Here is a 72,089-nt window from a genome sequence, read left to right on the forward strand (position 1 = left end):
CTGGGAACCTTCGGACGCAGTGCATGCCCCTGTGGCAGTTCGAAGGTTTTACGCTAAACATCCGGAGAAGCCTGGCTCTAGGAGGCGCTGGGGGAGAGGACATACTGTGAGGGTTCGGGTGCCGAAGCGCCTACCCAGCGTCTCGGGACTACGTATCCCAGCAGCCCTGAAACCAGGAAGTGGGAGGCTTCTTAAGGCAGTCACGCGCGTCTCCCGACGTGCGTTATTTTGAATTCGTATCACGTCCTGCTCGCTGCTCGGAGCTCGGCGTCCCAGCGATCAGGAAGTATCCGGCTTATCCCGTTTGCAACCATCACGGACCTGCTTTCCCCGCCCCTCGGAGCTTGTCGACCAGGCGGGGAGAGACACTACCGGAGATACAGACGACGGGGGAAGAAGACCGAGAGGTAGGAGTATCGAGGCTCGGCTGAGCCGGTGGAGGAGGCATTCTCCGTAGAGAGTGCTGTGCCTGCTTTCCCGGGGACTCGGACCTGTCAACCCCCCCCCTCCAGGGTGTTAGCACCGAATGTACTGGTGAGTACAGCTTGGCGATAAAGCAGGCAGCTCGGAGGAGCTGACATGGATATCGACTCACGGAGCCTACCCGTGATTTAAATATAGCAGTGTACTTGGAATACTGCTTCAGGGGTGATTAGTACTTTCGTTTGTTGCGCTCGGCTGAGCGAACCCTTCAGAGCCCCCTGTGTTCTTGCTCGTCCCTGCGCCTCAGTGCGCCCACGCATCTTGAAGTACGAGACTTGGTTAACCCGGCCTTGGGCGCTGCCTAGTGTGAGCCTAGAGACAACTTCAAGCATGTTGATATCCTCGGTGAAGGAGCGCTGCTACGTAGGGAACCTCGGCGGCGGTGTAGCACCGTGGAAGCCAATTTACATTTGGAAAGAGGCCGTGACATTATCCTTTTAGGAGGCAGGGAGTCACCTAGTAGTTTCTGGGAGTGTTTTAGGATGTCATTTATTGTTGTTACACTGTTAGGATCTCTTCACACTAGCGAGACCAACCGAGAGTAGTTTGTTGTGAGCTTTGTGTAGTGCTGTGTATATTAGTGAGATCACCTGAGTGTAGACGGTTATTTCATGCTTATGTGTTGGATGTTTTGAAGTGTTGTTTTTTCTTTTGCAGATCCTATTCCCTGCTGACCCTACCCCCTATCCTTTCCCTCGCCTGATCCCCTCTGGGCTCTGTAACCTTTTGGTTGGAGTCCAGGGAGATCTGGAGGTGGAACTCTATTTCACCACCCGGATCCTGAGGAGCTCTCATAGATGTGACAAGATACTAATGAGTTTTTAACCAAACTGAATGAGTGTGATTGGCAAGAAAATTACCTATTGATTACTCTTGACACAAGTATACAACATAGAGATGGACTGAATGCCCTCCAATATTATTTATCCAAGAGATCAGATTCTTTGATATCACACAGCAAAATGCTTATTGATATGGCAACCTTTTGCTTAGACAACAATATATTTATGTTTAACATGTTTTTCAAGCAAATTAGGGGCGTAGCCATGGGAGCCAGCTTCTCCCCCAGCTATGCATGTCTTCACATGGGCTGGTGAGAGGAGCTGGTGGTCCACACAAAATTTCAGTTTCAATGTCTAAACAACATCATCGTATGGCTACGATATATTGATGATCTTTTTTGTTATTTGGTCAGGATCAGAACAGTCTGCAATCAATTTCATCAATGCTTTAAATGATAACCCTTTGAATGTACAATTGACAGCAACAATCAGTGCCGAGATGGTTAATTCTTTAGATATGCAAGTTTATATCAAAAACAAGATTGAAACAGAATTTTATCATAAAGAAACGGCAGGCAATGCTACCTTGCACGCTACTAGTGCACACCCACCCCATCTTATCAATAGCATTCCCTACGGGGAAATGCTTAGACTCAGAAGAGTTAATAGAGATCTTGTGACTCTTAAACTAGCCCAAACTGAAAGTAAGGCCAGATTTTTAGCAAGAGGCTATACATCCAAGATAATTGACAGCGCTATTGGCAAATCAATGAAAGTAGAAAGATCAGAACTACTATGTGGCAAACAGGCAGCCAATTCCAGTGATGCTCAACAATTAGCCACTCATAAGCCTGAACAATCTAATCTTAGAGCACTCCTGAAATTTAACAAGCAACATAAGGAGATTCGTAATATCCTCCAATGAAACTGGCCATTGGTTTTAGATGATCCAATCATAGGAGCTGATTTACCTAATAACTTCACCATCAGTTACAGTAGGGCTTAGTCAATGAGAGACATTCTGGTCAAAACCAATTCTGATGTCTTAGATAATTGCAATTGGCTATCGACACACAAGGGTTTTTTTTAAATGCAAGATCTGCAAAGCCTGCCAACATGCAACAAATACTTTAACGTATGTGACTCCCTTTGGCCCTAGGCAGTTTAAAATCAACAAACTCCTTACATGTAAAACGGAATATGTAGTATATGTCCTTGTTTGTCCATGTGGCCTCCAATATATTGAAAGTACCAAACTGCAGGCACACAAACGCATTTTTACAACACTTGCGAGCAATTAGCAATCAGGACAATACCTATCCTGTGGCCAGACATTTTAGGGATAGACATAATTCCAACAATGCTAATCTGAAATACTATTTTATAGATTCAGTTCCAGCCAGCCGCAGGGGTGGTAATAGAGAAGAGGCACTGCGTAGGTTAGAAACCAAATATATTCTGTTAATGGATTCTAAACAGCCTAATGGGTTAATCGTAACTGAAGATCTTTACACTTGCGTATGATCACCATTAACTGCACTTTTCAAAGGATTCTCTTGCAATGTCATAGATGAAATTTAAATCTCAGTTATCATTTTCTACACTTGATGACCCAAACTGTTCCCATTTTTTACATATTTTTAGATATTTTAACATATTTAGAGACATGTGGACCCATATTTAATTATTTATGTATTTACATATTTGTATTACTTTATATGTATTTATTTATTTATTTGATGGACATGATCCCTATCTATGAAATATGTATGAATAATTTTCTTCATTTCAATTTCAATCAAATTATTATCTGATGAACTGCAATGTACATATCAACAAAAATGTCTCAAAAAAATCTCTCAGCGGCACAATGTGATACATCCATGTTTTAACTTCCTTTGACTTACCACCACATCAATATCTGGGCCATTTTTGGGCCTTTTTTGAACAGCCAAAGATGATTTATTCAAATCCTTTTAGACCAAGCACAAGATTATTCCTTAGACATGCCTTAAGGTATGAAATATTGCTTAGCGCCTCTAGTATATTGGTATTTTTCTGTTAAGACTAGTGGTGATGTCAAAACAAGATAACAGAATTGTAGATATAAAAAAATATTTTTTCTTCCATTTTACACTTTTATATATACACAGCACATTTACACAGACGTTTAATAATTAGACAGTCTTTTGGCTTTAATTTTGCCACACCAAGCCATATTTTTGAGATATAAGATATTTGGGATTTAGATAAATATCAATATCTAGGATTTAACCTATGGATATTTTAAATATATTAGACAACAGGTTGAAAAGTCTCATTCGATAAAAATTGAAAATTATAGTATGTAAACCCACAGAGGTATCTATTAACTTGGTTGAATGATTTTACATTTAAGTACCCACTTTTATCAATTGAATACCATATATAGGTCAAAATGCAACAGAAATCAACAAAGTGTATTTTTTACCTAGAGGTCTAATTGCTGCTATAACTTATTACCAATCGATTTTTTATTTGATTTTAACCTGATGTAATTGTATTTATGTATATGTATTTATATTTATTTATTTATATATATGTTTACATTGGTTCTCAATGTTGGCTTAACATTAGTGACTACAAACTAATTGCATTGCTCAAACATAGAATGAACTACAAAATGAAAGATGTCATCTATGTCTATGACTGTCGTTACTTCACACTATTCACTTTTCATGCACTGTCACTCTAAAAGGCAAAAAAACTTCTGTAGCATTGTCATGTGAACAAGACTCCGTGGGAGTTAAAACGCGTAATAGCGACTGCTAATTAAATAACATCATAGCGAAACCTGTGGTCCGTGTCCGTGTCCTTACAAGTGAATTAATCCCCCAATTTACAATGCGGCAGGGGGCGCGTTTGCACAGTGGTGCAGGGAGGGGGCGGGACTTGACATAGCAAGTGTGAAAACGCACCCCCTGGCACATTGTAAATTGGGGGATTAAGTCCCCTTCAATACAGAGGGTCCCTGGGGGCCAACTAGTCCACCAGGTACCTCCAGTATGCGCCAGGGAGCTGCATTGCAGAGAGGTGTTCAGGGGCCATGCCCCTTTTTACACCTCTCTGCAACACAGCTCTGTGGCGCTTACTGGACGTACCTGGTGGGCTAGTTGGCCCTCAGGGACCCTCAGGACTCAAGGGGAATTAATTCCCCAATTTACAACGCACCAGGGGGCGTGCTTGCACAGTGGTGCAGGGAGTGGGCGGGCCCTGACATAGCAAGTGTGCAAACGCACCCCCTGGCACATTGTACATTGGGGGATTAAGTCTCCTTCAATCCTGAGGGTTCCTGGGAGCCAACTAGTCCACCAGGTACCTACAGTATGCACCAGGCAGCTGCATTGCAGAGAGGTGTTCAGAGGCCACGCCCCTTTGTACACCTCCCTGCAACACTGCTCTGGGGCACTTTCTGGAGGTAGCTGGTGGGCAAGTTGGCCCTCAGGGACCCTCAGGACTCAAGGGGAATTAATTTCCCATTTTACAATGTGCTAGGGGGTGCGTTTGCACAGTGGTGCAGGGAGGGGGTGGAGCCCGATGTGACAAATGTGAAAACACGCCCTGTGGCGCATTTTAAGTTGAGGGATTAGGTCCCCTTGAATCCTGAGGGTCCCACAGAGGTGTAAAAAGGGGCGTGTCCTCGGACCACCTCTCTGCAACGCAGCTCTGTGGCGCTTACTGGATGTACCTGGTGGGCTAATTGGCCCCCAGAGACCCTCAGGATTCAAGGGGAATTAATCTCCCAACTTAAAACCCTCCAGGGGGCACATTTGCACAGTGGTGAAGGGAGGGGATGGGCCTGATGTGACATGTGTGTACTTATGCAATCCTTCCGCCAAAACCCAAGCACTTATAAATTCACCATGCATTCTCCTTGCATTACTCTAATCATTCAGTCAGTATCCATGCACTCATGCAATGACCCATGCACTAACTCATGCACTGCTACAATACCCTGAGCAGTACACATGCAATTCAGCCATCACCCTTTCACTACCCATGCACTCATCCAATCACCCAGCCAGCACCGTGTACTTATCTAATTACTCCACCAAAACCCAATCACTTATAAATTCACCATGCACTCTCCTTGCAGTACTCTAATCTTCCAGTCAATACCGATGTACTCATGGAATGACCCAGGCAGTAACACATGCACTGCTACAATCCCCCTGTGCACTACCCATGCAGATCTCTAACCACCTACACAGTACTGATTCACTCTTTCAATTACCCAGGTTGTACCCATGCACTCCAGAAATCCCTCTGTCAGTACCCATGCATCCTCAAATCACCCATCCAGCATCATGTACTTATCCAATCACTCCGCCAAAACCCAAGCACTTATAAATTCAACATGCACTGTCCTTGCAGCACTCTAATCATCCAGTCAGTACCCATGTACTCATGCAATGACCCAGGCAGTAACACATGCACTGCTACAATCCCCTAAGCACTACTGATGCAGTCCAGCCATCTCCTTGTCACTACCCATACATTCCTCCAATCACCCAGCCAGCACCATGTACTTATCCAATCACTCCATCAAAACCCAAGCACTTATAAATTCACCATGCACTCTCCTTGCAGTACTCTAATTATCCACTCAATACCCATGTACTCATGCAATGACCCAGGCACTAACTCATGGCAAATACAGAGGAGGTTATGCTAATCACAGGGGTACCACAACGCATAGTGTTCCCTAGTGTATGTAGGTGTTTTCACTGTATTTTAAGTGTCTTTTAGCATAGCACTGGCTCTGGTCCTGGTGATTAGACAAAAAACAATTGGTGCTGTAGGGATGTGTACAATTACTTAGAGCATTGGTTTTAAATACAAAGATAAATTACTTTTTATAGAAAATAAAACAATGATTCCCAAAAGAAATTAATTCACACACGGAGGAAAACACACAGAACAGAATATAATGATCAATAGTATATTCTGAATGAGTATTAAATACTTGAGGCTGTCACAGTTACACATTCGATTGTGTCAAAAAACCAATAAGTTACTGTGGTGAACAAAGTGACATATAGCGATTAAGTGATATAGACAGTACGCTATATACAAGACAAATACATGTGAAATAAATGAGGGGTGAAGGGGGAATTTTAGGGAAGGTTTCGTCCTTTCTCTTTTTGCACATGAGCTGTGAGATCTAAAAATAAATTACATCGTGATCATGAGGGCTGTGCGGACATATATGGCATGTCGACGTTTCAACCACAAAAATAGCGCAAATTTAAGGTGAGCCTGGGCGGGTCTTCTTCAGGACAATGGGAGGATGGGTGGACAGCGGGTAACTACTTCTGGTCCTGGTTAATCAGAGTCAGTTACCACCAGTACCCGTGATTAAAAAGTTGGGGGCACAGGAGGACTTTCTGCTCTTCTGCTAGTTATTTCTGCACATCTCTTGCTGCTTCCTGTACTTTTCTTTGTCTTTCTGGACTTCTGTTGCCTTTTTCTGTATTTGTCTTGCTTCTTTCTGCGCTTTTCTTCCACTTTCTTCACATGTCCTAACTTTGTAGGCATAGTTAGAAATTAGTATTAAAAAACCATTGAAATTCACTGAAAAAACCATAGGTTTCAGGCATGTTATCGTTAGAAATTAGCATTTAAAAAACCATTATAATTCACTGAAAAAAAACATAGGTTTCAGGTACGTTATAGTTAGAAATTAGCATTTAAAAAACATTAGAAATTCAGTGAAAAACCCATAGGTTTCAGGGACGTTATAGTTAGTTGGACATATCACTCGTACAAAAATGGTAGTCTGTATTTTAGAGTGGGTGTTGCAAAGGTTATAGTCAGGTGTGAGGAGGTGCATCAGATTTTCACGTGGATGATGTCATCAGTGATGTCATCAGTGATGTCATTTGAGATGTCATCAGTGATGTCATCAGTGATGTCTCTGACCATGTCATGAATGATGTAATATGTGACGTCATCAGCTGTGCATTGCGGGGGCGCGAGTTATAGTTAGCTGAACTAACTATAACGGGGGAATTTCTATGGTTTTGTATGAGTGAAATGTCCAACTAACTATAACGTCCCTGAAACCTATGGTTTTTTCAGTGAATTTCTAAGGTTTTTTAAATGCTAATTTCTAACTATAACGTACCTGAAACCTATGTTTTTTTCAGTGAATATATATATATATATATGGCATGGCACAGAAGAACAAGCCAAACAGTTTGTTGATACCATTAATGAAAATGAGTTGAATTTACATTTTACAGCCAATATTGATTGTACTGTTACCAATTTTCTGGAGATACAGGTGCAAATACTAGATGGCAGGATTGAAACTTGTTTGTGCAGAAAGCCCACATCGGGAAATATGGTATTACATGCAGGGAGTTTCCACCCATCACATACCATAGCCAGCATTCCATATGGCGAGTTCATTCGTATCCATAGAGCATGCAGTACTCCAGAAATCAGAGAATACCATCAGTTGAAAGCTAAAAAAAGATTGAAAGCTAGAGGCTATTTACCAGGCAGACTAGAAACGGCTATGAGGAAAACAAATGTCCTCAACCGTGCAGCCCTTTTAGATCCCAATAGGAATCTTCAACAAGATGGTGGTTATGCAACTGATCAAAGGGACAGTGAACTTTCTGAAATTAGATTAGTCACAGGGTACAGTAGACAAGTTAAGCATATCAAAAACATTATTAAAAAAGAATGGCCGATCATCCTTACCGATCCTACCTTGAAAGAAGTTGTCCCCAGTATGCCGACAATAACCTTCAGGCGTGCATACTCTATGCATAATGAACTAGTGAAAAACAGCCCAGAGACCGACACTACCACCAGTTGGTTATCTCCCCGCAAGGAACTTTTTAGGTGTAGCTCATGTCGAGCATGCAAGTTTGGCATTAACACTGTCACTTATGTGACACCTTTTTCTGACACCCCTATAGCTTTGAAGGCCCACTACACATGCAGAACGGAATTTGCCATCTACGTACTGAAATGCAGCTGCAATCTCTGCTACGTGGGAAGCACCAAACTGCAGGTGTATGTGCGAATCCTGCAACATCTCAGGGCTATTGTAAACTCTGACCAATCCTATCCAGTGGCCCAACATTTTAAAGCTGTACATAATAACAATCTTAGCTGTTTACAGTACTTTGTTATCGATGTCGTGGCACCAAACAAAAAGGGTGGCAATAGAGAGAAAACATTACGTCAGTTAGAGTCACGTTATATAGTGAATCTCAATAGTAAATTCCCGGCTGGTTTGAACATAGGGGAAGACCTATATAATTTTCTATAACTATTTGTTACACACCTGAGAACACCTTTATAGATATCTAATCCCAAGTGGTATTTACATATGTTTTTATATGTAACTTTGTTTACTATCATGGAATATTGTGATCCCGGGAAGTATCCACCCATTAGGTGATTTTCCAATAAGGCTATGCTGTCAATTTCCTCGCACAGCGTTGGTGCTTCTCAAGATTTTCGTTTTCTCCCCTTTTTTCATCTTTTCCATAATACTCTATTCGACAGGAAATAATGAAGATAGAGTATTTATGCTTCATTCTTATGTATAGAAGGGTTTGAGTTTAAAACCTCCATATTAAATACAGAATGTAGTAAGTATAACATGTTTGAAAAAACTTTTTTCCTATCCCTTTTCAACTTTAGGCTTTTCAGTAATGTTATGACTTCATGTAAATAACGACTATGGCTGCTGTATCTCTTTATTATGTAATATGAGTCAAACATAAGAACTCATGTTTGAGCACGTAAGCACTTTCAGCACTGTTGGTATTATAGGCAGATTTTGCACTTTGAATAGTACTGTTATGGTTTTACTGAATATTATTTTTTCACCATTTCATTCTAAAATTGCGTTATTGGAACAGCTTGTGGATAATCATTATATACATAGTTATGTATTATATATGTACATGGGTATGGGTCATCGTTACATAGAATGCCCGCTTTAGTCAATTAACACAGCAGTATTTGTACATCTATATTATGAAGGTTCAATAATAACGGGGTATTTGTACCTGGTATATTATTCTATTTTAGTACTCTATTTCAGCGTTTACTGCATTATTTGCACTAGAGTATGGCGTTGCTTGCACATGTATTTTTTAACATCATGTACATTATTTGGTATTTGAACCGGTTTTTATCCTATTTAATGCTGTTTTTGCACATTATTAACTGTTTTGCACATATGCGTTTCTTTGCACATAAGCAGTGATTGTTACCATACCAGGCTCGTAAATTATCAATATCATTTATACTGAACATAATATGTTTATTTTGATAAAATTTACATTGTGTCCTGTAAAATATAGGTCTACTATATAAACAGACGAGCATTTCGCATTAGACCTATGTGCCTATCAGCAATGGAATTAAGATCATATTTATAATAACGATTCACTGTGAAAGCGTTATATATTTGTATTCTTATATTATGAATCGATATGGTTAAATTGTGTAAAGTAATGAACTGGTGGATACCTTATTGTGGATCTGAAGAAAAAAATGCAGAACAAGTACTGTTTCTATGTTTGAGAAAATGACGATGCACGTCACGCATCGGTACCAACACTGTGCCTTTAAATATTGTTTCAGCCTCCCCATTAGTTAAGTGAATAAGGACACAGCCCAGTGTCCGAAACGCATCTGAGGCAGCACCGTTTGTACACATCATGCTAAATTAAATAAATATTCGGGCAACAGCTGATTGAAGCGTCCGTGTTCCTGTTTCGGTGCGACGATGCAATAGGGAAAAGCGGAGTGGATATATATATATATATATATATATATATATATATATATATCTGTCCTGACTTTGTAAAAAAAAAATATATATATAATATATCTGTCCTGATTTTGTAAAAAAAAATATTTATATATATATATATATATTGATTTTGTAAAAAAAAAAATATATATATATATATATATATATTATTATTTTTTTACATACATATCTGTAAAATATTGTAAATACAGATATCCCATGGGATGAGGAATATATACAGATTAAGTGTGTATATACATTTGTGTGAGACAAACATACCAAAAGGTGTATTTAACACATATATTAAGGTTTATAAATTACATTAATGAATTGTAAATGTATGAAGAAATAACACATTATAAAATGTCCACCAAAAAACGAGCAAAATGTGGTGTTACAAATCCCTCCTTACTTTCTATGACACCAATGAACTGTCGCCCATTTCCATGTCGATGAACTTTATTGTTTTGTTTAAAAATGAACACAAATGTGGACCCTACCAACATTGACAAAGGCGAGTAGCCGAAACGCGTCTGTCGGGTGTTTGTTTTGTTTGTGGCCAAATAAATATATTTTAAACATATATCTCCTGGAGTGCGCCTCAATTGCGATCCATGAGAGGGATCATCGAAAGGGAATATATGTGTATATATATATATGTTATCTACTGGCGGTCGCCAGCAGATAGTTATAGTAAGGATCGTGTTTCCATAGGAAATCCGCAACATTCTATTTAGAATAACTTTGGCGCCGATTGACGAATCCTCGCGAAATTTTCAAAATAGGTGGGGCGCTCCGCTCCTTCCCTGAAAGTCTCGGGGGGATTCGTCAAGCGGGGGCTGAGAAAAAGGGGGGGTCCCAAAATGCGTTTTCCCCATGCATTTTTCCATAGGACCTTCAGTCCAAGCTACAGCCCGAACGCCTGAACAGAATTACTTGAAATTTGGCAGAGGGGTAGTCCTCAGGTTAGGGATGTGCCTTTTGCAGGTCTGGTGTAAATCTGTTCAGTATTTCCTGAGAAAATAGCATTTAAAAGCATATATATATCTATAAGCGCGCACCGTGCGCGTACGGTAAAACTTACCGTACGCGCACGCTCCCGTGCGCGAGCGCGATTCGGATTGGTTGTTAGATCTTAGTAAACATTCGAATCGGTCGAAACCAGGAAGTGTCGGCCGCCATTTTGTCTCTCGCAGTCTGAGGGGGTGAAAAACAAAGGTGGAGAATGTGAAAAGGGGGCAGGGTGGACAGTTCCTGACCCCCTAGCCGTTGTCAGGGGGTCCCAGAAGGACCCACAAGGGCCAAAATTTCCTTTAATTTTTTTGCGAAATATTGCGGAGTACGCGTAGCGTGCGCGTACGGTAGAAACAGAAAAATTCCGCGAACTGCGTAACGTGGGCGCGTGTTGCGCAAAGCGCACCGCGTGACCACAGCACACGCAAGGCGCGCAAAGTGCACCGTGCGCGTACGGTACACGCACGGTGAAAAACCTTAAAAAAAAAAAAAAAATACATAACTTAGCATTTAAAAAAACGTACAAATTCACTGAAAAAACCATAGGTTTCACACACGTTATAGTTAGGAATTAGCATTTGAAAAACCTTGCAAATTCACTTAAAAAGCCATAGGTTTCACACATGTTATAGTTAGCTGGACATTTCACTCGTGAAAAACCATTGAAATTCCCCCGTTATAGTTAGTGCAGGCAACTATAACTCACGCGACCGCAATCCTCTGCTGATGACGTCAGATATTACATCACTGATGACATATGTGTCTTTCTGAAAAAAAAATATTTGTAATATATGTATAGCTAAAAATTAATGGAAGAAGACAAGGGTAAATAAGTGTCTAAATACAGTGATGTAATATCTGACGTCATCAGCAGAGGATTGCGGTCGCGTGAGTTATAGTTGCCTGCACTAACTATAACGGGGGAATTTCAATGGTTTTTCACGAGTGAAATGTCCAGCTAACTATAACATGTGTGAAACCTATGGTTTTTTAAGTGAATATATATATATATATGATAACCAAAATCCTGGAACGATTCTTGATACGATCCAAAAGCAGGTACGGACCACAGCGTAGAAAATAATTACTTTATTTTAATACAGATTAAAGTGCAAGTGCATAGTGCATAATTATATCAAGCGAATGCTCAGCCTGACGCGCTTCGACTGCCCCACGGCAGTCTTGATCACATGTAATATATAGGCCGCGTAGGGATACCTTGACCTGTAAGGCCTCATGAGGAGACCCAGAGGGACCCCAGCCAATAGCCAGTAAAAAGAAAAAAGGGAAAAAATGCAGCATCCAGCAAGACTCTTGTGGGATAAAAAAAAAAGAAAACAAAATGGTGGATCGGCTGCATTTATTTATATTATGGCTGGAGGAGCCAGCCCCTGGGACAGAAGAGGGGTTCTGCGTGGCCACCTCCCTGAGTTATTAGAATTCCTGGGCAGCCCACCCTCAGGGCGTATCATATTATTTATGGGGAGGTGGGCTGCTTGGCTCTTCTCCTTGTGCCTCAAGAGGCCCCACCAAGCCCACCCCCAGGGTTGGCATAGATTTTTATGGGAAGGGGTGCGGCCCTGCCCGACCCTCCCCAAGCCTGAAAAGGCCTGGAGTATCTCACCCCAGGGCTGATTTTTTTTAAGGGAGGGGCCATGCGGCTCCCTTCCCTGAGTCATGATCCGGCTCAGCAGCTATATCTCAGAACTTCCCACCCCCGACACATAAAGGTTTCCCTTGCTCCCGCCAAGCAGGAGCAAACACCAAGTCCACTCCCAGCTGGCAGGAACTTAAAAAATGCTGGGCTGGGAAACATATCTAAATATTGCTCACACCCACAGGGAGGAGTATTAGAAGCTCCTCCCTGTAGGTGGAAGAAATGCTTGCTCCCACTGGATGTGGGGACTTGTCTGGGGCCGCAGGAGCCTCCAACAATGCTATGATGGGTGCACTGGGTGGGCACCAGGGCAGCCACCTTTTACTGCACTAAGCCCCAGGGGATGAGGTCCCTGGGGACAAAATAGGTTAGGGTAGAGGGGCTGTGTATCCCCTCTCCATAAATATGATTCTAGGCCCCAGGGGATGGGGTCCTCAGAGCTGAAGTCAGCCCCAGGAGGGGGGGGGGGGCATATGCTCCCTCCCCCTAAGCTTACTGGTAGGCCCCAGAGGGTGGGGTTCTCTGGGCTGATATTGGCCTCACGAGGGGTGTTGTGTGCCTCCTCCTCCTTTAGGTTGGTGCCATACCTGTGGGGTGGGGTCCACAGGACCAAGCTCTGCCCAGGTAGGGGGACCACGTGCCCCCTCCCCTCATTTCAACACCAGGCCCCAGTAACAGGGTCACAATTGGCCTAGGTAGGGGGGCTGGGTGTCCCCTCCCCCTTGAAAATGTTGCTGGACCCTGGAGAATGTGGTCCCTGGGGCCAAATGCAGCCCAGGGAGGATGGCTGTGTGCCCCCCTCTCCCTTCTAAATGGTACCAAGCCCCAGGTGTTGGAGTCCCCGGGGCAAAAGTCATCCCATAGAGGGGGGCAGCATGCCCTCTCCCTCTGGAAATTTCACCATGCCCTGGTGGAAGGGTCCCCGGGGCAAAACTTGGCATCTGGAGAGGAGGCATGTGCCCCTCTCACCCCAAAAATTATGCTAGGCCCGGGGTCCCTGGGGACAAAATCTTCCGGGGGGCACACATGCTCCCTCCCTTTTATTTAAAAGTATTACTTTACATTAGAAAAGCTGAAGATGTTTCCAGAAAAAAAGCGTAGTAACTTTATAGTTAGATTTGATAAAAGGATCTCTTTGATTCTTTTAAATGTAGAAATTCACTGAAAAAAACAAAAGTTAAAGTAACGTTATAGTTAGATGAATTTGTCAGGGATAACTTAACTTTTTGAACTGAAATTCACCAGTTACAGTTAGCACTTCTGTAACTTGCATCCCCGCCATGCACTGCTTAAACCTCACATATGACACCCCTCAAGACATGTTCTATGACGTTATTTATGACATTACTGATGACACCTCAAATGACATAATTGATGAAATCACTGATGACATCATCCAAGCTTTGTATTCCTGTATATGGTTAAAAGAATTGCTATGGCTTTAAAGGTCTGACAGTAAGTTCAAAATAGCTCATGAGAAGATCAGGCATATTTGCTACCAACACAGAAACAACTCTCTTAGGTGTTGCAAACAAGCATTATGTGCAACATTGATCCTATAGCATACACTTTACAGGTAGCATAGTTCACATTAACAATCAACTACAGACATATGGGGAACTCTCATTCAATCTCTATACAACTGTTCAGAGAAACCCAAAATAGTGAATGCAAACTCCAAAAACTAATGCCCTACTACGGACAGCTTTTACCTATACCAAACCCCTGACACACACAAAACCTACACTAAGAAATGAAGTTGATATCAATAGAGAACTGAAAACTGTAAACAGTGTTTACTTTATGGTGAGAGTTAATTCCATACCACACTGTTTGCTAGCAGTGATCTCTCATGAGAAATACACCACAGAGCATTGAAAAGAATCTACTAAGAACAGTGTACATACTATGCAACAGTTGCCAAAAAATGCACTTTTTACTAAAAAATAACCAAGATCTGAAGGTGCTAAATATCATACTAAATACACCCTTCATACTGTGGTGAAAACGTTACCGATAGCCAATCGTCTGAAGCAAAACATGCATGCATACATAGATAAGTACCTGGGGCACACACTCTTCTATAGATTATCATGCTGACACAATTCTCTCTAATACCTTAAGGCTGCTTACAAAAGTTAGTATCTTCTACATAGAATCTTTCTCCTGTTGAAAACTATTTCGACAGTGCCAAAACATTGTGTTGAGCATGATGAATACAAGCCAATTGTAACATGCACACTGAGTTACTTTTTTTTTTTTTTTTTTTTTTTTTTTTCAAAATTTTTTATTAAAACAATAAAGCAGTTACAAGCATGGGCCTACAACCACCAGGGCCGGCCGCTAGACTCAGAAAGAATCGTACATTAGTTAAAGCAGTAGGCGACACCTGACACTGAGTTACTTTTGAATGCAAATATGTATAATGTGTTCCTCTACACAGCTGTAGTGCTTTATGAGCACAGGTGGTTTGTAAACACTTACACCCATTAGCTGGACACAGGCTGTACACATTAAGGTTGAGAAGTGCTATGGTAGTCGCCACTATGTAAACTATTACAAAGAAACTACCACACTCATTGGATGATGTCATCAAGGATGTCATTAGTGATGACATCAATGATGCCATTTCATTTGTTATCCATGATGTCATAAATGATGTCGTAGAGCATGTCATGAGTGAAGTCATGTGAGGTAATAAGCAGTGCATGGTGGAGGCTCAAGTTATAGCAAGCACTGCTAAATATAACTGGTGAATTTTTGTTTTAGATTTTAGTTCAAAACTTTAATGTTATCACTGACAAATTCACCTAATTATACCGTTACTTTAACCTTTATTTTTTAGTGAAAATATATATAAATATATATAGAAGAGATATCAATAAATGGTATATTTCTGTTCGTGGGTCTGTATATATAGCTGATACCATTCAGTTTTTCAGTTGTTATGTGCCATAGTTATAAACACAGGGATTTCAACAAATCGAGAGTGAAACAGTGAACTTCTAGAGAATATTACTGTTCCAGAACACCCAGAAAATGACGTTCTTCTGTGGTATTAAAGTGGGATTTGACTTTTGTAATAAATGTCTGAATCTGCAACTTGCCACCACAATTTTTATTGACTTATTTTCACTGGCGTGTAATAAATTCATCGGTCATATTTTCTATATTAGGCTGAAATGTGGCGCACCTTTGATGGATTATACAAGTTGATGTCACTATCTTTTTTAATCAGCGTCATGCACATGCATCGAACCAGTAAATAAGGTTGTATTATTTTATAATTAACGTGTCGGTTTTGTTACGGTAAACAGCATTCAAGGGGCGTCTAGACTGGGTAATGATTTCAAGCCTGGCGTGCAGAGCTAATTATCAAACACATTAAACATGCGAGTGTGGTTAGTGAGGCGCTGGTGGCCAACTGACCAAAATAAGATATTAGGATCCAGCCAAACGTGACACATCTTGCACGTGGTACTTTGTCCAGAAGTATTTGTCTGTTTCTATGACATTTAAAGGAAACAGATACATGGCACTGCAAGTCTTTTAGTATTAAACATAATTCTGAAAGTCTACCGGTTTCTGTCTACTTTCATCCCTAAAGACCCTTTAATATGCCCGCTTACCCGCTTAAGAAACACCATAGCTCCCATCATACCATTGGAGGGCTGTCCTTACCTGCCAGACACAGACGTGAATTGAAAATAACATTTCTGGCTGTCTCATTGCCCACGCCCAAGGACAGACAGAACTGTGAAATCCGGGCCAATTAATGCAGGAGTATGGCATGATATGAGTTTTCAAGATTTTATGAACATCCTTTATTCTAGTCTAATTTGAATTTTAGGTGTTCTCTCCAACTGGAAATCTTTGGAGGTTCCTTCTGGATTAGGTGACGTGATCTGGCAATCAGCACAGTGTTTATATTGGCTGCAGTTTGTTTGGATGGTTTTTAGGTGGGTAGCGAAGAAATCTAGTATGTCTCGACACTCGCTTATTTGCAAAGCACACCTTCGCCGCCACTGTAGTATCTTCCCACTAAAGATGAATAACCGATGACCATTGTTACTGGATTCAAGAATTGTCCTTTTATGGATGTCAGAAGTATTTAACGCTGCGCTGGCCCACTGGGCTTTGAACTTGCGATTGTGGGGCTAACGGTTGATCGCTTCAATAGACACAATAGTCCAGGCAGCCACTGGGCTTACTTAGTCAGGGTAAAGCCATCTATTCAGCCACACACCATGATCATGGTTTACTACTGATTAGTGCAGGTGCTCATACAACATTGAGGGGCGCTTCGTGATGCTTCATTTCACTGCAAAGACTGCATTGGCATTTCCACATCCGTAGGCACCCAAAGAGGTGTTTGTTCCATGGCCAGCACGGGAAACCAAGCCTGAAGGACGACTGTAAGATCACGGAAGGTCACAGGTGCAGGAGGTCGCCAAATGTAGGGTTCTTGGTCTCATATCTGAAACACACCATAACCAGCAGGGCTCGAGTCGGGGTACCACGCGGGTGGACGGCATCCCCCCTCTTACTTTACCGGGAACTCGATAACTGGAGCAAATGGAGCCACACATTCTCTCTTTGGCCTCTCTGGGGCGAGCTCGGAGCTCATTGAGAATGCTGCTCACGCGCTGGCTTCTCTGATGCAATCGCATCTAAGGGGTGAGCGAGGGGAGGCAATGAATCTGATGGTGCAAGCCACCTTTTGTGACGTCAGTGTCTCCCCACTTCTTTTTTTAGGACTCGTGCCCTGACCATAACACTGACGATTTAGGCAAGGCTAGCCTCAAAGATAACTTCTTCCAAAATGGCATTTTTTCTAGATTTTGTTGCCCGAAGTTCCAGTCTAAAATGGAGTTAAATTCCTTTGCTAAGATTTCCTTTTTAAACCACATATAAGGTGTCACTGATAAGAGATGGATGTTTCACAATGCATTAGTTCCTTTATTTTTGTTCTTTATACACTCGCTACCATTTTTAGCCTTGATTTACGTATTACTTTATAGCTCTGGACGGTCTATGCTGGACTATTTCTCAACCCTAGTTCAGAGTAATTTAGCATCTTACTTTACAATAGCTGTATTAATTCATCATCTTAAATCAAGAAACAGCATGGTTGCAAATTTGTTTATATCATTAATTTGTGGCGTTTTCCACCTAACTTAATGAGTGAGTTGACATTTTTCACGTTAATATTGAGTTCGAAGTGGCGCATGACTACTGGGAGGAGTCACCCTTTTCTCAAGAAATCAAGATGAAAACTTGATACACTTTCATAGCAGTCTGTCTTTGTCATTTTGCTTCAAGTAATAGATTTGTTCTGAGAGAAAATTGCACTATTCCTCAATCCTCTGTAGCTTGTATTTATGTGAAATACGCTTGCACCAGGATTTGTGTTCTGATTCCCACCAACCAACCACACAAGCAGGCCTTTGGCCTGCTTGTGTGGTTGACTAAAGAAAATCTCCTGACCAGGCCATAACATCTGTTTATGTTGTTTAGCTGCTGTAAGGGTCACAATTAAATACTAAAAAGTACAATAGAAAATAGGCAATAATTCCTTGTGGTCTGTTTGACGTTGATATGTTGTGAGGACCAATCCTGTGTGCCCTCTGGATATTAAGTTCCACAGATTTTGGCAGGCCTGCTATTTTTGGTAAATGCCTCTTTAAGAAATTAATCATGTCAGAGCCCTCAGAACCCCTTATTATACCATGAATCCATAGTTTATTGCATCTGTTACGATTCGCCAAATCTTCTGATATCTTGTTCAACTGAGCGACCTAATTAGATAAAATATCCACCCTAGCGACGACATCCTTAGCATTACTTATCCTTTGTTCAGCCTCTGAAAGTCTTGAGTATAAACTAGACCATTTTCCGTCAATTCTTTGAGGCGTCCCAGTGGTATCCGCCATGAATGGTCCTATATTTCTCAGCTCATCCATAATGTCCTCCAATGTCAAAGGTAGAGGTGATTTGTTTGGAGAGGAAGCATCTTTTTTAACCCTTTCATTAGTATATGCCAACAGATTATTTACGCCCATTAGCATTAGAACCTATAGACGCTTGAGGTTTACTTGAGTGTGCGGAATCCATGCTTAAAATATCCAGTGGAAAGTCTGTATATTACTTTAATAGCCGCCAAGGTGAAGTTAAAACTGAATGCGAAGCTGTTGACTGACTGATTCAATAAAGACAGATTTATCATGAGAGAAATGTTGTAAGGTGTCTCTCCGCTCCCGGGAGCCTACAACATCTTTTCCCGTTGTTCGACAGCCGCACATTGATATCCAAACTTCCTTCTTCACATGACAGCTCCTTGGAGCTTCAGAGGAGTTCTAAAGAGCGGCCATCTTGTCTCGGCACCACCACCGCTGTCCCATTTGCATCCAGCTTTAACAGTGGAAGTTCATCTTTTGAATGATTGAAATGAGACAAAGGCCAACACGTGCAGGCGGGTGATTGTCCAGTGTGATAATTAGCTATGTCATCTGTGTAGGATACCTCTCAAACAGCCAAAAGATCTAATCAAAGCTAAAAGGGATGGGCTATGGATGTTAGATTAGACTAGTGGAGCCATGCGAGAGGTGAGGCTTGTGGATCTTCAGACTTTACTTCCATGTTGGCTGACCTGTAGGCATGCATCTGCTGCTTTAGCTAGTACTTGAGTTAATAAAGCTTTAGATCACCCATTTGTCTCACTCTTTAAAATGTGTTTTGAGGGGTGATGTTAGACCTGACAGGCTTAGGGTGTTTTTTCCCAACTTTTTGCCTGCTTCCCTCCATTTTTCTCACCTTGTTTTTGCTGGCCTCAGGAGTCTGTGCACTTTACCACTGCTATCCAGGTTTAAAGTGCATGTTCTCTCCCCCCTTAACATGGTTAATATTGGTTCATCCCCAAGCAGCATATTTGATTTACTTATAAGACCCTAGTAAAGTGCACTACATGTGCCCAGAGCCTGAACAATTAAATGCTACTAATAGGCCACAGTACTGATTGTGCCACCCACATAAGTAGCCCCTTAACCATGTCTCAGGCCTGCCAAAGCAGAGCCTTTGTGTGCAGTTTTACACTGCCATATCAACCAGGCAAGAAAACCCTCTTCCCAGTCCCAAACTTTCCTTTATTATAAATATGTCACCCTTAAGGTAGGCCCTGCATAACCCACAGGGTAGGGTGCAATGTATTTAAAAGGCAGAGCATGTCCTATTCACCTTTACATGTCTTGGTAGTGAAAAACTCCAAAATAGGTTTTTCACTACTGCAAGACCTACCTAGGATACAATTGGGATTACCTTATTACATCTTTTAAGTGTAAGTCCCAATTGTGACGAGATAGACTTTTCAAGGTTCCCAATTTAAAATCGCAATTTATGATGAAGTTAGATTTTAAATTGCAGTTTAGTAAATGACACTTTTATAAAGTTGGCCTTTACTTACTTTAGCCATTGGTGTCTGCTGCTTGTCTCTGTTCAGTCTGGGTTGGGTAACAGCTGGGCTTTGTGTATTTTCTCTAGACAGCCACACACAAAGAGCTCTTAGGTGTGACTGCTCGATCTTCCTGGGAGGTTGGGATGGTGGAGCCAGTCACAGCCTCACACTTACAACAGAATAGGCTGGCCCTGTCCATACAAAAGGAGCTGTAAACCCCATGTAGTGAGCCTGGAGCCAGGGCAGGAATGGTGGACCACTTCAAAACTTTCTTTTAAGTCTCCGCCACTGCTAAGGCATGCCTGGGTATAAGTACTGGGCCTCTTACACCACAACTTCAATATACGTCTGAACCTGTGACTACTCTACCAGGAAGAGGAGCTGCTGTGCTGCTGAAGGAACTGCCACTCTGCTGTATCTGCTGCTTTGCTGGACTTCTGCCTTGATGAGCTGCCCTGTTGCCTGCTTTTCTAACGTCTGGGCTCACCCATATATATATACATGGCTAAGATATATTAAACAAACATGCGAGTCACTAGGATGACCGGATTTGGGGTTTGATCCAGGAAATGCATGCTGTAGGATCTCACGCAAATCTATCACCAAGGTTTATTATGAGCATAACTTACGCGTCTTAATCAAGAGTGCACGGGAGGGGTCCTTATCTGAACACTTTCTGGGGTTTAAAGACTCATATCATCTAGAGCTTGCCTTTGATGATATCGGCCCTTCGAATACAAGGAAGTTATATATGCAATGGCGATATAGTACTCTCCCCCTCAGGGCGTACACAGACCGCTGGACATATCCCCAGCCTACAGTGCAATGCCCAGCTTGCGCTCATTCGCGAGAGACTGATTTGCATATCATATTCTTTTGTCCAGCTTATCAAAGAGCAAGGAACTACTGGCTTGTCCCACTCCTCAAAAATCTTGGCTTCAGGCAGTATTTCCCAGCATTTAGAATTTTAAAAACAGAATTATCAGCCCCAATTGTATTTGCAGTTGCAAAATTTTTAACAGCAATGTGGTCTAGCCGTAACCGATGTATTAAGCTAAACATAGTTGAATGAATATTTTTGATGATTTTAGATCAATTGTTTTATGATAGATTTTAATTTAATCATGTGTGATATATTTTTTGTACACCTGTTGCACTCTTTTATGGTCCTAGTGACCGAAATAAAGTTGACAAGTTGAAGTTATCATCACTTCGACTTGGCATTTAAAAAAAAAATATATATATATACATATATATATATATATATATATATATATTTCAAGCCGTGTCCAGCCTTACATCCGATCACTTCCACCAAACGGGGACGGTGCGAACAGGCGGGCGCTGGACCCGCTATAATTTGAAAAGAAGCCTTACGCTACTCCAGCATAAGAAAAGAGTCGCACTCAGGATTCAAATAGGCGAAAAGCAATTTTATTGACTCTGCAAATATATATATATATATATATATATATATATATATATATATTCACTGAAAAAACCATAGGTTTCAGGGGCGTTATAGTTAGCTGGACTTTTCACTCGTACAAAACCATTGAAATTCCCCTGTTATAGTTATTTCAGCTAACTATAACTCGCGCGCCCGCAATGCACTGCTGATGACGTCACATATTACATCACTCATGACATGGTCAGTGACATCACTCATGACATCACTGATGACATCTCAAATGACATCACTAATGACATCACTGATGACATCATCCTTGTGATAGAGTGGCAGACCTCCTCTTCCCCTAATATAACCTTTGATACATACATTCAAAAATAGAAACTACAATGTTCAAAACAATGGACATACCAATACCAGTTACAACAACCTATTCAGTAATTCTACATACACATCCACTCATTCACCAACAGTCCTATACAGTCACTCATACATGTACTCACTCATCATATGTACTCACACACCTATACATCCTGTTACACAACGCCACTCATCCATAGAATTACTCACACACATAGTCACTCATGCTAATAAAGAATCAAACATCCATTTACTTGCATATACAGTTATACACACACCACCACACTTACTTCTACAGAAACTTACACATACTTAGTCTTTTAAACAATCACTTATAGAAACACATACTTATTCATACAGGAACTCTTTCAATCTCTCACTCTCACATATACTCACTTATATATACCAATAGTACCTTATACTAGTTTAAAACATATGTAGTTACTCATAAAGACACTATTGAGACAGTCTATCACTCACTAACACACCCATGCACACACTCATCCACCCATACAGTCCTGCACACATGCTGTCTTCAACAGATACAAACAGTGAGTCACTCATTCATGCACCTATGCACTACGTAATACCCCCCACCGAACCATACAGACACTCAGACACTCATACTGATACTCAAAAAACCAACTAATAACCTATATAGACACTCATGTAGCTACTCACCAACCCATGCAGCCACTTATACACAAAGTGAGAGACTGATACAGATATTTACACATTTAAACATAACTCACTGAGCCATGTATTCACTAAGATACACTTAATCAGCCAGTTATACAATCAATTTTTCAAAAGCAAATCATCCATTTAGACACTTATATACCCATTTATTCTTCCATCGACCTTGAGATATACATATATAAAACATATGTAATTTTCAGAAAAACACACATTCACTGGATGATGTCATCAGTGATGTCATTTGAGATGTCCTCAGTGATGTCATGAGTGATGTCACTGACCATGTCATGAGTGATGTAATATGTGATGTCATCAGCAGTGCATTGCGGGCGCGCGAGTTATAGTTAGCTGAACTAACTATAACGGGGGAATTTCAATGGTTTTGTACGAGTGAAAAGTCCAGCTAACTATAACGCCCCTGAAACCTATGGTTTTTTTCAGTGAATATATATATATCTATATATATATATATTCACTGAAAAAACCATAGGTTTCACACATGTTATAGTTAGCTGGACATTTTACTGATAAAAAACCAATGAAATTCCCCCATTATAGTTAGTGCAGGCAACTATAACTCACGCGACCGCAATCCTCTGCTGATGCTAATACTGTATTTAGACACTTATTTGCCTATATCTTCTTCCATTACATTTTAGCTATACATATATTACAAATATTTTTTTTTCATAAAGACACATATGTCATCAGCAGAGGATTGCGGTCGCGTGAGTTATAGTTGCCTGCACTAACTATAACGGGGGAATTTCATTGGTTTTTTATCAGTAAAATGTCCAGCTAACTATAACATGTGTGAAACCTAGGGTTTTTTCAGTGAATTTGCAAGGTTTTTTAAATGCTAATTCCTAACTATAACGTGTGTGAAACCTATGGTTTTTTCAGTGAATTTGTACGGTTTTTTAAATGCTAAGTTACTTTACGCCATTCGTGGCGTGCGCGCCCACTTAACGCAGTTCGTTCCGTGCGCGCACGGTGCGCTTCGCGCACCGTGCGCGCACAGTGAGCACGCGGTGCGCTTCGCGCACCGCGCGCCCACTTTACGCAGTTAGTGCCGTGGATGGGCCATGTACGCTCGATGCGCTTCGCGCACCGTGCGCACGTGGTGGACATATTATGCGCTTCGTTGTGAAAGATAAACATTTATATTCAGTTTAAATTATATATAATATGCCATGCACAAATGGTGCCCTTCGGGCACCATTTGCACACGGGGTGGGGAGAGTGTGGATACTTTTTTTTTTAATTAATTTTTTTACGGTACGCGTACGGTAAGCGTAATCGGCTAATTTTCGTAGAAAAATAAAAATGAATTTTGGGCCTTGGGGGTTCTGTGGGGACACATTTAGCAAGCCGAGGTGGTTGGGAGGTGTCTAAACAGTCCCTTTACATGTTTATTCTCTTTGTTTTTCATCCCCCCCTCAGAGTCCGAGAGAGAAAATGGTGGCCGCCGCTTCCTGGTTTCGACCGATTCGAATGTTTACTAAGATCTAACAGCCAATCAGAATCGCGCTCGCGCACGTCACCGTACGCGTACGGTAAGCGCACCGTAAGCGCACCGTAAGCTGGCTCAGATATATATATTGATTTAAAGCCTATTTTCTCAGAATCTACTGAACAGATTTACACCAAACCTACAAAAGGCACTTCCTTGACCTGTAGACTACCTCTCTGCCAAATTTCAAGGAACTCTGTTCAGCCGTTCGGACTGTAGCTGTGTCTAAAGGTCCTATGGAAAAATGCATGGGAAAAACGCGTTTTGGGACCCCCCTTTTATCTCAGCCCCCGCTTGACGAATCCCCCCGAGACTTTCAGGGTAGGAGCGTAGCATAGCGCCCCACCTATTTTGAAAATTTCGCGAGGATTCGTCGACCGGCGCCAAAGTTATTCAAAATAGAATGTTGCGGTTTTCCTATGGAAACAGGGTCCTAACTATAACTACCTACTGGCGACCGCCAGTAGGTAATATATATATATATATATATATATATATATATATATTTATATACGATCCAACCCTACTCCTCACAGAAAAGGGCACGCCCACGAAGAGTGCTGGGTTAAACGGCATTTATTTCATTGAGCCTCCTCCGACCCAGTAGCACAGAGAGAACGCGTTTTAGGCTGTCGCAGCAGCCTTCGTCAGTCTAGTAATCGCCATTTTGTTAAAACCACTTATAGTCTACATGAATGTATAGACACAGAAAACATACTGTTTTCATTTTGGAAATTTAAAAAGACACACTCCCAGGAAGCACGAGCCCTCATATGTAAATACAAATAAATAAAAATGATAAGTGTTATATACACAAAGGATGGTCAAAAAAAATGTTTGTATAAAGAAAATTATAACATCAACATGTAATCATGGTGGTCTAAATTTATTGTACCTGATGCAGTGATATGCACCTATAACCTGCATAATGCGTCTATGAACCCACCCTAATTGCCTGAGGTCTTCACTCGTGGTTGAAATGCTTTCAAAATCTCTTAAATTATGATTTTTAGGCGCATGCAATAAATTAAAACATTCCTAAATAACAATCTAATAAATTGCGCGATTATAGTGCAACAAAATAATGGAAGTAATTACAATGAACTATCCCTTTGATAGGATTGGGAGGCCACTCAAAACATTAACGGCGGCTAATGTGAGGATATGTTGCGGCAAGCGCTGAACTGATTGGTCATGCAGAGGTGTCTAACTAATAATATAAATCAACACAGTAATTGTGATTAAAAAACGCCACTGCAGTCCCTTATTTACACAGCAAAAACTTCACAGGACTACACGTCCCACAATGCCGCATTTCAGTTGTATGAAAACTGTAACAGATGCCAGTCAGTCTAAAGCCTCGGAAACCAATAGTGCATTCACATGGTCCCATGAAAACCTCGCCTCCCCATCGAGCAGGCAATTGCCATTGTTCCTTGCTTGACTGGCACATGCAAATACAACCTCAGCTATGCCGCCATGCTCCCACTCATGGCTCCTTAATGAACTTCTCGAAATCAAAAGGCGTAGCAGTAAAGGTATCACTTCTTCCACAAATGTCAAACCCATTACATTAAGTGCACACACGCACAATCAGTCAAATATAACTTAATGCAGGGTCGGGGGAGTACAATGTTCAAAATCCATTTCGCCGTGCAAACCTCACCATACCAGCGTCGGCTGACACGGTGCCTAGTCACCAGGGATCCTATGGTCAAAGTGTGAGGCATTTCGAGCCAGGGGAAAGTTGGAGACCCCGCGCTGATTGCCTTGAACACCTCCTCGCATCGGGATCACTGCCATCAACACTGCTGTCATCCATAATCCTCGTTCCAGCGGAAACCCTGGGGGCTGATCAATAGCACTCACATGCTCAAACTCCTCCGATTTGCGGTCGTTTGAAAAGCCCAAACAATGCGACTAGTGGTGCGTGTAAAGCGCCGACCGCCGGCACTTAAAAGTATACAATCCAACCCTACTCCTCACAGAAAAGGGCACGCACACGAAGAGTGCTGGGTTAAAAGGCATTTATTTCATTGAGCCTCCTCCGACCCAGTAGCACAGAGAGAACGCGTTTTCAGCTGTCGCAGCAGCCTTCGTCAGTCTAGTAATCGCCATTTTGTTAAAACCACTTATAGTCTACATGAATGTATAGACACAGAAAACATACTGTTTTCATTTTGGAAATTTAAAAAGACACACTCCCAGGAAGCACGAGCCCTCATATGTAAATACGAATAAATAAAAATTACATGTGTTATATACACAAAGGATGGTAAAAAAAAATGTTTGTATAAAGAAAATTATAACATCAACATGTAATCATGGTGGTCTAAATGCATTGTACCTGATGCAGTGATATGCACCTATAACCTGCATATATAGATATATATATCACCAAACAACGAAGATTACTTCTCGAAGTAATAGTGCAGGGTGATGTAAGTATTAAATCCCATTAAACATGTGACATTCTTTTCAGAAAATACAACTCCCACATTGCACCTGAAACATAAATACATTCTGTGTGAGTACACTATCACTTTTTGTTTTGCTTAATAGCATTCAAAACATCACGTTATCGTGTAGTCCAAGTGCACATAATGCTCAATTATAAAAAGTCACGCATTAGAGGGAGACTTCATCTTGTATTTGCGTTCTCGCTTGATATCATGCTGCTGGACTAACATCCATTTTTTAATGGTCAAACACCAGTTCTCTGAAATGGCAGGAGGAGGTGGCAAGAGGAGACACTTCTCCTCCTGCTCCCTTTCTCGCCTCAGTGCTCCTTTTGCCAGAATTCATTATAGTGATGCAAAAAGAGGCAAGTGGGACATGCTCCCCAAATAGATCCAAACAAACTTCTCCTTTTGCTGGGAGCCTCCATCCCTGCAGGGCGGCATCGTCAAGACAGGTAAGGATTGTCCTGTCATTCAAATTACCACACAACGAAGATTACTTCTCAAAGCCCCAATCTGAGGAATATTGGTGTTTTATTCTATCAGACTCGCAGCATTTATTTCTCTGACGCATGTTGGCTGTATGATCAGCCTTGTTCACAGGTGAGCCGAGTAATAGTGCAGGGTGATGTAGGCCTAAATCCCATTAAACACGTGACCTTCTTTTCAGAAATCACTAATCCCACATTGCACCTGAAACGTAAATACATTCTGTGTGAGTACACTATCATGTTTTGTTTTGCTTAATAGCATTCAAAACATCACGTTATCGTGTAGTCTAGGTGCACATAATGTTCAATTATAAAATGTCAAGCATTGGAGGGAGGCTTCATTTAGTATTTACGTTCTCGCTTGATATCATGCTGCTGGACTCACATCTGTATTATACTGGTCAAACACCAGTTCTCAGAAATGGCAGAGGAGACACTTCTCCTCCTGCTCCCTTTCTCGCCTCAGTGCTACTTTTGCCAGACTTCATCATAGTGATGCAAAAAGAGGCAAGAAGGACATGCTCCCCAAATAGATACAAACAAACATCTCGTTTTGCTTGGAGCACCCATCCATGCAGGTTGGCTTCGTCAAGAAAGATAAGGAGCGTAAATAAAACAACGATATTCCTCAGAATAGGGCTTCGAGAAGTAATCTTCTTTGTGTGGTGATTTGAATGACAGGACACTCCTTACCTGTCTTGACGAAGCCGGCCTGCAGGGATGGGAGCTCCCAGCAAAAGGAGATGTTTGTTTGGGTTTTTACATCTGGCTTTATTACACAAGTGAATTCATCCACTCTTTCTGGCTGTAACTCACGGCCTTGTCCATGATGAGATATATATCTTTGGTTCTGTCCGACAAATCCTTACAGCAGTTTCAAAACTAGTTTGCCATTCACTTCAGCTGCTGTCTCGAATGTTTTGGGGTGACCCATAAAGCAGGGGCTGAGAATAAGGGGGTCCCCAAAACTCGATTTACCCATGCAATTTACCATAGGGCTTTTGAACATGACTACAGCTTGAACCACTAGACTGAATTACACCACATTTCCAAGGAAGCTAGCTCTTGGTCCAGAAAGCATACTTTTTGTTATTTGGTATAAATCCATTCAGTAGTTTTAGAGATACATATTACCTGAAGACCAAATTTGTATATCTAGGGACATATATCCTCTGTGGATACGACAGTCCCAATGTTGAAATATGATTGTCTGCCAGCTATTCAACCACAAAGATTTGGCAGCCATTTGGGACTGGGCCACAGCTGGGTCCCAAATGAAAATGTAAAAAGAAAAAGAAAAAAAAGGGTTCAGGGTAAAAATACCTTGCCCCCCCAGCCCTAGTACTGGGATCCCCCAGAGACCATGGCAAGACAAAAAAAATGCTTAAAACTACTATTGTAATTGTAGTGAAATCAAGGAGATTAGCAAATTTGCTGCAACATTTTATGAAAAATCAAGTACGGTCTCCAGCGCTTGTTTCTATCAGAGCCTCTCAGAGGGACACATCCCAGGGGCCTATTTTAATATACATTATGTAGAGGGGTGCATGCGGGCCCCTTTCCTACTGCAGCTATGGGCCCCGGGGACCTTAACATCCCTGGCCTAGTCGATGAATAAATTATGAAGAGGAGACCGCGCTGCCCTCGTCTGCAGCACTTTTCTGGTCCTGAGGACAGCCACCTCCCCGGGCTAATTGATAAAGTAAGAGGGGGCTACATATACTCCCCTCTTTGTCTATAAATTTCCTTGATGACCACCACCCCGCTTGGGCAGGCACTAGAAGAACAAAGGAGCGAGGCCGCTCAGCTCCCCTCCTGAAGACATTAATGGTACTGGGGACCACCATCCCGAGGGCCCACTCCCTATGTCCCAGGGTGCCCACCCAGGGACATAGCTGTTTGCTCTTGCTTAGCAAGAGCTTTGACAGCTCCCGCCAAGTGAGCCCCCATTCCCTTCTATAAGGGACTTCCTGGGCTTGGTCGAAGGCAAAGCAACTGCTTTCTCTTGGCAATTCCACACTGAAAGATGACCTTAAATGCTTAGTGGAGGTGAATGCATTGTTGATCTACTGAAGCGCAATCTGGCAGGACTGTGACGAGTGGGTTCACTGATGTTCTTACCTGGTGAGAGCAAAGTCCATGGTCCTTCCTTTGAAGTACTAAGCGCATTCAATTGTCAAACCACTTGGAAGCTTTGCCCATGTGGCCCTGCCCAGCTTGGTAGTAAGCAAAAGGTCATCCTGCCTTTTTCCAGGATGATGGACAGCTTAACAAGAGGCCCCCAGCTCCTTTCCCGATGATTTTAGTGACATCTTCTTGTTGTCTAGGAATATGAGGACATCTCCATTAAAGGAAGAAGCACATAATTCAAATAGTTAAGAAGAAGGACTTTTGTTTGGTTTAGATTTTCCTCTTTGTACTCCTGTTGTCTTCTCTATAGGAAGATTTATGTTATCACATATTTCTGGATAATGATGCACGAGGAACAATCACATTGCCAAAATGCACACAAGGTCATTGGTGACATTTCCTCGTGTCCCATTACACAGCTGTAGTGTAGAATACATACTGGACATTTACCCAAGGATGTAGCACTTAGTAATTAACCAGTTGAAAGTACTAAACTTGGATAGATATTTTGTGCAAAACTTTGGACTCTTGTTCGATAAAGGGGCAGGTGCAATTCCGTTGTGGCCCAGTCACTGACACAGCTATGGACACATCCACACAGACACTTAGACACCCACTCACATAATCGGACACTCACATACCCACTGAAAGACCCACTCAGACACTGATACACCCTCTCAAAGACCCACTCAAACATTGACACACCCACTCCCACACCCATTCACAGACCTTCTCAGACACTCTCAAACACATTGATAGACCTACTCAGATACTTATTCACCCACTCACAGATACAATGAGATACTCTCACACCCACTCACAAACCCAATCAGGTACTCATGCACCCACTCACAGACCCATCAGACATGCACACTTACTCACAGTCCAATCAGACAATCATGCACCCACTTACAGAACCACTCATACTCTCTTATACCCACTCACAGACCTACTCAGAGATTCACATACCCACTCAGACTCACGTACCCACTCACAGACCCATGCAGACACTCATGCACTCACTCATACCATGAATCAGACATTCATGGAGGCAATCACAAACCTACTCATATACTCTTATACCTACTCACAGACTCACTCAGACACTCATGTACCCACTCAGACACCAAGTCAGACATTCACACCCACTCAGACTCACTCAGACACTCACACACCTACTCACACACCCATTGAGGCACTCACACACTCACTCACATACCAACTGAGACACTCATGCACTCACTCACACATGTTATAAGTTACTGTTAAGAAATAAACATTTAAAAAAACTTAGAAATTCAATAAAAAAGGCAAAGGTTACAGAAACAACATAGTTAGGAAATAAAACAAAAACTTAGAAGCTCACTGAAAAAAACAAAGGTTACAGTGAGTGGCTGTGTTAGTGCCTCTGTGTGCGAGTAAGTGGGTGTGTGAGGGGCTCCGTGGATGAGTAGGTGGGTGTTTGAGTGATTGTATGGGTGTATCAGTGGATGTATGAGAGTTTGTTTGGGGGTATGAGTGGGTGTGTGAGTGGATGTGGGGATGATCTCATCAGTGATGTTATCAATGATGTTACTGACCATGTCATGAGTGCTATAATATGAAGTGCATTGTGGTGGTGTAAGTTATAGTTATCCCAGAAAACTATAACTGCTGAATTTCACTGGTTTGTGTGTGTGAAATCTGAGTCAAACTATATAGTTCCTGTAACCTTTGCTCTTTTCTGTGAATTTCTAAGGTTTTTAAATTTGAATTTCCTAACTATAATGTCCCTGTAACCTTCTAAGGCTTTTAGTTTTTAATATTCTCAGTATCAAGTTTCTTTTTTGTGTGCACATTTTGAAAAATACTTTGTAATATTTTTTATGTACTGTTTTAGTAATAATTCTTTGAATAATCATTCAATATTATTAAAGGTGTTTAGAACAGGTTTTTTCCCCCAAAAACTTCTATTGTTTATGGCTTAATAGTAAAAATATAGCATATCATTTCACTGTTTTTTGTTCTTATAAATCAAAATTACTTTAAAAATAAATAAATCTATATATTTGTTTTAAATTGAAAGATTTCTTTATATTTTATAATACATTTCTAAACTTTTTTTTTTCAAATGAAAACTATTGGTATTTTTTTGTTATTGAAAATTTGTTAATGTCTTTTAAAAAATAAATATTTTTTTGTTCTGTGGTACTTCCGCGGTTCCTGCAAGACATGCTAGTCAGACAGAACTCTATGGTTTTTTAACTCCGATCATGTGATCACAACTGAACCATGGTGCCACAACCATAGCTACGCCAAAAATGTATAAAATTTAATTATTTTTTATATACAACACTATTTCAGATTTAGTTAATAGGGTAAACATATTACAGGTGTACAATGCACGGTGATATATTTATTTTTAAGTAGAACTCACTTGATTTACCGTTCAATGGCACCGCATATTTACCAATTAGCAAAGAGGATTTTCTCAAAAACCCAGGGCAAAATCTCCTCATTTGGTTGGAAACACAGGGACCACACCTTTTTTTCCCATTAAACCCCAGCCAAAACTTCAAACTGTGTTAGGAAACAGAGAAAGGCGGGTCACAACTTGGAGAATCTGCTTTTTTCATTGTTGTGACAGCCAATAACCAACTATTTACAATAGCTACAACATCAATACCTGCTCTGGTTGAGGATCCTGTTCTGCTGGGAAACAAGGAGGATGAAGAATATGAAGGAAAGTGACATCTGGAGATACTTTAGTATACCATAAGGTGAAAATAAAATTTCTGCCAAAATTGTCAAATGCAACATCTGTGGCAAGAAACTTTCTCAGGGAACAGCAAAGTGGTACAGTCACAGCTCCTCTTCCATGTGGAAGCTTATTAAGGCAATTCATGAGAAAAAGAACCACTGGATGCTGCATGAGAAGGAAGTTTCTTCACATCCGTCTGTTTCATCTGCGACTGTTGTGGCACCATCCACCTCAGAAACCATAATGGTGACAGCAGTGGCTGTCAATTTGGCACACATGACAGGCCATTGTTTACCGTGTCACATGCCTGCTGGGCTAAATGCAACTGTGCTATGCAAACAAATGATGGACTGAAGGCTGAGTAAATCATACATTTACCTCCAGTCAAGAGATCTGGGTTAAATCCATTGTCCTTTTGCTCACTATGCCACCCCAGTTTAGACCCAGCCATATGCAATTAAGTCTTGACCCTGTTCCTTGTGGAAACAGTCAATCCTGAACTGCCAAGCCAGGTCCTCCCTGGACTGGAAACAAGCATCCTGGGACCGGTTTTTGGGGTATTACCCCTCATCAGCCAGGCTAGCTTGAATCCAGTGGCACAGCAAACAAGGGACCCACATCTGGGCATACCCATCCCACTTAGGGCAATAGGTGCTACGCAAACAAATGATGAACGGAATGCTGAATAAATCATACATTCACCCCAGTAAAGAGATCTGGGTTAAATTCATTGTTCTTTTGCTCACCATGCCATCCCAGTTTAGTCCCAGCCATATGCAAATCAGCCTTGAACTTGTTCCTCTTGGGAATAGTCCAGCCCGAAATGCCAAGCCCAGTCCTCCTGGGCCGGAAAGTAGCATTCTAGGAAATACAATGGATGTTGCTCAGTATTTACACACTGTTAATACTCATCCTTGCTATCTTTTCTTTTCTTATTACCATCCACATGTTGATGCCTCTATTTTTGACCTTGATGTCATGTCAAATGACATGAAGCTGGTTTTGGAATGGATCAATACCAATTTTACTTTGGGTACACTAATCCTTTAAAAAAAAAGGTTCTTTTTAGAACCTAACCAAATAATTAAAAAAGAGCTATGTTTGTTTATGAGTGTATTCGGATATGTATCCGTTGATGTTGTGGTGTGTTTCTGTGTGTATGAGTAAGTGTCTCAGTAACTTAGTGAGTGTATTAGTGTGTTAAAGGGACTGTCAGTGTATATATAAGTGACTCCTAGAGGTCACTTATATTAACACTGATAGTCCCTTTAACACACTAATACACTCACTGAGTTACTAAGACACAGTGGATGTGTAGAATTAAGTGTTTGAATGTAGTGACTCCATGGGTGTTTCAGTGTATCTATTAGTTAGTCCTAGAGTGTCAGGCTGTGCATGAGTAACTGTTTGAATGTGTTAGTGAATGGATTGGTGTGTCCATGGTTGTGTCAGTTTATGTATCACTTAGTCCCAGGGTGTCTCAGTGTGCATACGAGTGAGTCGCTGATTTTGTCAGACAGTGCACCAGTGACAGTGTGCATGGGTGTTTTACTGTATGTATTAGTGATTCCTCTGGTGTGTCAGAGTGTGTAGGACTGAGTGAGTGAATGCCAATTAATGCATCAGTATGTCCATGGGTATGTCAGTGCATCTATTAGTGAGACCTGGGGTGTGTCACTGGGAGTATGACTGAGTGAGTGACTGTCAGTTAATGCATTAGTGTGTCCATGGGTGTGTCATGGCATCTATTAGTGACACCTAGTGTATGTCACTGTGTGTATGACTGAGTGAGTGAATTCCAGTTACTGCATCAGTGTTTCCATGGGTGTGAAGTGTATCTAATAGTGAGACCTAGGTTGTGTCAGTGTGTGTATGACTGAGTGAGTATGTCAGTTAATGCCTCAGTATGTTCATGAGTGTGTCGATGTATGTATTACTGGGAACGAAGGTGTGTCAGTGAGTATGTTACTTAATACATCATTCTATTTCTATGTGTTTCAGGGTATGTATTGGTGAGTTCTAGAGAGTGTCACTGTGTGTATGAATGAATTAGTGAGTGAATGTCAGTTAATGAGTCAGTGTTTTCAAGGGTGTGTCGGCGTATGTATCGTTAGTCCCAGAGTGTCCCAATGTCTATATGAGTGAGTCGGGGATTTTGTCAGAGAATTTACCAGTGTGTGCATGAATGTGTTAATGTATGCATTAGTGAAAACTTGGGTGTGTCAGAGTGTGTATCACTGAGTGAGTGAGGATGTCAGTTAATGCATAAGTGAATTCAAGGGTGTGTCAGTGTATGTATTAGTGAGTCCCAGAGTTTGTCAGTGTGTGTATATGTGAGTGAATGCATTAGTGTTTGCAAGAGTAAGTTACTGTATGCATCATTGAGTCCTAGGGTGTCTGTTACTCTAGCTATTGATATATTTTAGAACAATTATATAAATAACTGATTACCAAAACATCTACAAAAATGTAATCAATTGATCTATTATAAAAGAAACAGAAATACATGTTAGTAAGACATATTTAAAAATTTCACAGTAAAGTTCAAATTACTGTAAAATAAACATGTATGTTAATATACAAGCAGCACACAACTGTAACACTGTAAAACACTTACAGATTTATTTAAACATATTATTTTCATTTTTTTACTGTTTTCACCTTTTATAGTTGTACATCATACACAATGTACTGTATAAATAATCTTTGATAAAAATTGGGGAAAAACATTTATATAGATTGTAGAAAAAACAGAAATACAAGTATTACACTTCAAATACGTCATACCAGGCATCGCACTCAGTATAAACACTTAATAAGTTATTCTAGCTAAAGGTACACAACTAATATGAACAAATGTATAAAAAAATTATATGATACTCAAATAGTCCATTACTCGAAATAGACGTAACGCATGTTCAAATTTCGGACTCTATTTTGAAGGTTTCACCTCTGCTAGGCCGAATTATATCCTACACACTGATCATTAAAAAAAAACCTGTATATCACTCCTTAAATGCTAATCTTCCTTAAAACTTTGGTTAAAGAAAGAAGAGATATGAATTTGTAAGTTTGATAGGTAGTTTTTGTTTCAAAGTGAGCTTGCTGTCGTTGCATTCTCTCCATCCAGTTGATTTTTTTATGTACATAGTGTAGTGTCCTAAATTTATACAAAGTTCTTCATGAAAGATAATAGTCAGTGTTGTGTTCATTCTTCCAGAAATTGAAATTTGAGCTGCTTTGAAGTTTGTAATTTCAGTTTCTATTTTTGATCCTTCAGCTCTGCATCGTTGTAGCAGAAATATAATGTAGTTACCACTTCTCTATATCTGCAAGGCAGACATACATTCTCACCTACAATCTGAGCAGGTCATATTTTGGTTTGCATTTTTGATTAGCCTGTCAAAAGACACAGTTTTACAATCTGGTAATGTCAAGTAGATGAATCCAAATTGATTTGAGTAGTAGTTACAAAGGAGCATTCTTCACAATCATGGTTCCATGTGTAACTCAGTCCAAATAATTCATCAATATTAACTTCTTCTTCTTCTAAACATCCAAGAATCACCATAATAAATTATTGAGAGTCTTGTTGACTGTTGAGATAAAATAGTGCAGATCCACTGTGCATGTCTACCACATCCTGAATGCCTGAAGCAGAATGTACTGCAGCCTTATCACTGCATAAAAATTCTAGCAAAGTACACAGATGAGAGCAGATTCTGTTGTCTCCTTTATGTTTCATTTGATTTGCAAAATCCAGTAAATGAACCACATTTGGACAGCAGTTGACACCATTACTGTTTTCCAGCTGAAAACCTAGAATATTACCGTCAATTTGCAATTTTTTCTTTAGATTTACATCCATTGACTGCTTGCTAAGCTTATGCTTAGGACAGATTCTTTGTTTCCTATAAATAGGATACTGTCGTAAGCGAGGACCATATATATTTCTTACCCAATTGTATTCTCTAACACAAGTAGAATCAGCACAAACTTTCTTTTCAGACAATGTTCTAACTCGCGACAGTGCTTCATATGACTTTCAATATTAATAAAAGCTGTATCTACACTTCAACCTTGTGATTTATGAATAGTTACAGCATACGCTTGAGAGAGTGGGAATGGCTGATGCAGCACATATAAATCTTTCACGAGCAAAAAATGAACAACGCATCGACCAATCTGTTTGCTGCCATTAATCTGATAAAATTTTATGGCCAAGTATTCAACCTCATTCCTTTTTGGAAAATTAATGAAATCAAACTCTTTACTCACTGCATCATTTACTAATCTGTACCCAACATTTAAATTACGCAGCAAAAATTACTCTACAGTTTTTACACACAGATAAACACTTCTCAAATCCAGCAGACTTAGATACAGATTTATCTAATGAATCTAGTTTTTCTTGAAGTTTTTAATTTAGCACTATTTTTACTCCCAGGTGATCTAGTTTGTCAATAGCTGTTACTTCCAAAATTTCTTTCTTCTCCAGTTTCCGCAATTCTTCACAAAATTTGGAGCACTCTCGAAGTATAGGCATTAAACAAACTATTGATTTTCCTTCTTTTATCAAATTGAACATTAGCTGTGCTGCTGTTTTCTTACACTTAAAAAGCTTTTTGATAAGTCAGCATTCTAGGGTACTCTCACCTTCCTTTGTCAGAAGTCCAATGCTAAAATCCTTCACAATATTACCATATATCTCATCAGACGCTTGACACATATTTTTCAGTCATTCCTTGTATAGGAAATTCAGCTAAATGTTTACATTTCTAATACTCATAATGAATTACGAGTTTGTTCTTGCAGAAGTGTCTTGAAAACAGGCTCTCTTTTCACAGGAGTTAGTTGCAGTAAGTCACAAAACAAACTTAAATTCTTTCCTCTGAAGAAAACATTGTGCTCTGTACTTAAAATCTGGTACAATCTTAAGTGAACAAATGCAAGCATTACATTTGAAACCATGCTTACCTCATCAATGGTTAGAAGCTTGATTGTCTTCAAAACTCTTGCTACCTCTTGACATGCTTCATGAGAAACCTTCTGGTATTCCACTTTATTATCATGTTCCACAGATAGCATTTAGAGTCGATATGGAGTAGTTCCTTTAATACTGTGAGCAGCTAATCCAGTTGGTGCTGTTATTACACATGACAAATTTGATTGTGTTGCCCTCTGTAGGTAAGCAGCAAGAATTTTTATTAAAAAGCTTTCCACGGTGCCAGCTTGACTGCTGATAAATAATAGAATTGTTTCAAAGGATAAAGTATTGCATTGTTTCTTCTTGTGGAGAAATACATGTTCTATTTTCTCTTTTACTTCCATATAAATGTCTTTTCATTGTTCAGTTGTGCAACTAACTGCTCTAGATGTGCAGTTTCTTGCCTAGCTTATTCCATTGCACTTCCCACCTCATTCATAGCTATTGCATCATTATTTTCAATAATAGTTGATCAAAGAGGATCTTGGCTGAGTGGTGGAGAACTTTGACTGCTTTGTGAACTGTCCTTAGCTACCTCTGCAGCAATTAATACTTCTTGCAGAATCTAATCAGTTAAATTGTGCATATCATTTTAGAAGGCTAAACACTCAATACTTACTTTCACAGCATTAAATTAATCTTCATAGCAGTAATAGCCTCCAAATAACTTCGATTCAGAACACCAAGGCTTGAACAGTTGAAGAAGTGCCAAATAAAGAATAACCTCTTTTCTCTGAAGTTTGGCAACTACATTTTCTGTGGTTTATTAAATTTACTTTTGCATGTCTCACTAAACAACCATCTCATGCAAGTACTGCAAATTTGCCTTCTGCCATGTTTTCTGTTACATTGCTTTTGTACCTGTAGTGTGGAAGTACTTCATATAAGCACATATTCTCTAAATATACACTTCTTCTTGGGTAGCATGTATCCAACATGTTGGATTTTATAATGTCAGTACTTTCTGGGTTGAACTCCACTAGATACTGAATTTCTTGGAAAGAATTAAACACTATATTTCATGTGCTTGCTAGGCCTAGACCTACCCAAATAATTACCCTAGACTTCAAGAATAAACTGGCAGAACTAAATTTGTCACAATATTCATAAGAACCCATCTCCCTACGGAATAGCATTGGTAAACTAAAGCTGTACAATTCTTTTCTGCAGAAATCTCCTGCCATATCTCTTTCATTTTAGTCTTCTCTGATTTTGTAATGTGCAAAGTCACAGAACGAGCAACTGCAATGGAGTTGTCTGCAACAAATTGAATGCCCATATTTGCTTTCCACATTTAAAGAATTACAGTGTGATAATCATTAATGAAATTGGAAGTCTCTGTTCTTCTTAGATTGTATGTATTTTTCAGTGATGTTTCTGTTACAGTATGTCTCACTGCAGACAAAAAGCTGTTGGCACAAAACAACATCTTGTGTAAAATCTTTCTTTGCTTCTGTATTGTCAACAACAGTGTTTTCATCATCTATGTGTTTGTAAATTCAAAACGTGATGTCTCCGGCCTTTGGCAACAGTATTTTTTGGGATTGTGCATCTCACATACAATTCTATGAAAGACAGCACACAGTCATTACTGTCTGTTTCAAATTTTGGAGCTTTTTTTATCCATAACAGCATGTGAATATGAGGAGCACCTCTTGCTTGGTACTCTTTATGCTAGGAGAAGTCAATTACTTCACCAAGAGGAGGATTAGTTCTGTTGCAGATTAAAGATAACATGACTTGGAACCTGTGGTTAAAATATCTGCAAACATTAGCAGGATCTAAAGAGCAAATTCTCCTACTGTCTTTAGGTTGATGTCCTCAATGTTGGAGTCTACCTCTCTTAAAGCAGGTCATCCCATGCATATTCAGCACAACTAAATGTAATAAACTAAGTTGGCAGAACCAGGTTTTTCAACATGCATTTGAGTTCTCCATGATGATGATACCAATGCTTGTTGTTGTCACGTTTGCACACCACAAAATTAATTAAGTTGCATTCTCGGTTTTCATTAAGCCTGAGTAGTGAACTCTGCTCCGTTTGCGGAGTTTGCAGAGTTTTTTGCACTCTGCGCTCCGTGGATCTCGCTGAGTATTTTCCTCGCCTGTGCTTGCCAATGGTATATTGGCGAGCAAGGAAAATCCAAAGCTCGGCCACCTAACTGCAAGATTTCTCAATGCGGGCGGTCGCGGCTGGTCAGTACAACTCCTGTTGAGAAACCATCCATTTATGTTTGTAACTTCTACTCGAGTGGCAGAAAGAAGTAGTGCACTCTTGCACTGTGTCAGATGCCATTCAGCATAAAAAACCAGTGCGAATGAAAAGGGGTAACCCACTCTGTCGCTAGCGGAACTCTGTGTAGCTTGGTGGAGTTTTTTATCACTAAGCGAACTCTGCAAACTCCGCCCAGGCTTAATTTTCATCTTTTTCTTTAGCAACAAATTCCCTTGCAGCAACATTTTGAAGATTATCACCTGTCTTCAGTATATGATTCACTGCATATGACCTCCCCGGAGCACATGCATTAATTTTTATTGAAAAAACAATGTGGGGGAGGCCCTAAGTCATCCTCTGCAGCCTCGGGGACTGCCAACTTCCCAGGGCAGTAATGAAATGTGGGAGGCCAATCAGACCCCCCATTGCCCCAGGGACTGCCATCTCCCTGGGGCACATAGATTCAGTTTATAAAAAAATCAATGCAGGGGAAGCCTCTGGTGAACCTAAACTTGAGAACTACCCAGAGTTCTCTGCTTCTTTGTTGCATAATGTTTGTGTCACTTCATGCCTGAAAGGGTATTGGTTTGAATTATACAGGGTGCTCCCTTGTGTCTGGACAATGATATAACTCTCTGAAGAGCTCTAATGAGAGTGAAACAATTGTCAAGAGTTGCTATAATTCATTTAATGTTGGCTTGGTTGGTATTTTACCAATTCAAAGCTGTAATTCTGTGCCTGAAGTGGTAAAAGTATTTTGTCATTTAACAACTCGGCATGGATAATCCTATGCTTAAAGACTTTGATAGAAAATCTGACATTTGAGGTGAGTAAATCTAGAGTGGTGATGGTGTTGAGGGTGCTCTTTCAGGAGATGCTTTCCACCTAACCTTGAGAACTACCCGAGTTCTCTGCTATATATATATATATATTCACTTAAAAAACCATAGGTTTCAGGTATTTTATAGTTAGGAATTAGCATTTAATAAACCTTTGAAATTCACTGAAAAAACCATAGGTTTCAGGCACGTTATAGTTAGGAATTAGCATTTAAAAAACCTTTGAAATTCACTGAAAACCCATAGATTTCAGGGGCGTTATAGTTAGCTGGACATTTCCCTCATACAAAACCTTTGAAATTCCACCTTTATAGTTAGTTTAGCTATGCACTGCTGATGACGTCACATATTACATCACTCATGACATCGTCAGTGACATCACTGATGACATCACTGACGACATCTCAAATGACATCACTGGTGACATCAGTAATTTTTTTTAAACTATTTTTTATATATTTTTTAAATATTTTGTAAACTATATTTTTAATACTTTGTTATTTTTTTTTATCCAAGTTCTTTTAGGATTTGCGCACCCTATGCGCACCTTTCTTGTTCCCTGCGTGGAACATAGTCGCCATTTTACGATTGTAGTGTAGGATCCGCGTACGGTGTGCGTTGGGTACATATTTTTGTGCGCGATTGCTATGCGACCAGTACGTGACTCCAAGCCCATATGCGACACGTACGAATTACGTTACGCGACACTCACGCGCTTCCGCGAAACGTCATGTGTGTGGTTGACGCGGTGGGTGCGGGAATCCCGCAAAATATTTTAAATGTCAAAAAACATATATATATGTATTTCATGTAAATATTAAGGGAAGACATAATCTAAGCCACTCATAAATTTAATATATTTTTACTTTTAATCCTATATTGCTTTTAACTACAATTTCGCGGATTCGCGCTTGGTGTGTGCTGCCTATGTGAATAAATCTGTTTCTGCTTTTCTCCGAGACTATAGAATGGGGTCCATTTACAATAACAATCTGCGTTTTCATATGCAAGCGATGTATAGGAGAGATGGAGTACACTTTACTAATGAACACAACGGCTCCTTTTAGAGCCACTCAAGAATGAAACACATAAGCTTGATGTTTATCTCCCAAAAATTTCAGTTTTTTTTTGCTTGGAATCGCGCACCCAACGCGTTAGGAACTTCGCACCCTACGCGAGAGAAATCGTGCACCCAACGTGATAGGATGCGTGATTAATTTTACTGTAAAAAAAAAAAAGCCCCTATCACTAATTTTTATTATCCCCGGGAACCCCATCCCCCGGGGCTTATAAAAAACATTGGGGACTGTGGGGGGAGCCCCAACGCCGCCACAGTCCCAGCCGGCTCCCCACGTCCTTTGGGAGCCGGCATTGCTTTTCGACATGGGGAGCTTCTGACTTGCAGCTCCCCGTGTGGAAAAGCAATATGGTTTGGATTTTGAAATAGAGAGCAGGTTTCCCTGCTCTCTCTTCCAAAATCCAAACGAAGTTTGCTATGGGAGGGCGGGAAACTCCTGCCCTCTCATAGCAAACAAGTGTCCTGGGGGTGGGCACCCCAGGACACTGCAGGAGCCAGCCCTGGGGGGTGGTGGTCCCCAGGGCGCTCGAGGGCTCCAGGAGGGGGGCCACGCAGCCCCCTTCCCTCAATAAATAAAGCCCCCTGGGCCCCCCATTCATTTTTACAGATTTTGCCCCCGGGATTTGGCCCCCCCAGGGGCTAATTATTAAGGAAGCGCGGAAGTCGGCGCTTCGTCTTTTTTTTTGCGTCCGGAACCGTGCACCCTGCTTGCATTTTGCCATTAAAAAAAGAAAGGGGTCCTGGTGGTCCTTCTGGGACCCCCTAAGCAAGTCTGGAGGGTCAGAGTATTTCTACCCTGCCCTCTTTATATGTTTTACGCACTTATTTCCCTTACTTCTTCAGCCTCGCTTCTACCGAGGCACAAAATGACTGCCAACAGTTCCTAGTTTCGAATGTTGACAACCACTTGACAGTCAATTAGCATTTAGCGCGTTATCGCAAGGGTGCGCACGCGATGCGCAGAGGGTGCGCTCAAGGTGCGCATAGGGTGCGCGGATCCTCCGAGGCCATAGATATATATGTACTTTTAGCTGTCATTTTCTCAGAAACTACTCAACAGATTAACACCATTTAAGCAAAAGGCATGAGTCTGAACTGAGGACTACCTTTTTGCCAAATTTGGTGTAATTCCGTTCCGCAGTTCGGGCTGTAGCTGCGGCTAAAGGTCCTATGGGAAAATGCATGGGGAAAATGTGTTTTGGGACCCCCCTTTTTTCTTGGCCCCCGCTTGACGAATCACCCCGAAACATTCAGGATAGGAGCGGACCGGAGCTGGCCAAAAGTTTTGAAAATTTGGGGAAGATTCGTCAATCGGCACAAAAGTTATTGGGAATAGAATGTTGTGGATTTCCTATGGAAAATATGTGCTAACTATATATATATATATATATATATATATATATATATATATATATCTCAAAACCAACAGAGTTCCCTCTTATGGAAGAGGTTGATTTCAAGCTTTATTTTGCACGAAGACTGCGCTCATGGGACAAAAGATATCATCCAGAATTCAAACGCCCAAGCCATACGCGTTTCAAGTCAAAAGACCCTTCTTCAATGGCTATCGGCACCATAGTATCACAGCACTTTTTCCTGTGCAAACTAAAATAAGCTCCATACGCCGCAGTGGGCGTGGCCTCACCTTCGGTCCTTCTGGTTTATGTAGTTGCACGTGGTTATCTCGAGTGAGTCCGTGTTGTGATACTTCATTACCAGTCAATAACATCACAGTGGATTGACGATCACCTTAAAATCATCATGAGGCATTCTTGTTCCTTTATGCTTGCAGGCAACCAGCCTCACCGGAGGTGTCTTGTGAACATCGCCTTGGGAACACTGTACTCACAGCGGGGCTCTTCCGCGACCGAGGAGGCTGCTTAACACCAAAACCTACAGAATTCCCTCTTATAGAAGAGCCAACATCAGGTAGGTAGATTTCAAGCTTTATTTTGCACGAAGGCTGCGCTCATGGGACAAAAGATATCATCCAGAATTCAAACGCCCAAGCCAGACGCGTTTCAAGTCAAAAGACGCTTCTTCAGTGGCTATAGACACCATAGTATCACTGGTAGGTTCTCACTATTGTGCCCATGTTTTCTCATCATCTGCGACTCTCACCAAAGAAAGAAAAAGTATAAGTAGTGATTTGTGTATATCAAAGAAAGACCTTGTGAAGTGCAAGGATAAAGTATTCCTCCAATTAAAATTGAGATAAGACTCACATATACCAAGTCCCAATTTATTCAAATTTGTGAGCTTACTCAAAATTTAAAAAGACTGGACGTTGCAGACCATTCTATGTAGGTGCCAACATGTTTCATTGCCTGTACTTTGTTGCAGCAATTTCATCAGGGCTCAAGGTCAACAGACTCCACCCTGGACTTTACATGAAGGATGACAGGTGGTAGCCAAAGTCACTCGTACTAGCTTCCCACAGCATCTAGCGTTGTCTCATTTCGGCATCAGTAACATGCTATACAGGAACAGCTCAAGGGGGTGTCTGCAATGTACGCTGGTGTGGAGGAAAAAAGAAGCATATGAGTTGGTGGAGAGCTTAACCCTTCGCTTATCTGAAAATATAAGGGTGCAAAAAGATATTGTGTCATCCAACCATTACACTTCTGCCACAATTCTGGATCCACAGTACAAACAAGTACAGAACACATTGATTCCTTTTTAAGAAGGGAATGTTGCCAAATACAAAAGTTTGATAGCTGCGGAAGCCCGTCGCTTAGAACAAGAACGGCTTTGAATTAGGGGCCTGCTACTCCAGGCCACAACAAGTACTGCGGTGCAGCCGGTGTCAAGTTCAACTCCAAAGCCTGAGGGCAGTGCGGTTGGCTTACGGCAGTCAAAACCACCAACAACACCAAGAAACAACATCAACAACAACAAGAACAGGAGCATCAGCCCCACCAAAATCATCACAGGAAAGGTTTCTACAGCAAGGGCTTGTTAGGTCCGTTGCTGAGGCAAAGGCAAAAGAGGCCGAGCAAAGTGGAGCACCCCAGAGCATTGAGCAGATGCTCCAAGCCTATCTGTATGACCCAACAGAGGTCTACATTGATCGAAAACCATTGGTGTATTGGTATGGGAAAATGAGCCAATGTCCAGTGCTCAGCAGGCTGGCGGTAAACTATCTGGCTTGCTCTATCGCAAGTATCTCTTCTGAGTGGGTTTTCAGTGCAGCTGGTGCCGTTCTGACAGTAAGAAGGATCAATCTCTCACCCTAAAACGTGGAGAGGTTAACCATGATCAAAATGAATTAGCACTTTATACCACCAGATTACACCTTACCTGAGGTAGCACAGCAGGAAGATGATGACGGTGACTTAAGTCATGGAAGTAGTGTGTTAGATGACCTACTTCTGGGTGAACCACCAGAGTTTGAGGGCAAGCTCTACTTCCCTGACAACTAGGCTTTTGACTTGTTACTTTCTTTCTTGCTTATTTACTTTTATTACTTGTGAGTGTCTCTGTCTTTGTGGTTCGAATCACAACGAATCCATCACCACCATCTTACTCTTTTATTGACAGATTAGAGTTGCAACTGTGTGCAGTCAGTGAAGTAGTAAGTCCACTCCTCTGAGTCCTGCTCCAGTCCGCTCCTGACTCACCCTAAATCCATTTCCCTCAAGCCAGACATTAGATGGAAAATAGTACAAGAAATCTGTGCCTGCCTCGATGTCCCTCCAAAGAACCTGACTATAGCAATCCTCTTTTCCGAGCCAATAGAAACTGCCCCTTAAGAACAGGTAAATGATGGCATGCTTCGGACACTGACTCTGAGTGATTGGTGTTTGTGTTGGTTTTGTGCATGAATTCTACTAGTATAATCTACACACAAAAAAGTGACTCAAGTCAATGTTTCCTTTCTTGTTGTTTAATGACAAAATTGTACTACTGCAGGCCGATCCATTGTATTTTTTTTATTCTGGACTCACTCGATACACTACATAGTTGGACACCATGAGGACCATACTATACTCGCAGTCAGTCAGTAGGATCGGAGATGATTGATGGAATAACTTGGGGCCTTTCATGAAATGGCCTAAAATTTAAACAAGTCAACAACAACCACACAAGACCTACTGTGTAGTGTTGGAGGCGAGTGTAGTGGTATGACTGACAGTGGTGCATTGATTTAGTTACTTAATTTGGAAAATGCTATGTTGCTGTATATGTGTGCTCAGTACTGTCTGGCTGAAAATCAAAGCAAAGTAGAGGTTGGGTGGGTGCCGCGGGCCTGGTCTGTCCTGTTGTTGTTGTCAGTTAATACTGGAAACAGAGTAGACATGATTTAGCCATGCTGCCTCTGAAAGTCTTCTTGTTGCACTACTCCTTAATTTATGCATTTTAACTGTACCTTTCTCTTTCATTTTTCAATATCCCTTTTGTTTTTTCACCTACACTTATAGGCCGGCCTTTACCCTGTGCTATGCTGAGAAAAACAACTCACACTTACCTTACCAATCTGCAACCGCCAGGCAGGCAGAGACACACGAGATTGACGGATGCAGCATCCATGGAAGGAAAGAAGAACCAAGAGGAATGCCGAGATGCAACTCCCAATTTGACCATAACATAGTAACTTACAGTATCACTATCTTCTAATTTGATTAATTGTTTCTCTTCAATCATTACGACTGTGTGTGTTGTTGTTTATTATGTTTACTTATATATTTGACCCCTACAGCGGGACGCCTGTTTGTTTTCTTCACCTGTTGCCATCCATTGTACGCCACTGCTAATACGCGGTAACAAAGCTACCGCTGGTGCCAGACACTCTCTCTCCTCCCGCGGACTGCCCAGGACCACATATCCCAGGGGGCATAGTGACTGGAGCCGCATCACTTCCGTGCCATCCGGCGCATAAAGCGACATCGGGGCTCCCGCGGCACGGGATGCCTGTTTGTTTTCTTCACCTGTTGCCATCCATTGCACGCCACTGCTAATACGCAGCAACGAAGCTACCACTGGTGCCAGACACTCTCTCTCCTCCCGCGGACTGCCCAGGACCACATATCCCAGGGGGCCTAGCGACTGGAGCCGCATCACTTCCGCGCCATTCGGCGCATAAAGCGATATCGAGGCTCCCGCGGCACTGGACGCACCTGGGCTCGCCCGGGTGAAGCCCAGGCCAAGGGCGAGCCCGTCCTTGCCCATCAGAGCCCTGATGAGGATGGGCTGGGCCCAATCTCTTGTGTCGCCTGGACTACGACAAATAGATCAAGTAACTTTAATATATAAATAACTGTTGTTGACTGCTACTCAGATTTCTGATCACTAGGGGGGCTACTGTTCATTCATTGTTCATTATTATACAAGTCACAGTCATTTATGTCTCTGACAGTATTAGCAACTGTCGTCTATGCCCAAGTTTTGCTAGTCGGTGGTTGAAAAAGAGTCTGGCAGGTGTCGGAGAAGCCCATTTATTGTATTAATTGAATGGATTGAAAAATAATAATATAATAGGGAAAAGAAAGTTGCCCAATGCACAGCATATAGCAGTAAAAAAGCCTGCTGGGGACGTACAACAAACTTTATTGAGCTACCTCACAGGAGCAATGGGGGCAATAGATAAACAAATATCATCAGTAAAAGAGTCAATAGTGGCAGGCACGACTTGTTCAAATACTCAACTAGACAGAGACAAAAACATAGAGCCATTAGAGTGTCCTGGGCAGAGTTTAAGGGATAGTTTACCTCAGAATGGCTGCGTCCAAAATGTATCCGATGAAATAATACTTAGCGATTCCGACTGTTTTACACCACCCCCCCAGAAAAAGAAAAAAATCAGATTCTAAATGATAAAAGAAAGGATATGCATGAAGGAGGAACAGATTATATCAAAGAAACTAGTCTGGCCCCTAATACCTCAAAACAAACTAAGCAGGGAAAAAAAGAACGGGGACAAGAAAATGCTTTTGGAAATCCAAAGAAGAAACCCAAAGAAAGACTGACTTACAGGCCAACGACTTTAAAAAACTAACAGTCCTGGTAGAGAGATTAGACCTCTACCTACGAGTCTCACTGGATAAAATGGGGGAAAGAATATCTGCAATAGAAACCTCCTTGACCAACTACTTATACAGTGGAAGTAGCAAAAAACATCTATTGACTCTAGCAATGGAAGGAATGATAATCAGGAAATAAGTAGCACCGCTGATCTCTCAAAAACTCATTCCAATACTGTTCATAGAAAAGAGCTAATAACTCCTCCTGAGAGTAAGTCTCCCGAAAGAACTTCTATTCCCAATTTAGACACTTATAAATCCAATATAACTGGTCATTACTCTAATAGTATAGAGAATAGGGACAGATGCGGTAGAAGTATGGATAAAATTTCAGAGCGTAGGTCAAATTACTCTACCTCCAATATAACAGAAGCACGTAACGATGATTGTAGTAGAGGTCAACATCTAGATCTACCCCCAGCGGCAACACCGTATACGGTCATCTTAGCAAATGTACCTAAATTAGGCATTTCAGAAAACGAAACATGGGAAACGCTCAGAAATAAAGCATTACATTGGCTTAGCATGAAGGTCGGTTTTACCGAACAACTCTTCACTGAGTTTAAGATGGCGCACAGGATCCAGTGGATAGGCAAAAGTAAAAAAACACTACCAGGGGACTGTGTGGTGCTAACATTTAGAACACTCCAATTGGTGAAAAATATTATATGGTTTGCAGGAAATAACATTGTATCATCAAGAGGGACTAATATACTGCCACTGGGTTTCTTCTAACAACCACCCTTTAGGGTAGATAGAGTTGATACTGCTAAAAGCACTGCGTCAGGCATAATTATACTTACAATCTCCCGACCGAGGTTTACCCTGCTCTTGGGTATGGAAGAGATAGACTGACTGGCCCAGCCACAGGAAACGCAGTTAAAGGAAGTATCGGGATGCATTCCCCATGGTTCATACCGCATAAACTCTATCTTAAAACCTAGCCTGCATGGACCATATTCAGGAAATGTTTTAGAACCACGGACCAGGAGCCTAGTCAACAACCTGACCAGTAACAGGTTAACAGTAAATTTGTGCCTAGAGACTGAGCAGGGAACAACTACGGTCATGAGCTTAGCTGTAAATTCATCTAGGTTAACGACAGCTAACCTCAAACATGTATCCATTATAAATGAACCTAGTTTTATAAATTTTTTTGGGAATATTTCTGGTATACGATCGAAATTGACTAACCACATATGGTATGATTTTGTGGTGAAATTTAATATTCTCTGCTTCCAAGAGACATGGGCCATTGCTGAAACTCACATTGAGGGCTATAAAACTTACCATACCCCAGCTATTCCATCAGTTTTTGGGAGGGCTAAGGGGGGTTGACAGTATATATTTCTAACTTCATTACGATTAAGGAAATATCTTTTGTAAAGTCAGAACCTAACTATCAAATAATAACCCTCAATATGACCAACCAAGACATGTACGTATTGGTTAACTTCTATAACAACGTACAGAAGGAATACTTGGGGGATGTTTTAAAGCAACTTAGAAATGCCTTGTTGCAAATCCAGAATAATTGTAATCAAAATGTTTTATTCATATGGTGGGGGGGGACTTCGATATTCCCCTTTGTACAAAAAATAACAATTTATCATGTGGCTTGACTGATGAGAATAATAGTAGTCTACCCCACTTCCCCCATACATCCAATGGTGACTGTCTAAATGAGATTCTATTTGTGCTGGTTGTAGGTTTTGCGAATGAGCTGTCCTCTCCACCAATTCCATTCACACAGACCTTTAATGGCAGAGGAGCAAGTACAATCATAGATTTCATTCTAATTTCAAACAGGTATGCTTCCCACTTGTTGAATTTTGGTACTCATCAAAACGCTGGCAGTGATCACTTTCCATTGAGTGTTTCATTATCTTATCCGTATAAAATTGGCAGAAGTGAAAGTAAGAGGATTTATGGGCCAAGAAATCTGGAAATCAAAAAAGTAAATGCATATTCTCTAAAATGGAATAAAATTGAACCACAGGAGCTCATAGAAGTAGTGGTCAAAAAATTGTTAAATTCTATCATGACGTGTTTAGATTCCTCCACTCCATATCATGAAATTTTAAAAAGCTACATGGAAATAACAAATGTTATTAAGGATTCACTGAAAGTTCAATTGAAACAGAGAAATGACAGGCGGAAGGGCTGGTTCAATAAAAATTGTACAAAAGCATACACTGATTTAAAATCTGCGTTACATAAAAAGGAGAGGGATAGTCTGGAGATTAGACAGCTTAGAAAAGCATATAACCGGGCAGTGAAATTAAGAAAAAGTGAAATAAAAAAAGAAACATGGGAAGAGTTGCATAAAGCCTGCATTAATAAGGATAATATCGCCTTTTGGCACGTGGTTAAATCCCCCCTCTTTTCAACAGCAGATACACCGTCTGTAGACATCGCAATAGAAGAACAATATTGGGTGGAACATTTTTCTCAGATCTTTGGCTCGTCCAATGAGGATAGGTTTGAAGGAGGTGCCTTAGGTAATATCAGTACCTGTCCCCAATTGATAGAGTTTCCTATAGCCCTTGATATCACCTTAGCAGAGGTTGAGTCTGCACTTAGGGCTAGTAAGGGGGGAAAGGCGCCAGGTCCAGATGGGGTCCCAGCAGACCTTTTTAAGTATAATATGGAGCTATGGTCTCCAATTCTAACAAGGGTTTTGGAAGCTTCCTGTATTGCTGGACTCATTAAATCATGGTCGGAATCTATCTTAGTTCCGATATTCAAGAAGGGAGATAGACAGAACCTGGCATGTTACCACCCTAACTCATTGCTAGACACACTGGGCAAAGTGGCAGGCCGTATTGTCCTTAACCGCCTACAACAATGGGCAGAGGACAATAATGTTTTGTCGGATCTCCAATTTCGATTCAGGGAAGGATTGGGCACCATAGAGCAAGGTCTTAATTTGACCCTTCTTATGGGTAAATATGCAAATGTGAAAGGGGGAAAATTGTATATGACCTTCGTAGACCTAACAGCCGCGTTCGATTGTGTAAATAATGGTAAATTGTGGAGAATACTGGAAGTAATGGGTGTGGATATCCCCATAATTAACTTCCTAACGGAACTCTATGGAGACGTGAATGCTAGGGTGCAATTTGGTATCAATGGAGAGTGTACGGGGTCGTTCAAAGTGGAGAGGGGGTAAGGCAGGGATGTGTCCGGGCACCCTTCCTTTTTACACTCTATACAAATGGTTTGGAACAAGCGATGCTGGAAGGGTGTCGGGACCTACCACAGTTGCAGAAACGCCCAATTCCCACCCTACTCTACGCAGACGATGCCGTAATCATGGCTCGGACCTCGATAGATTACAACGTGCTCTTAACTCCTATCATAAATTTATGGTAAATTTAGACTTAAAAATAAATATCAGTAAAACCTTTATAAGGAGCTGTGGGACAGGTGGAAGCAAACAGAAGGATATTTATATAGATAATATAAAGGTGGAGTCTACTAAAACATATCCGTATTTAGGTATTTTAATTGATAATAAGGGCTCATGGCGACAAGCAATAAAAGCAAGGAAATTACTTTTTATGAGGACAACAACGGCTTTGGTGAATTTTTCGCCGAGGTTGGGCAAGAGGCCCCCAATGGAGATGCTCCAAATATATTGTGCCAAATGCGTAAGCATAGCGACATATGGGGCAGGTATCTGGGGATATGGTGAAGTGAATGAAATACAGAAAGTTGAGAATGCCTTTTTAAGATATTTATTGGCAGTTCCTCAAGGCACCTCAACATTTCTTTGTCACACAGAATTGGGAACTCCCTATATCACAGACACAATAAAGATACAACCCGCCCTATAATGGCATCATATTTGGTCATCTCCTAAAACATCATTTAATCGGGAGGTTCTGAAGGATAGCCTAGGTCTCGAGAATGCCTTAAAGATCGGGTGGCTCAAGTACGTAAAACATCTTTTAGTTGACTTGGGTCTAGAAAATTACTATAAAAAACCCACTCTGCTAACCTCAATCCCTAGGAAAACTTTTAAAAAACAATGCATGAGCCACATGAAGGAGCTGAGATTCGCTGCAGAGGTAAATAAGCAAACAGTACAGAACAACCTAATGATGCAATCTAGCCTTGGCATTCAACCTTACCTAACGTTTATCATGAGTGGTTACGATAGATTTGTGCTGACACGCTTTAGGCTGGATGTATTTCATCCCTTGGTCAGCTTCCCTAAAACAAATGATTGGAGCAAACATCTAGCAAACTGCCCCTGCGACGAGGTCTTGCCGCAAACATCGATGCATGTGGTTCTATTTTGCAGATTCTATAAAGAACAATTAAAAAAATGGATCAAACCAATTTTAAAAATTTGGTGAATGAGACAGTGTCAACCGGCCTACCTTGCACTACAATTTTTAGATGCAGAATGTTTTACGAGGAATATAGTACAATATCTGAAATCTGTAATTAAGCAAAGAAAGTATATGTGAAGAATGTAATAGTATGAACTCCGTACAGTGATTCATTTTTTTTTTTTTGTTTTTCTTTCTTTTTAAACTGACATAGTTGCTTTCTTAAACAACCCTCTGATTGTTTATAGTGTTTGTTTACAGAGCTTAATAACGGTGTCACGAAACTATCAATTGAAAAGAATGTTTTACATTTAATGTTTTAATGAACTATGAAATTGTTTTTATTGTTGGAAAATTGTGCTTTTACGGGTTTTTTATATCATCATATGAAAAACGAATAAAGATAAATTGATTGATTGATTGACCCCTACAGCAATTTTTTTATTTTCTTTGCTAGCTTTAAAATGAAGTGCGGAACAACAGAACATAAAATGTATGTAATTTGTGTCTCTCTGGGGGCAGACAGGCAAGGCAATTGCATAATAATAATAAGAAGAATTAATAATATACTGCTGCCCTGTACTACTAGTCTAGTACTACTCATCATTCATGAACCATTAAGTCATCATCTTGCATGCATTTCCTTTTTCTCACTCAGCAGATTTATGATGGTCGTCTGCCAAGATTGTGTGTTGTCCACGTGTAGTGTTTGCCTTTGTCATGGGTAGGGACTGGAGCGGAAGTGGGCCTCGGATTCGGAGGGAGGCGAATTATGATCAAACCTTTGCCTCAAATATCCCTTCCTAACCATTCATCAAACCCTAACCCTGTTTGATTTCTATTGAGTTGTGACTATATTACATTTACACCAATAATTGATCACACACTTGCTGGGGCGGTTGTGGTGAAAGCAACACTAACTCAAGGCAGGGCGAGGATCTTCCTCTGCCGTATGTGTGTGTGTATATATATATATATATAGTTATATATATATATATATTCAGTGAAGAAACCATAGGTTTCAGGCATGTTATAGTTAGGAATTAGCATTTAAAAAACCTTAGAAATTCACTGAAGAAACCATAGGTTTCAGGGGCGTTATAGTTAGCTGGACTTTTCACTCGTACAAAACCATTGAAATTCCCCCGTTGTAGTTAGTTCAGCTAACTATAACTCACGCGTCCGCAATCCACTGCTGATGACGTCACATATTACATCACTCATGACATGGTCAGTTGCCCCCCTCCTCAGGCCACTTATAGCCCCGGGGACCCCATCCACCGGGCCCGGCCTTTGTTTTTGAATTTAAAAAAAATATATATATTTATAGAAACACCTAGGACATGCTGGACAAACCGTGTGTACCTATCACCATGACGATTTGCGTGATATTCATTAAAAGGCGACTATGCATACAATGAATCCACGTGGAATGTACTTACACCGCTAGTGAAGCTCTGACGTGTCTGACGCCCTACCGTGCCTAATCCCGGCACCCCCGCCGGTGGGTACTCTCCAAGTAGACACCCTTGTCATTTATTTATACAAACATGGGTAGCTATTGACGGGCACATTTAATACACATGCACACCAAGCCATGCAAAGGGGATTCGACAAAAATTCGACCAAACTATGCAAGAAACCCCCCTCACGGTTAATAAAACACACATCCACCACCGGATGTGTAATACTTTTTATTTTACTCTCTGGAAAGGAGACGAACCTCACTTGAGAGTCACAGCGTGCTCCTGGCTGAGCCCAATGCTGTGTTACACCCACCAGTGCCCGCCGAGTGCCACACATCTCTGTGTTGTATTCCACCAGCTAGTGCATATGCTATGACACTCTCTAGCCCATGTACACTGTAACACCACCCCGTGAATATGGCATGCCACACTTGCCTTCGCACGGGTTATATTGCCCCATCTAACGTGCCTTCCTCGATGCCTATGTTATAACGCACAGCGCTATGCCATACATATTGCAATCTGGGATCCATATCTTTGTCACAGTGCATATGCAACGTTACACTCCCCAGCACATATTTTATATTACAACTTTAGAGACTAGTTAGGTTACACAACACTGCCCTGTGCATATTACACTCCAAGGCGCATATCGCATAGCACACGCTAGTGCCTGTGATATCTCGCGATCTCCAATGAATCTGTCATTGCGCACAATGTATTGCATATTATATTTCACGCCCGGTTCATCTTATATCACACTTTTTGGTGCATAGTTTACACCATATACTATATCTAGTTTTCATTTTCAATCGTGCTCTCAGTACTATGTTCTATATAACACTGCGTCCACCTACCCTTTTCACGGGCATTACATTTTGCGATTGGGGGTGGAGGGTCAGGAGGTGTTTCTGCCAAGTGAGCCCGGAGTCACAGTCACAAACGTCCTCTTCTTCCTGAATAAAAGTGAGATTATGCTGCATACTTGTTCATATTTTAAGTAGTTCGCACAGACACACATTTTAAAAACAATAAAGTTCCTAATACCCACCTTCTCTGAAAAGTTAGCTTGCTGCCCCATCCACCTCTTCCCTATCCTCTGTTGTCTGAATCCATGGACTAGCCTCCTCCCTCCTGCCGTGCATGGTCTGATGTGCTGCCACTGCCCTCCATTTAGCATGATGTACCAGTCCACTCCTCCTGCCCTCCATTGCCCAATTCTATGGCCCATCATTGACCTCCTGCTTAGCATCTGTGCTTAGCTTGCTGCACCTATTCTCCTTCCCCCTGCCCTCCGATGTCTTTGTGCATGCCCCTGCTCCATCCGTTTTGCCCACCATGTTCCATGGACCTGCCACTCCTATCTACTCTAAATGTTCTGTTGAGCTGCCACTCCCCTCCCATCTGCCTGGCATTGTCAGATGACTGTAACCTGTCCCTGCCACCTCCACCCTGCCTGTCCACATGCCATGCCCCTATCCCCTTCCTCCTGTCCTCCATGGTCCATTTTACTGCCACACCCTTCTGCCCTCCCTGGTCTGTTGTGCTGCAACTGCTCCTCCTGCCTGCCCCGCAGGGTCTGTTGTGAGGCCCCATCCCATGAACTCTCTTGTCTGTGCCCAGGTTCTGACCCTCCCTTCTATCCTCCATGGTACTTTGTGCATGCCCCTGCACCCTCCTTCTTGCCCATCATAGCCATTGTGCTGCCACTAACCCTCCCGCTTGCCATGCATGGTCTTCTGTGCTGCCATGGCCCCTCCCACCTTCCCTGTGTGGTCAGCTAGCTGCCCCTGACCCCCTCCCACCTTCCCTCCATGGTCTGTATGTATGCCATCATAGTCTCATTGTTGCTCTCCATGGTGTGTCTTGTTTCTAGTGCCCATCCTGCCTGACCTCCATGGTCATCTTGCAGCTCCTGCCCTACCCCCTTGCCCCCAGCCCTCTGTTTCCATGTGCAGACCCCTATTCCCTCCCTCCTGGCTTGTCTGTTCCATTGTAATGCCCCTGATCCGTCCCTCCTGCCCTTTATGGTCTGTTATGCTGAAGCTTTCTCTCCTGTCTGTCCATTATGGTCAGCAACTACCATTGCCTCTTTCCCCTCTGTTCTTTGTTGTCCATGTGCATGGTCCTGTCCCCTCCCTATTGATTTCTATGGATTGTTGTGCTGCACTTCCGTCCTGCATGCCCTGTGTGGTGTATTGTGCTGCTGCAAACCCTGATGCCTGCCCTGTAGATTCAGTTTGGTACACCTCTCTATGTCCCTCCTGTCCTCTGTTATCCGAGTCCATGGCCCTACCCCAATTCCTCCTGCCTACCATGATCCAATGTACCATACTTGCGAACATTTTGAACTTGGTAAGAGGGAGATTTTGAAAAAAAACTGGGGTATTGATTTTCCCCTTTGAGTTATATGGAAAAAGAGGAGATTGTAGACAGGAGACAGATCAAATAAAGTCCATTTGAGCTTAAAAACATTGGACGTTTCCTGGCTGAAACGGGTCTGTTGGCATGTATGGTTGTACTACCACTGCCTCTTCCTTCTGCCCACAATGGTTATTATATTGCCACAGCCTCTCTTGCCAGTCCTGTATTTTTGGTGTGTTGCCCCCGCCCCCCTTTCCACTGCCCTCCATAGTCTGTTGTGCTGCCACTGCCCTTCCTTCCTGCCCAGTGTGGTCAAATTGTTGCCTCTGCACTCTCCTACCTGCCTTCAATTTTCAGAGTCCGTGCCCCTGGCCTCTGCCTCTCAACAGTATCCCAATGAACAACTAGATTGCTAAAATTCTATATTTATTACAAAAGTGTGGAACGCCTGACGTCATCTTGATGTAATCAAAATTGTAATACCTAGAGCATTTCCTTTAGAAATAACATATATGAGAGGGTCTTACTTGCATCAAAATTATGGTTAGTGCTCTAAAAAACTAAAATGAGAACATATTTTCTGAGTTTTCAAATAGCGACAAAGAACTTTTAAATTATTTGTAATCTTTATGTTTTTTTATCCAGTTGACCACTTGATTAAATGTTGCACCTAGGGGAGAGGATGCGGTGTTACTTCCAGAGCTGCAGACTTTGCAACTGGGGAACCAGGTTGGAGTTTCTGCTTCAGTTCAACATTCTGTGATTCTGGTCAAATCACTTAATCTCCCCATGTCTACAACCAAAATGAATTTGATCTTGTGTGATGTAACCAATGCTCATGTAAAGCACTCCAATACCTGACAAGTCTGCACTATACAAAACTGCAAATACACAAAAAATAAGTGTTTTGCACACTTCTGTCATTGGGCTACATGTGGGCTACATCTGGGTGATATGTGTGCTGCATTTGGGCTCTTTTGTCTCTGGTGGCCATCTTGGGAGATTTATTTGTTATGAAGTTTCCTAATTTCCTCAAGTACTGCAGTCTCCTCAGTAGGAAATGCTTTCAGTTTTTCACTTTGATTCCATCAAGAAGGTATTCAGATATGTCACACATTTGCCATAAATTCTGAATGTTAGCACTCTAGTTGCTCATTAGATCACTGTAGTAAAGCTACTGCTCACCACGGAAGTCTGCTGCTGGTATTAAAAGTGCATGTTTCAGCCTGCATATCAGAATTTTTTGATGAAATAGAAGAGGATTTGAGAAGTCACTCAAAATGTGCCCTAATTTCTCTATCTTCAGCACTAATCATAATTTCTATGGGAAAATGAACGCCCTCATTGTGTTCCTATTTAAATTAAATGTTTTAAGTGTTACCAGTTTATTCCAATCAAGATGGCTTCAGGTGTGCCATACTTTTGTCATAAGTAAGACAGTAAGTGCTCTAGTTGTTCTTAAGAACACTCTGGGACATTCTGTCATTGGGCTATACCTGGGCTACATCTGGGTGATATTTGGGCTACATTTGGGCTCTTTTGTCTCTGGTGGCCATCTTGGGAGATTTATTTGTTATGAAGTTTCCTCATTTCCTCATTTACTGCAGTCTCCTCAGTAGGAAATACTTTCAGTTTTTTATTTTGGTTCCATCAAGAAGGCATTCAGGAGGAGGAGCTTAGCGCGTGATCAAGATGGCCGCGTGAGCCTCGAGCTCCCGAGACCCTCGCTCCCTCCGGCAGATATCCTGTCTATTATCCTGCTTTTGACGCCGGGAATATTGGAGGGGAGCCGTTGCTGAGGCGAGAGCCGTTGTTCGGATCGAAATCGCCCACCGGAGACCGAAGTTGTACTGCCTGGAAGTTTGTGGCCTACTCCCCGGAAGGTGCCCCGGACTTGCGTTGGCACAGTGCCCGTGCACTAATTGAACAACAGCGGCCACGCGAGGGGCGAGTTGTCGGAAGGAAGGTGTCCTCACTTTCACTTTCGCTTTCGCTTTCCTGTCTCCACCGCGCCCGGCCTGGACGTGGGTAGCGCCAGTCACTGGCTGCATGGTTGTCTACTCTGTATGGGCAAAGAGATTGTCCCCGCGGCAGATTGCGATGTCGAGCAAATCGGACGCCGAAAAACAGAAGCCCAAAAGTACCAGGCGGGGAGGCTACACCCAGACTAACAACATGGACCGCTATGCCCACCAGAAGGGGTCGCCGGTGGGATCGGGACAGACACTGGAGGCCTTGAAGGACGTGTCGCCCCCCTCCGCGGAACCAACCCTGCAAGATATCATGGGGGCCATCGAGGGGATGAAGTCCTCTATCGGGCAACAATTTGAGACCCTGGCGCATAAAGTGGATGCCATATCGATCGACGTCAATCTGATTCGGGCAGACCTGGGGAAAACTAATGAGCGGGTTCAGTCCTTGGACCTCAAGACTGCAGGCCTCCTGGGCGACGTCTCCGGCCTTCAGCTGGAAGTCCGTACCTTGCGGACTGCAAATGATCACTTTGCCCGACGGTTGGAAGAGTTCGAGGGCCGCGCAAGACGCAATAACGTGCGCATTATTGGGGTCCCGGAAAATTCGGAGGAACAGTCAGTGGACCTGTTTGTGGAGGACCTGGTGGTGAACCATCTGGCGCCCAAAGGCCTTAGTAAGTTTTTTACTGTTGAAAGGGCCCACAGAGTTCCTGGCGGGAGGCCCAAGGTGGGGGCCCCTCCGAGGCCAATTGTCGCCAGGATCTTTAACTTCAGGGACCGGGATGCCATTCTGCAAGCATCACGGGTGTCCGGCCCGACGCTATTCCAGAACACCACTGTAAGTTTCTATCCGGACTTTACCCAGATGGTACAGAAGCAACGACAAGGCTTCCTGGCGGTCAAGAGAAGGCTACGGGAGATGGGACTGAAATACGCCATGCTCTTCCCGGCCAGGTTGCGTGTGGTGTTCGAAGAGCGGACTTTCTTTTTTGAATCACCGGACATGGTCGGAGATTGGCTGGACACATTGCCCCAAGGACGGACTAACGTGGAACGCTCCGGTGGAGCAGACGGTGGCGGTGATGAACAATGAGTCTGGACTTAAGTACTAGATCTCCGGTTCCCCTGGGAGGGTGACAGTCCGGGGGGTAGCGGGGGCAGTATGGGAGCTTTTTCCTCCTCTGGGGTTCTTTTTGTAGATTAGTCTTTGTATGGGGCGACAGGCACACTGCAAGTTGGGGGGCATTTTAGAGCTTACGCAGGGGTGCAGGGTGGGGGGTGGATTGGGGTTGTTGTTGGGGTTGTTGTTGTTTTTGGTTATGCAAGGCGTAAGGATGCAAGCTTCTGTGATTCCGGTGCGGTTCCACGCGGGGGGGGTGGTCTCCTTACATGTTGGGATGGGGGGTAGGGGCTTAAAAATACTCAGTTGGAATGTAAATGGCTTGGGGGATCGTATTAAGCGTGGGATTGTCCTGCAATTCCTGAAGCGATGTACCCCTGATATTGTCTTATTGCAAGAGACGCACTTGATTGGTAACATGTGCTATGCACTCAACAGGAAAGGCTACAAGTTTGTTGCACACTCCGGGTTTTCCTCGGGGTCTAGGGGGGCTGGAATACTCATCAGGTCCTCCCTGCCCTTCGAGGTCGACTCCACTACTATTGACGATAGGGGACGCTTTGCGGCTGTAGCGGGGAGGTGGGAGGGCAGGACGCTGGTCCTGGTGTCGGTTTATGTCCCTCCTGCATTGCAACCTTCCACACTTGCGGACTTAGAGAGGACTTTGTTGGATCTCCCAGAGGGAATGTTGGTGGTGGGTGGCGACTTTAATGCGGTAGGCTCCGGATTGCTTGACAGACACCCGCCAAGGAGCTCGGGGGGGGCTCAGAAATGGCTTCCGGATTTTGTAGATACCCTGGGACTGGTTGATTGTTGGAGACTACTGCATCCCACACAGCGGCAATACACTTTCCATTCCGGGGTGCATGGCAGTCTCTCCAGAATTGATTATGTACTTACCCTAGTTGCACACGCCTCCTTTGTCTCTGAGGCCAGGCACATGGCACGGGGTATTTCTGACCATTCGCCGGTGTGGATCTGTATGGATGTTGGTAGAGGAATGGGCGGTAGGGTGGCCCCAATTAACCCGTGGTATCTCAGGGACCCTATGACTCGTTGTGCGGTGCTGAAGGCGGTCGATCGTTACTTCCAGGAGAATCTCGGCTCGGTCACGTCGGCTGTGTCTTTGTGGGAAGCGTTCAAAACAGTGATTAGGGGAGAGGCCCTCTCCTTGATAGTAGCGGCCAAGCGTCGGCGAGACGCGGAGGTCGCCCAGATTGAGGCGGAGATCGCGGAATTGGAGCTGGCATTGGAGGGGGAAGTTACGGCGGCGGCGCTACACAATTTGACCCTTAAGCAGTCGGAGTACAAGGCCCTTGTGACGGACGCGGCCAAAGCCTTGAGTAGGGAACAGCGGGGCCGTCTGTACGACGTCGGGGACAAGGCCGGGAAATTAATCGCGTGGCTGGATAAAAAGGAGCGGGTCAATCGTGTTGTGCCAGACCTCGTGACGGAGGATGGCGTCGTTGTCGCGGAGCCGGATGGCATAGTCCAGTGCTTTGCGGATTACTTCCACACGGTCTATACCTCCGTGTCGGACAGGCCAGTGGGGGATTCGTGTGAACTCCTGCGTGATCTTGCTTTGCCTTGCCTTTCCGACATAGACAGGGACGATCTTGATGGCGATATCACAGTCGACGAAATCGCGGGGGCTATCCGTTCGTTACGTTCGGGCAAGGCCTCGGGCACGAATGGCCTGCCAATTGAGTTCTACAAACTCCGGCCAGATAAGATCTCTCCGCATTTGCGAGCTATGTTCGTGGAGGCGCGGGAGATGGGATGCCTCCCACGCGACCAGCGCCTGGCAACAATCGTGGTCATACATAAAGATGGTAAGCCCAGGAACAGGTGCAGCTCGTATAGGCCGATCTCGCTCCTTAATGCCGAGCCGAAGATCCTCGCTAAAATCCTCGCTAACCTTTTGGTCAGGGTGATCGGTGATCTGATCCACCCTGACCGATCCGGATTCATCCCGCATCGTAACACCGCGTTGAACCTTAGGCGCATCCACGGAGTGATCGCAAGGGTGGGGACGATGCGGGAGCCGGCCATTGTGGCAGCGCTCGACGCAACGATGGCTTTCGATACGGTAGAGTGGGAATACCTGTGGGCTGCGCTTGCGAAATTCGGCTTTGGACCCGGATTTGTGGGCTGGGTGAGACTATTATATGAAGAGCCTCTCGCTAAAGTCGCGGTCAACGGTAGGGCGTCCCGCCCTTACGGGCTGGGGAGAGGTACCAGGCAGGGCTGTCCTCTGTCGCCGCTGTTGTTTGCTCTTGCTCTCGAGCCGCTGGCGGCCTGGATACGATGGCACCCGGAGGTGAGGGGGCTTCGCTGGTCACCTGACCACGAGGACCGCATCTCCCTCTATGCCAATGATATCCTGCTTTATCTCGCTTCACCCCGGAAGTCCCTCATAGTCGTCTGCGACATTTTGACTTCCTTCGGGAGGAATTCGGGACTAACCATTAACTGGGGGAAGTCATATCTGTATGCCTTGTGTGGAGACGTCCCGGTTCCCCCGCGGAATTGCCCGATCCAGATCGCCCGGGAGGGTTTCATGTATCTTGGGATTTATATCTCTACCGACCCAACGGTACGGTATGAGAGGAACCTGGTCCCTCCGCTGGCGCGCTTGCGGCGAGATGTAGCGGGCTGGCGGCGGCTGCCGCTTTCCCTCCTTGGCCGTGCTGTGCTATTTAAAATGATGTCTCTTCCCCGTTTTCTCTATGTCCTGCAGAACACCCAGGAGCTGGTTCCGGCCAGCTACTTTCGGGAGGTTGAGAGTCTCCAGCGCTTGCTGCTGTGGGACGGCCGTCCGCGTATAGCGATAGCAAAACTAACTCTTCCTTGGTACGATGGGGGTATCGCGCTTCCCGACATCAGAAGATACTATTGGGCCTCCCAGCTGAGTGCGATCAACCATGGAGTCTACGGCCCGGCGCTTAGCCCCGGCTTTGCTATGGACCGGTGGTTGCTGCGTGGGGGTGGCTACTATAGAGCACTTTACTCGAGGCCCCCGGCTGGGTCCCTCACGGGGCCGACCGGGGTGGCGGTGAATGTGTGGAAGACAGTCACGAACTCGTTGGGCTGGAAAGATAGGCTCACCCTCGCCACTCCGTTGTATGACTCAGATATGCTGGGGAAACTTTGGCACTCTAAGGGATTCGAGAAATGGGATCTGATTGGCATCTCCAGGGTGGGTGACCTGCTGGCCAAGGGGCGGATTAAGTCGTTTGACGAACTACGGACGGAATATGCGCTGGAGGGCACGGAATATTTCCGGTATGCGCAGGTGTGCCATGCGCTGCGGTCGGTGCTCGTTGAGGGGGAAAAGGTGCCTGAGTCCTCTCCCTTGGAGGACCGGATCCTGGACGGCCATATGCCGGAGAGCACAATCTCCCTAATTTACAAAAAGCTTGTGAATGTCCGGACCGACCTCCTCATGGGGGTGCGGGATCAGTGGACTAGGGACGGCCTTGAGCTGGACGATGAAGATTGGCAATACGCCGTCTCCTCTCCTAAGGAGGTCGCGATCCCCGCCAGACTACGGCTGGTCCAGCTTAAGATACTGCACAGAGTCTACGTCACTGGGCCCCGGCTCGTTCATATGGGTTTTTCCGAGGATGGGTTATGTAAGAGGGGCTGCGGGATGGTGGGCACCTTTCTACATATCATATGGGAGTGTGGTGTGATTGCGGACTTTTGGAAGCGGATTCACGTTGTGATGCAGGAGGTCACGGGTATAGTACTGCACCCAGAGGCGCGGCGCTGTCTTTTGAATGTGTGGGGTCCTACAGATTATGACGCAGCGCAGACTCAATGGGTGACCCTAGGCAATATGGTGGCTAAGCGAGATATAGCACGACTGTGGGGATCTCATAGCCCACCCACCCTAGACGCATGGAAGGACAACATGGACTGGAGCATGTTTCGGGAGAAAACGGTGTATAGTGCACGGGGGAGGCCTAAGAAATGGCATAAGGTATGGGGAAGTTGGAACCAATATAGGGGAGGCATATGTCTGCCTCCTGCCATTGAACCGCCAGAGGAGCAACTTTCCCCCTAGCCTCACTTCCGACTTGGATCTTTCTGATGCACCTCCGTTAGAATGTTAGTGCCTCTGCTCTCCCTCATCCTCCCGATTGGTGGCTTTGATTTGATGCTGGAAATGGGGCCGCGCCCCCGCTGGGAACTGGCACGAATTTGTGGTGTATACTGCCTTGCTCGTTGTGTTTATTGTAGGTAGTTTTCAAAAATGAAACCTTTGTCATTATCCTGCATTAGAGCTATGGAGGACTTCACGTGTTGACTGATTAGCTGCCGAACCTCCGGGATGTCGGCTGAATAGCTGTGTATCTGATTTATGCGAATAAAGGTTTTAAAAAAAAAAAAGAAGGCATTCAGATGTGTCACACATTTGCCATAAATTCTGAATGTAAGCACTCTATTTGCTCATTAGATCACTGTAGTAAAGCTACTGCTCACCAGGGAAGTCTGCTGCTGGTATTCAAAGTGCATGTTTCAGTCTGCATGTCAGAATTTTTTTATGAAATAGAAGAGGATTTGAGAAGTCAAAAGGTGCCCTAATTTGTTTTTCTGCAGCACTAATCATAATTTCTATGGCAAAATGAACCCCCTCATTTTGTTCCTTTGTAAATGAATGTTTTAAGTGTTACCACTTTATTCCAATCAAGATGGCTTCAGGTGTGCCATACTTTTGTCATAAGTAAGACTGTTAGTGCTCTAGTTGTTTGTTAGAACACTCTGGGACATTCTGCCATTGGGCTATACTTGGGCTACATCTGGGTGATATTTCGGCTACATTTGGGCTCTTTTGTCTCTGGTGGCCATTTTGGGAGACTTATTTGTTATGAAGTTTCCTAATTTCCTCATTTACTACAGTCTCCTCAGTAGGAAATACTTTCAGTTTTTTACTTTGATTCCATCAAGATGGCATTCAGATGTGTCATACATTTGTCATAAATTCAGAATGTTAGCACTCTTGTTGCTTATTAGATCACTGTAGTAAAGCTACTGCTCACCAGGGAAGTCTGCTCCTGGTATTGAAAGTGCATGTTTCAGTCTGCATGTCAGAATGTTTTAATGAAATAGAAGAGGATTTGAGAAGCCACTCAAAATGTGCCCTAATTTTTCTTTCTGCAGCACTAATCATACTTTCTATAGCAAAATGACCCCCACATTTTAATCCTTTTCAAATTAAATGTTTTAAGAGTTACCACTTTATTCCAATCAAGATGGCTTCAGGTGTGCAATACGTCTGTCATAAGTAGGACTGTTAGCGCTCTAGTTGTTCTTTAGAACACTCTGGGAAGCTGCAGTAGAACACAAAGGAATCAACTGACAGTCTCTGCCCTTGTTGGATGTACATGTTTTACTGAGAATGTCAGACTTCATTCTCACGTGACTGAGAAAGATAATGTGAATTTACAGAAAATATGCTCTCAGTTTAGCTTATAGATCACCTTCCAAACCTCTGTGGGAAAAGCATGAGAAAATAGTTTTCTCTCAAACATGATTCATGATATCACAGCAGAAGGCTTATTCACATGGTAAAATCACCTTAAAAGACACCACAATTCCTAAAATGAGTATGGTACCATCAACAAATGATTTATAATGTAACTAAAGTCTTAAAACCGTCTATTAACTGCAATGCTGTTTAATGAGGTGCTATCATGTATATTGGTCCCAAGATGGCTGCTAACACTTCTTGGATGAAGTACTGACAGCCAATCAGATCTCACGATGAGATGTGTGGTTAGGCTCCGCCCAGATATATCTATCTTTTTAACTCTAATTTTCTCAGGAGCTACTGAACGGATTTACACCATTTAAGCAAAAGGCATGAGTCTGAACTGAGGACTACCTCTTGGCCAAATTTGGTGTAATTCCGTTCAGCAGTTCGGGCTGTAGCTGCGTCAACAGGTCCTAAGGGAAAATGCATGGGGAAAACACGTTTTGAGACCCCCCCTTTTTTCTCAGCCCCTGCCTGACGAATCACCGTGAAATTTTCAGGATAGGAGCAGACCGGATCTGGCCAAAAGTTTGGAAAATTTCGTGAAGATTCCTCAATCGGCGCCAACGTCATTCCAAATAGAATGTTGCGGATTTCCTATGGAAAATAGGTTCTAACTATAACTACCTAATAACTTTGGCGCCGGTTGACGAATCTTCGCGAACTTTTCAAACCTTTTGGCCAGCTCCGGTCCGCTCCTATCCTGAAAGTCTCAGGGTGATTCTTCAAGTAGGGGCCGAGAAAAAAGAGGGGTCTCAAAACGTGGCAAAAAGGTAGTCCTTAGATCAGAGTTGTGCCGTTTTGTTAAATGGTGTAAATCATGCATTCCACAGCATACATTGAAAGAGGAAAATGCCTTTACTGATTCTTTTTGTGCAGGAAGGTGTCCCTTCCTGCACAAAAACAATCTCCACACGACACAGACATCCTTGCACCATGGTGCAAGAGTGCCTGTGTCACCGCATGGCTGCAGTTTGTGCAGCAGTGCAGAGGAAAGCACAGAGTTGCAACATATTCATGTACATATGTCACATCCCTGTGCTTCAGAAGTGCCACAGTTCACTGCAGTTAAAGAGCTTGCAGTGTCACGCTGCAGTACTTCCTCATAAATCTTCACCTATAAATTCACCATACACTACTAATGCAGTCTTTCAGTCAATCATGCTGTATACATATATTCAACCAAACGTTCACACATTACCTTGCAATTATAGTTTTTTCTTTAACCAGATAAGGTAGTTCTGATAAGAACTTCTTTTTTCTTCTTTTTTCTTTTGTATTTAAAAAAAAGTATTTTTAACAATTTTGTATTTTTTTTTTTTTTTCAAAACATGAACAAAAGAAAAGAACGAATAAAACAGGAAACATTTGGAATTACTTATCATTCCAAAAACAAATAAACAAAAAAATTGACGACGATGGTTGCGTTGTGTAGCACAAACTGCATCCACCGACTGCTCACCGAAGCATATAAGTTTCTTACTCTTCACGCAGTGTTGCTCGAGAAAGGCGTATTCTGCCTAATGTCCATTTCAGGTGTTCCTGAGGACGTTCCAGATGTACTTGCCACAGCAGTTGAGGGGTTCAAAGCAGCTTGCCTCATTTCCTCCCGAGCAAGATTGAGAGGATGTGTGGTCCGGAGATGCTTGTACATAGAAACAGTGCTACAAGAGTATTTTTTTTCACTGCCTCTTGACAGGACTCGGTCACAAATTTTGCACGTCACCTTTCTCACATTTACTTTCTTCTCTCCTGGTGGAAAAGTGAAGAATTTCCACACAACAGATTCCGGCCTCTGTGGACGTGGTGCCTCATGCAAGAATTATTTTTCAAAAGATACTTCCTCCTGCTGTTTCTGCTGTCCAAATGCCATTTTGTTTGATATTTTTTGAAAAACACCAAAAAAAACAAGCAAAAAGGGTTCTTGTAGGAAAAGAGATGTTTCTCTAAAGATACTCCAAAAAGAATTATTAAAATGGGTGGGGTCCTTCAATAGTTACAATGGGAAATGTTATGAACCAATGAAATCTTTTTTTTTGAGGTCACATGGTATCCGCGCACTCTGCGCTCACAAAGCACGCACCCGACGCGACTTTGCGAAAATATTTTTAAAAATAATATACGTTTATTATAAGTACAAATATATTATTTTATTTTATTTTACGGACGCGCGCCTGAAAGTTACGGCATGGTGTGCTAGCTGCTCCTCCCTACTTCTATGAGGTCAGAACCTTACTCTCTGCTGTTTTAAAAAATATCACTGTTATCAGTATATTTTATTCTACATTTGCGGCGCTTTAAATTTTGTTTTTAAAAATTGTACCTGTCATTTGGTGATTGCCATTGCATGATAATACCCACCGGGGCAGACTTTGTTACACGCCTTCTCCCCCGAGCCGTTCTCCCCGGTCCACCACGGGTTGTCCCGATTGAGTGGAGGGAGGTACTTCCGGCCGGGAGGAGGTTAGCGCTCTAGTCCCCGCTGCACTGCTTAAAAGCAGATGGTTCACGGAGCGCGCAGCTGATGCGTGCCTGAAAGTTACGGCATGGTGTGCTAGCTGCTCCTCCCTACTTCTATGTGGTCAGAACCTTACTCTCTGCTGTTTTAAAAAATATCACTGTTATCAGTATATTTTATTCTACATTTGCGGCGCTTTAAATTTAGTTTTTAAAAATTGTACCTGTCATTCGGTGATTGCCATTGCATGATAATACCCACCGGGGCAGACTTTGTTACACGCTTCCTCCCCCGAGTCATTCTCCCCGGTCCACCACGGGTTTCCCGATTGAGTGGAGGGAGGTACTTCCGGCCGGGAGGAGGTCAGCGCTCTAGTCCCCGCTGCACTGCTTAAAAGCAGATGGTTCACGGAGCGCGCAGCTGATGCACGCCTGAAAGTTACGGCATGGTGTGCTAGCTGCTCCTCCCTACTTCTATGTGGTCAGAACCTTACTCTCTGCTGTTTTAAAAAATATCACTGTTATCAGTATATTTTATTCCACATTTGCGGCGCTTTAAATTTTGTTTTTAAAAATTGTACCTGTCATTCGGTGATTGCCATTGCATGATAATACCCACCGGGGCAGACTTTGTTACACGCTTCCTCCCCCGAGCCGTTCTCCCCGGTCCACCACGGGTTGTCCCGATTGAGTGGAGGGAGGTACTTCCGGCCGGGAGGAGGTTAGCGCTCTAGTCCCCGCTGCACTGCTTAAAAGCAGATGGTTCACGGAGCGCGCAGTGGACGCGCGCCTGAAAGTTACGGCATGGTGTGCTAGCTGCTCCTCCCTACTTCTGTGTGGTCAGAACCTTACTCTCTGCTGTTTTAATAAATATCACTGTTATCAGTATATTTTATTCTACATTTGCGGTGCCAAAGGCAAGCCCGTCTGCGCCCGTCCGTGCCAGGACACCGCCAGGAGCCAGAGATTATGATAGTTTGGCCCTAAATTTTGGTAAAAGCAATACAAGATACAGAGGGGCAGAACTCCTGCTAATCCGGGATACTTACCATTCCCCCGGTATGGTATGCCCTAATGTGGGGCTCCAATACCTGGAAGGGCCTTTCTCCTGCATAAAATGCAAACATCACAGTAAAATCCCCGTAGAAATCCGACAAATTGCCCCCACAACAATTACTCCAAGGCAGCATGTCACAGCCATCAATGCCCCCCCGGCACCTAATGCTACCGGGCATATCCCGATCCTCAAGGGCACTCCTCCCCCACATAGCTACATCTGGAAAGGGTTTTTGGGAAATGTGAGATCCCTCCCCAAACATGCTATAGAGATCTGGGATACACTAAATACCGATTCGCCAGGTGTGGGTTTTTTAACTGAAACATGGCTGAAACCCTCCAGTGGTCCCTCTATCTCTGTCGCTATTCCAGAAGGTTATAGGATTCAGGGACTGGATAGGCAGTCAAAATCTGGGGGAGGGGTCGCCATTATTCACAACGAGCGAGTAAAAATCACAAATCTACAACAACGCTCTAACACACAGATCGAAATCATGATCTTTAGGATGGAAATCACACCCCACGATACATGGAGAGGGGCAATGGTATATCGGCCCCCGGGCCCCATTTCAGACTTCTGGAAATAATAGCTCCCCGTGTGCTTTCCGCTAGCAATTTCCTATTGTTAGGAGACTTTAACATACATTGTGAAAACCTTGACCTTCCAGAGATATCATCGTTTCTTGCTGACCTTTCTACACTGAACCTTACCAAAATGAACAACAGCCCCACCCATTCAGCAGGCCATACTATCGATATTGTTTTCACTAACACACCCCGGCTCACTTGCGAAGTTCCACGCCCCGTGTGCTGGACGGACCAGGCACTTATTAATTTTCAAGTGCAAGGACTCCCAGCACCCCCTACACCGGCAGCTCGTACTCAATTCTCATTTAGACAGTGGCACAAAATCAACCTCGAGTCCTTCTCATCAGTCTTCACACCGCCCAGGTACCCCCTGATTAATAACCTTGAAGAAAATCTTACCCTCTTCAACACAACTGCCCTAGCGGCCATCAATGCGATTGCCCCCCTAAAAACCTGTTTGAAAGCTCCTAGACAATCCCAGGGCATATGGTTTACTCCTTAACTACGTAAGACCAAAAGCCACTGTAAAAATCTGGAAAGAAGGTGGCGTTGCACCCACCTCGAAGCAGACAAAGAGAACTATAGAGCTGCTCTTACCCTATATCACAAAAACATCAAACAGGCCTGCAGAACCCATATAGCCCAGCAGTTAAGTCAGGCAGGCAATACTCCCAAAATTCTCTATCAAATCTTGAAATATTTCACCTGCCCTAAAGCATGTGAACTAGAAGAAAACTTCTCCCAGACTCTCTGTAATAAAATCAGCACCTTTTTCATTAAAAAAATCGATGCCATTTATGATAAATTCTCTATGATGAGCCGCATACCAACGTCAGATGATACCCCGGTAACCCCCAATACTGGTGGTGTATCTCTGCTAGCCTTTCCCCCTCTCTCCCGAGACAAAACCATAGCACTTATGTGTAAGGTCAAATCTGGCTCACCTCTAGATGTCATACCTGCAAAAACCTCAGCCTCCCTTGCCACCCTGCTTTCGGACTCGGTCAGCCCTCTTTTAAATCTCTCCCTGAAAGAGGGCCTGGTAACCCCTATCTGGAAAGCGGCTAAGGTCATTAAGCTGCGGAAAAACAACAAAGCCCCCATGGAAGACCTTTCCAACCTATGCCCTATCTCCCTCCTTCCCTACCTGAGCAAGGTCCTTGAAAAACATGTGAATAAACACATCTCTGACCATATCGAATTGACGGGCTACCTGGATTCGTCCCAATCCGGCTTCTGCGCCAATTATAGTACGGAAACTGCTTTGGTGGCCGTCACTGACCACATCAGGCTCGCATTAGATAAAGGACAACCCACCATCCTGGTGCTTTTAGATCTCTCCGCCGCATTTGATACAGTCGACCATCAGACCGGACTGGGGGGAACGGCGTTGAAATGGGTAACCAACTTCTTATCCAACCGCACTCAAACCCTCAATCTGGGCCCGTTTCGGTCCACCACTGAAAAATTAACCAAGGGTGTGCCACAGGGCTCATGTTTGAGCCCCACTCTGTTCAACATTTATGTGGCCCCCTTGGCCACATTGCTGAGGAAACATGGGTTCATCCCTGTATCTTACGCGGATGATACCCAACTCATCTTTCCCTTTGACAAATCTTCTCAGACAGCCAAAGCATCCTTCTCCTCTGGCATGCTGGCCATCTCGCAGTGGATGAGCAGCAACTCCTTACAGCTGAATGCCAGCAAAACGGAAATTATTCTTTTCGGAGAAGCTCTCCTCTTCTGGTCACCCACTTGGTGGCCCAATGAATTGGGCACTGCCCCTGTCCCCAAAACGATGGCAAAAAATTTAGGAGTGCGTCTTGACCAGGCCCTGTCAATGAAAGATCGTGTCTCCCACACAGTCAGCGCTTGTTTTCAGGGACTGGGCCTTCTGAGAAGAGCCCTCCCTCACCTTCCGGAATCCTTTCGCAAGACTCTTGTATAGGCTCTGGTACTGAGCAAACTTGACTATTGTAACGCCCTTCTGGTTGCCGCCAACGAGACCGCCTTTAGCCGTTTGCAAGTAGTACAAAACACCCCAGCTCGCTTAGTAGCCAATGCACCCTACAGGTCAGCCTCACTTCCACTGCTTCAACGACTCCACTGGCTGCCTGTGCGGAAACGAGTGAAGTTCAAGCTTTGCTGCCTGACTCACAAGGCACTATGGGGCCCCGGCCCCCCTTACCTGGCGGAGAGGCTCCATCAATATACCCCCAGACGAGACTTGAGATCTCGTTCAAAATCTCTGCTTCTAATCCCCAGGATAAAAAGAACACGGTCAGGCGGCAAATCCTTTTCCTATCAGGCGCCCTTAACATGGAACCAGCTTCCCCTCCCCCTAAGACAATGCTCTGGTTATCTCAAATTCAGAAAGATCTTAAAAACCACCCTCTTTCTGGAATAACACCCCCCGTATACTTTTCACAGCTCCGCAAGCGCCGAGAGACCCCTTCGGGGGTGATTCATGCGCTATATAAGATATTTAACATAACATAACATAACAATATCTCAGATAGTCTCTTGCCCTAATATGTATATTAAACACTCAAAGATATCATTTTAGAGCATAAAGAAATTTCACGGGAGTGGCGCACCCAGCACTCCCCAGCACGTATATGACGTCACGCGGGACCCGCCACTGTGCAAGCATCGCGCACATCACGTAATATTAAATGTATATGATGGAACTGAAAAACACGCAGCTGTCACACCCCTTACGCGGATCCTTCACAACGTTTCTAAAACGGTGGCTAGAATCCGTGCACCCACCGTTATGTGTACGCTTTGGATGCACGACTCCGAAAAAAATTGGAAAAAAAGAATTAAAAAAGAAAATAATATAAATATATTAAAATAAAAAAATAAAACTAAAAAATTAAACAATATTTCAGTTTTATTTTTTTTAAATTTTTATTGCAATTTTCAGAAAAATATATGATGTTATTTAATGAATATAATATATTTAAAAAAACCGTTAAAAAATTGTAGAAAATCAGTACAAAAAAATAGGTATAACTAATATTACACTTAAAAATTTGCATTTAAAAAACCTTTGAAATTCACTGAAAAAACCATAGGTTTCAGAGACCTTATAGTTAGAAATTAGCATTTAAAAACGCTTTGAAATTCACTGAAAAAACCATAGGTTTCAGAGACGTTACAGTTAGAAATTAACATTTAAAAAAACCTTAGAAATTCACAGAAAAAAACATAGGTTTCAGGGGTGTTATAGTTAGCTGGACATTTCACTCGTACAAAACCATAGAAATTCCTCCGTTATAGTTAGTTCTACCAACTATAACTCGCTCGCCCGCAATGCACTGCTGATGATGTCAAATATATGGCATCATTCATGACATGGTCAGTGACATCACTGATGACATCACTGATGACATCTCAAATGACATCACTGATGACATCACCTCCTTTCTACGGTGGCATGGCAAAAGTCTGGACGGGCGAAGAATGAACTACCTTCATATGTGCATCTGGCATCCGGCCTTGCTTTGTCCATAATTGCCTGCCTGAGAAGATAGTTGCTGACGTACACAAGGATCGCCCTAGGCCTATCGGCTTGAGTCGCTGCTTGTCCTTTCCTTTGGGTCAGAGGGAATCGATGTGCTTACTGCACCTACTTCTCCCAGTTCCATGAGGCCAAATCGGGAAAGGCCCCCTTCAAGAGGAAAATTACAAAAGCCAAGACATCCTCTCCTTCAACCCCTTCTGCCACCCCCAGTAATCTGATGTTGTTCCTTCTCTACCAGTTCTCGAAATCCTTGAGCTTCCACTGGACATCCTCCATCACCTTCTCTTGTGTCTCTTTAAATGCCTGCCACTTATTAACCTCATCCTCTAGTCTTCCGGTTCTCTCTTCCACCTGGGTAACTCTGTCTACCATATCGTCATATAGATTATTCATCTTTCTGAGTGAGCCCTGTATCTTCTTGGTCGCCTGTTTCGCTCTCCGGCTCTCTGACCTGGCCTCCCCCTGCATCTGTTTAAGCGTAGTGTAAAGTAGATCCATTGAA

This window comes from Triturus cristatus, chromosome 11, assembly GCF_964204655.1.
Source record: "Triturus cristatus chromosome 11, aTriCri1.1, whole genome shotgun sequence".
Lineage (NCBI taxonomy): Eukaryota > Metazoa > Chordata > Amphibia > Caudata > Salamandridae > Triturus > Triturus cristatus.